Here is a 71,496-nt window from a genome sequence, read left to right as displayed (position 1 = left end):
TGACCTAGCACAGAATGGGGCAGAATCAGGCCTAGATGGGCTCTGGGACCTGGGAAAAGGCAGTCCCCTTCCTGCCTATTTCTTGACCCCCTCATTGGGAGGACCGAAAGGTCACATTCAGCCATCGCTCCCTCTGATTTCAACTTTCATCCTCCTGCTCAAGTGTCCCACTCATCTTCGAGGGGTGGGGGAGGCTGCCCCAAAAGTGGCTCCCCGCATCCTTGTCTTTGAGCCTCATCAACTTGGGTCCTTTTCCCCTTTGCAGGGGGAATAGGCATTGTCATTCTTTCAAAACTCAAGAGAGATTCATGCACATTTTGTGGAATCGACTCATTTCCTCTCTCCATTGTTTAGTCTCTCTCGCTCTTTCTGTCTTTCTTGAACTTTCCAAATTCAGTCTGTCTCTTCCTTTCTGTGTCTCTGCTGTGGATGCTCGCCTGCCTGTGAATGAATGTAAGCATGTATATTGTTGACCTAGAGTGAGGCTTCAAGGTTTCCTTTCCAGTGAGGTAAAGGTTTGGGGATGGAGTTGAGGTTAGGGGAAGGGATAGGTCTGGGGTTTGTTCTGTGAGACTTAGTCGTGTGAGTTCCTGTCTTTTTTACTTAGGAAACCCTTCTTCCATATTCTACTTGCAAATATTCCTTTGTGTTCAGTTTGTTACCATTTTGATTTGTGAATGCTAAGCTTTTCTGATTCAAAGCTGTTCAAGTGGATGGAAGCTAGTTGATGTTGTTTGGTGTCCTGTTTCCTTGACTTGAAGAGAGGCAATGTTGCTTCCGCCACCACACCCATGTCGTGAAGTCCCTGACATTAAGGAACCTATGGCCCGTGCTTATTTCCAGGAGTTTCATCACTTCAGGCTTTGCGTTGATGTGATTCACTGAATCTGAGGTGTTATGAGACCAAAAGCCAATGTGATTATTCAGATGCAACCATCTCCAATACCCACAGCTTTTCGTTGCAGAGGCTCTTGTTCCCATTCATATCGCCTCCCCTCCTTTGGCGTCAATGAAGTGACTATAGAAGCTTGGGGTTATTTCTGGACCCTCAATTCCATTCCATGGATCTGGTTCTGCATGTTTGTACCATGCTGTTCTGATGATCCTAGTGAGATAGTCTAATTGGCTATCAGGCAGCCTGCTATGTACATTTCAGTGCTTTGTGGCAGATTGCATTGACTCTTTTGCCTCCTTTCTGTTTCCATAGACATTTTGGAATTCTTTGGTTATAATGCCCTGAGAACAGCCTTTGGTATTTTGAGAGAAATAGCATGCAACCTCTGGATTGCCCACGGTGGGGGTTGGGGGGAGGGGGAATTGACATCATCTTACCAGGAGGAATCCTTCTGATCCGGGAGCACAGCTTATTTTCCATTGGATTGGTGGGCTTCACCTTCTTTCATCCATCTATTGCAGTTCTCGGAGAAGAGGGCCTTCCCTCCTGGGTTAGATGGACTCCAAGCTATTGCCTTTCAGGAAATGTCAGCGACGGTGGGGTGGATCCTTGCCTTCTCCTTCTAAGCGTTTGCTGTAAATGTTAGAAATGCCAAGGATTTCTCTTCCCCTTCCTCACTGTCCATCTCTCTGAGCCTCCAGGTAGAACAGGCCTAGTCCAGGGTCCCCAGGGGCTCTGGGAGTGCAGCTAGATCATGTTTCTCAGGTGCTCAGTGCTGGGCATCATTCGGTGTACTCTCCAGGTCCCTTCCTTCGCCTGGTGTCCCTTCAGACCTCTCCCTCAGGCTCCTTTGTGTTCATCTCACTTGTGTATTAGAAGCTAAATCTGCCTAAGCTCTGTGTATGCAAACAGTTGTCTCTCAGCTTGGGATGTGTCGTTTGCGTTTTACAGACCATTTTTCCCAGAGTCCAATTCTTGGTTAGACAAGTTCACTGTGTTCCCTGGTTACTCTTTGTGTAGTGTCTTTCTGTATTGTGTGTGAAGACACAGAGCTCATGTCTAATGTCTGCTTCATTTCCTTCTGATTTTGTGAACCATTTTCCATCGAACGTATGTCTAGGAATCATTTGAAGTGCATTTGTTGAGAGGTGTCAAGTTTCCATGGACATGCATGTCATCCCCTCTGGGTTCCAAATGCGTTGCTCCTAAACTTTTTAGGAGAACTTCTTGGAAAGATGGGTGTTTTTCAGCTTGCGTTTTCACAGTTGAATGGATTCAGCAGCTCTAGCTGAAGGGGTGCTGACTCCAATGAAGGGAGTGGGGTGCGGCCTCCCTTTCAGCACAAATACCCAGGTCGGATTGTCAGGGGGCAGATCTTCCATCTGTGAGCCACAGGACACTGGCATCCTTGTGTGCCCTTGGCTGTGTGAGCAGCTGAAGGGAGTTTCGTCTCAGCAGGCGCCCAGCAGGCCTGTGGCTTCAGACCGCCAGAGGTAAGCATCTCAGAAGACAGGAGCCACTGTGCCAGAAGTGGAGTGGGATCCACCCTGAGGGTGGACACTGATCGTCAATAGATGCTCCTATGGGACTTTGATGGGTCCGGCACAGTCTTCTCCCAGATAGCGAGAGAGATGTCTATGGGCTCTGTTAGGCCCTCCACTCCCTCTTGTGGTCCCGAAGGCTGGTTGTCACCATGATGAGCACCTAGTTCTAGATGATGACCACTGCCACCTGCACTGTGTTTCCTTTTGACCGCATGTCCACCCAAAGCGTCAGGCTGTCTCTGAGCTACACTAGCCATGTCCATTGCCTCTCATTGGACCTGCGTATATTTCTTCTGTTTCCTTCCCGATCATACATTTTCTCGAGCATTTGGGGACCACAAGGATGGTGGGTCTTTTTCTGTCCTTGTGTTCTGAGGAAGAGTTTTCCCTTTGTTGGTGTGGATTTATCTTTCCATTTCTCCTGCCTGGTTTATTGTTGTGAGTTTGTTTGAGCCGGGAGAAGAACTCAGCATTTCCTTGTGTCTGAGGTATCCCACTTACAAAAGCACTGCCTACCTGGAGATTCTGAGCAGTTATCGAGAGGGCTTCGATGGGCAGATGACATCTTGAAAGGACCTACACTGCCCTTTCATATACCCAAAGTCTCCTTCAAATGGCATAGAAACCACAATTCTCCAGTTTGGTCTTCCAATATGTGGGGACTCAGAACAATCCCCCGGAGAAGGGAAAAGCTACCCACTCCAGGATTCTGGCCTAGAGAATTTCATGCACTGTAGAATTCATGGGCATGTCAAGACTCTAACAATACTGAGAGACTATAACGTTCACCTTCAGTCACAGGAAAATCCAGTTTCCTTTCATTTCAGTGATTTCATTGATTGGGGACCCCGAAAGGATGGGAAGAAATGCAGAAAGAAGTAGACTCAATGTTGTCAGGCGGGGGAGAGAAGAATGGGCAGTGCTTGCCATGAATCCAGGCTTTGTTGGGGGCATAGAGTGACGGTGTCCGAATGTAGACAGTGGTGATGATTACACAGCATTGTGAAGGCCTATATATTCCCAAATGGCATCAAGGAAGGAAAATTTATTGACACACACTTGTGAGCAAAATATACAGAAAGCCATAAAAGACATATAAGATGAGAAGAAAGATGCTTAGGAGCCTGATGAAAATCAGCTCAGGGGAAAGGAAGTCAGTCTCCCCTGGGTGGGGAGGAAGTGGACGGCATCCACAGGGAACACACAGGGATGGAGCCGGCAGAGCCAAACGCGCCCCTGGACGAGGTGTTTGCTGAACGGGCTCTGGGTCTCTGTCCAGAGCAGGGGCCTTTTCTCCCTGCAGGGGTGGGACCGTCATGGTGGGTGTCTGAGTCCTTGGCAGGAGCCATGGCAGGCTGCCCTTGTGCAGGTGGTCACTCAGACTCTGACTCAGGTTCTTCCACCAACGCCCGAGCAGGTGTAAGTGCACGTTGAGGTGGAGGATCTGGAAACGGGGTGGGACATCGGGTCCTGGGGCTGTGGTTTGTGCAGCCAGAGATATCTGATGTGCTGAGTGTGCCTGCCAACACCCGGTTGGCCACATGTCTTTGAGAGGGTACGTCTCAGGTCTCTAACCCCCCTCAGTGGATCCCTGGGTCCTGCACCTGGAGCTCCCACATCTGTAGGGACAGGTCTTGGAGGTGGAGGCTCGCTGAGTTTGACGGCCGGAGCTAGAGCTGGTGGAGAAGAAAAGTTTGCCACAGGCCAGCCTTGCCATGTGCCTAAGTGGGCATGAAAGTTTCCTAGAGATTCGCTAAGAAGGCCCAGCATCGGAGTCTTCTCTGCAGTCTCCAAGATGGGTGGTGTGAGGCTAGCCTTTGGTCCAGGCCCAGCCCCAGCTCTGGGGGACTCCTACCTGTGTGGCTCAGCACTGAATCCTTACACTCATATTCAGCAGTCCCAGCCGTCTCACATTTGTGCTATGCCGTTCTGGGTTTCAGATCCTCCTGCTACCTCAGGTGCAGGGCTTCTGAGAGCTCTGGGTCAGGGCCGGCTATGCGGAGCTCTGTGGCAGCCTGAGACTGGGCCCTGGGGTGCATGCTGGGTGGTGTCTGGGTAGCAGGCCTTGCCCGCTCCGTCTTCATCTTCAGTTGGGCTGAGCCCTCCTTGGCCACGCTCGCTTGGAGCCTGCACTGGGCCTCCCGGGCAGGGGACTAGTGCTCTGAGCCCTCCTTCTGGGAGGTGGATGGGGTGTGCCCCTCAGGGGCCAACCCGGGTGGGACGCTCTGCAATGATAGTGACCATCAGCCAGCCCTGCTTCGATATTTCTGGGCTGAGGCTGGCCAGGATGGCTGCTGCCTCTGCCTGTCTGCCCTTCTGCTCACAGAAAGAGCAAAGACAAAGATTTGCTCACCTACCCACCCGGGAAGACAGAGACACCCCTGAAGCTGTGAGGTCAGCCTGGGCACGCGGCTCTGCCTGGACACTCGCCATGCCACCCAGCCTTCTCTCCCCTGGGGTGTGGACACAAGCGACCCATGGTCTCCTGACCCACATGAGGTTGCGCTTGCTTGAGGCAGACACACCCCGAAAAACCCCCATCCACACACAGCGAAAGGCCTCAGGCTTCCCCGGGTGGGACAGGAGAGGTGGCCGGACCTGGCTTGGGGCTCCCCTGTTACCTTTCTGTTCCTTCGGGCAAAGGGCCAGAGGACTCTCGGGGTGGGGGTGGGGCTGAGCCAGTGTCAACCGCGTGCCCACACAGTCTTCCTGTGAGCTCGCCTGAGGTCCCGACATCATCTGGGCAAGGGCAAGCAGCAGAACATCTTGACAGCAAACAATCTGGCTGGGGGCTCCTCTCCGCTGGGGAGGACGGAATACCCGGTTTGTGGGTTCTGTTGGGTTCTGTTGCCAGGAAGTGACATCATTTCCTGGTTCGTGGCCGAGGTCCCTTTCACAAAGCTCCCCAAGGGAACCTCTGAGTTTCTGGCTGTTCCCCAATGTCCTTAGACCACATGCAGGCACAGTGAAACCACACAGCCCACCCCACAGCATTGGGGAGACCTGGGTGCAGCCAGGGCCTGAGCTCTGAGGACACAGATGTTTTCAGCCCAGGATCCTTCTTCTCAGAAATGATGTGGCCCTGGGCAAGGCATGTGCTCCGCAGGGTAACCCAGTCTCTTGATCTTCAGAGTGGGGAACACTCTCCCATCTGCTGCCTAGGTTTGTCAGCCTATGAACAACTCCAGTTCCTGTTCATACTTTGGGCCTCTATCACATGGAGCTTGGACACTGAGACTTCCCAAAGGACAGATTTCACACAGGGCTGACCTAGCACAGAATGAGGCAGAATCAGGCCTGGATGGGCTCTGTACCTGGGAAAATGCAGTCTGCTTCCTGCCTATTTCTTGACCCCCGCAATGGGAGGACCGGAAGGACATATTCAGACATCGCCCCCTCTGTTATCAACCTTCCTTGTCCTACTCAAGTGTCCCACTCAGCCTCGAGGAGTGGGGGAGTCTTCCCAAACTGTGGCTCCCCGCATCCTTGTCTTTGAATCTCATCATCTTGTGTCATTTTACCACTTGCAGGGGGAATACGCACTGTCAATGTTTCCAACCTCAAGAGAGATTCATGCAAATTCTGTGAAATCGACTCATTTCCTCTCTCCCTGGTTCAGTCTCTCTTCTGCGTTCCGTTTCTTTCTTGACCTTCCCAAATTCAGTCTGTCTTCCTCTCTGTGTCTCTCCTGTGGATGTTTGAATGCATGTGAATGTATGTAAGCCTGTAAACTGTTGACCTAGGGTGAGGCTTTAGTGTTTCGTGTAGATTGAGTTAAAGGTATGGGGTTGGAATTGGTGTTAGGGGAAGGGCTAGATCTGGGGTTTGTTCTGGGAGACTTAGTGGTGTGAGTTCTCAGTCTCTTTTACATAGGAACCCCTTCTCCGATATTCTGCTTGCTAATATTCTTTTTTGTTCAGTTTGTTACCATTTTAACTAGCAAATTCTTAGCTTTTCTGTTTCAAAGCTGTTCAAGTGGATGGAAGCTGGTGGGTGTCCTTTGGTTTACTGTTTCCTTGACTTGAAGAGACCCAATTTTCTTCCACCCGCACACACATGTTGAGAAGTCCCTGACATTAAGGCGCCTATGGCCCGTGCTTATTTCCAAGAGTTTCATCACTTCAGACTTTGCATTGATGTGTTTCACTGGATCTGACGTGTTATGAGACCAAAAGCCAATGTGATTGTTCAGATGGAACCATCTCCAATTCCCACGGCCTTTCCTTGCAGAGGTTCTTTTTCCCATTCGTATCACCTCCCCTCCTTTGGCGTCGAGGAATTGACCGTAGAAGCTTGGGTTTACGTCTGGAACCTCAAATCCATTCCATGGATCTGGTTCTGCCTGTTTGATTTCTTCCCAGTACTATGCTGTCCTAATGATCCTAGTCTGAGAGTCTAATTGGCTATCAGTCAGCCTGCTATGTCCATTTCAGAGCTTTACGGCAGATTGCATTGACTCTTTTGACTCCTTTGTGTTCCCATAGACATTTTGGATTCTTTCGTTATAATGCCCTGAGAAAAGCCGTTGGTATTTTGAGAGAAATAGAGTGGATCCTCTGGATTGCCCCACGGTGGGGGTCCGGGGGAGGGGGAATTGATATCATCTTACCAGGAGGAATTCTTCTGATCCTTGAGCACAGCTATTTTCCATGGGATTTGTGGGATTCACCTTCTTTTATCCATCTCTTGCAATTCTCAGAGAAGAGGGGCTCCTCTCCCGGTTTAGATGGACTCTTAGCTATTGCCTTTCAGGGAATGTAACTGTCGGTGGGGTTGATAATTGCCGTCTTCTAAGCGTTTGCTGTGAGTGTTAGAAATGCCAAGTATTTCTCTTCCCCTTCCTCACTGTCCATCTCTCTGAGCCTCCAGGTAGAACAGGCCTAGTCCAGGGTCCCACGGGCCTCGGGGAGTGCACCTAGACCCTGTGGATCAGACCCTCAGTTCTGGGCATCATTTGGTGTACTCTCTTCGACTTTGGCGTCCCTTTCTTTGCCTGATGTCCCTTCAGACCTCTCCTTCAGGCTCCTTTGTGTTCATGTCATTTGTGTATTAACAGCCAAATCCTGCCTAAGCTCAGTGTATGCATACAGGGTCCTGCCACCTCTCCCATCCCACCCGGGGTAGCCTGAGGCCTTTCCCTGTGTGTGGAAGGGGTTTTCTCGGCGTGTGTCTGACCCAAGCAAGCCCAGCTGCATGTGGGTTTGGAGCCCTTTGACTGCTTGTGTCCACACCCCAGCGGAGAGCAGGCTGCCTGTCATGGGGAGCGTCCAGTCAGAGCTGGTGGACCAGGCTGACCTCACGCCCTCGGGTGTGTCTCCGTCCTCCTGAGTGGGTATCTCAGCATATCTTTGTCGCTGCTCCTTCTGGGAGCAGAAGGGCAGACGGGCAGAAGCAGCAGCCATACTGGCCAGTCTCAGCTCACAAATATCAAAGCAGGGCTGGCTGATGGTCTCTATCATTGCAGAGCATCCCACCCGAGGTGGCCCCTGAGGGGCACACCCCATCCACCTCCCAGAGGGAGGGTTTGGAGCACCAGCCCCCTGTCCGGGAGGCCCAGTCCAGGCTCCAGGTGAGGGTGGCCAAGGAGGGCTCAGCCCAACTGGCAATGAAGACGGAGCAGGCCAGGCCTGCTACACAGACACCACCCAGCACGCACCCCGGGGCCCAGTCTCAGGCTGCCACGGAACTCAGCAGAGCCTGCCCTGACCCAGAGCTCTGAGAAGTCCTGCCTTGGAGGTAGCAGTAGGACCTGGAACCCAGGAGGGCAGAGCAAATAGATGAGGCGTTTGTGGCTGCTGCATGTGAGTGTGGGGAGGTAGTGCTAAGCTGCACAGGGAGGTGTCCCCCAGAGCTGGGGCTGGTCCGGGACGAATGGCTGGCCTCACACCACACATTTTGGAGACTGAAGAGAAGACTCCGATGCTAGGCCTTCTTATAGAATCTCTAGGAAGCTTTCGTACCCACTTAGGCACACGGCAAGGCTGTCCTGTGGCAAACTCTTCTTCTCCACCAGCTCTAGCTCTGACCGTCAAACTCAGCCAGCCTCCACGTCCAAAACGAGTCCCTACAGAGGTTGGAGCTCCAGGTGCAGCACCCAGGGATCCACTGAGGGGAGACTGAGACCTGAGACGTCCCCTCCCAAAGAAATGGGGCGAGCCGGGTACTGGCTAGCACAATCAGCACATCCGAACTCTGTGCCTGCACGAACCAGAGCCCCAAGCTCCGAGGTCCCACCCCGTTTTCCAGAACCTCCACCTCCACGTGAACTTACACCTGCTCGGGCTTTGGTGGCAGAACCCGAGTCAGGGCCTGAGTGACCACCTGCAGAGGGGCAGCCTGCCATGTCTCCTGCCAAGGACTCAGACGCCCAACATGCCTGTCCCACCCCTGCAGGGAGAATAGGCCCATGCTCTGGACAGAGACCCAGAGCCCTTTCATCAAAAGCCTCGTCCAGGGACGCGGTTGACTCTGCAGCCTCCATTCCTGTGTGTTGTCCATGGCAGCCGTCCACTCGCTCCCCACCCAGGGGAGATTGACTTCCATTCCCCTGAGCTGATTTTCATCAGGCTCCTAGGCATCTTTCTTTTCATCTTTTATGTCTTTTATGGATTTCTGTATATTTTGCTCGCAACTGTGTGTCAATAAATTTTCCTTCTTGATGCCATTTGGGAATATGGAGGCCTTCACATTGCTGTGTAAACATCACCACTGTCTACATTTGGACACCCTCATTCTATCCCCTCCAGTTCCCAGCAAAGCCTGGATTCATGGCAAGCACTCCCCGTTCTTCTCTTCCCGCCTGACAACATTGAGCCTACTTCTCTCTGCATTTCTTCCCATCCTTTCAAGGTTCCCAATCAATGTCAATCACTGAAATAAAAGAAAATTGGATTTTGCTCTGACTGAAGGCGAAAATTATAGTCTCTCGGCATTGTTAGAGTCTTGGCATCCCCATGAATTCTACAATCCATGCAATTCTCTAGGTCAGAATCCTGGAGTCGATAGCTTTTCCCTTCTCAGTGGATTGTTCTGACTCCCCACATATTGGAAGATCAAACTGGAGAATTCTGGTCCCTATGACATTTGACGTAGCCTTTGGGTATCTGAAAGGACCATGTAGGTCTTTTCAAGATGTTATCTGCCAAACGAAGCCCTCTCGGCAAATGTGCTCAGAATATGCAGGTAGGCAATGCTGTTGTAAGTGGGACACCTCAGGCACAAGGGAAATGCTGAGTTCTTCCGCTGGCACAAACAAACTCACAACAATAAACCAGGCAGGAGAAATGGAATGATAAACCCAAACCAACAAATGGAGAAGTGTTCCACAGAACACAAGGCCAGATCCACCATCCTCGTAGCCCCACATGCTCGAGAAAATCAGTGATTGGGAAAGAAACAGAAGAAACATGTGCAAGTCCAATGTGAGGCAATGCACATGGCTAGTGTAGCTCAGAGATGCCCTGATGCTTCGCATGGACACGCGGGCAAAGGGAAACACAGTGCAGGTGGAGGTTCTCATAATCTCAGAGCTAGGTGCTCAGGTTGGTGTCAACCAGCCTTTGGGACCGCAAGAGGGAAAGGAGGGCCAGCAGAGCCCATAGACGTCTGTATCGCGCTCTGCCAGAAGAATGTGCTGGACCCATCAAAGTCCCACTGGGACATCTCTTGGCGATCAGTGCCCACCCTCAAGGTGGATCCCATTCAACTTCTTGCACGGTTGATCCTGTCTTCTGAGATGCTCACCTCTGGTGTTCCAAAGCCGCAGGCTTGCTTGGTGCCTGCTCAGACGAAACTCCCTTAAGCCGCTCACACGTCCCAGGGCACACAAGGATGCCGGTGGCTTCTGGCTCAATGATGGAAGATCAGAGCCCTCTCAACCAGACTTGGCGATCGGTGCTGAAAGGGAGGCCGCACCTGACTCCCCCTTTCACTGGACAAAGTGTCCTTGCTTCTAGAGATGCTGAATCCATTCAACTGTGGAAATGCAAGCTGAAAAACCCTCATCTTTCCGAGAAGGTCTCCAAAAGTGTTTAGGAGTGACACATTGGAAACCAGAGGGGATGACATGCATGTCCATGGAAAATTAACACCTCTCAACAAATGCACTTCAAATGATTCCTAGACATACGTTCCATGCAAAATGGTTCACAAATCCAGAAGGAAATGGAGCAGACATTAGACATGAGCTCTGAGTTTTCACACACAATACCAAAAGGCACTACACAAAGAGTAACCAGGGAACACAGTGAACTTTGTCAAATCCAAGATTTGGGCTCTGGGAAAGACCGTCTGAAAAACACAAACAGCATATCCCAAGCGGGAAGACAACTGTTTGCATACACGGAACGTAGGCAGAATTTGGCTCCTAATACACAAACGACATGAACTCAAGCTTGAAGGAGATGTCTGCAGGGAAACCAGGCGAAGGAAGGGACATGGAGATTATACCGAATGATGCCCAACAATGAAGGCCTGAGAAACACGGTCTAGCTGCACTCCCCAATAGCCATGGGACCCTGGACTAGGCCTGTTCAACCTGGAGGCTCAGAGAGATGGACAGTGAGGAAGGGGAAGAGAAATCGTTGGCATTTCTAATACTAACAGCAAATGCTTAGAAGGAGAAGGCAAGTATCAACCCCATCGACAGTGACATTTCCCGAAAGGCAATAGCTAGGGGTTCATCTAACCCAGGAGGGAAGCCCCTCTTCCAGGAGAACTGCAAAAGATGGATGAAAGAAGGTGAAGCCCACCAATCCAATGGAAAATAAACTGTGCTCCAGTATCAGAAGAATTTCTCCTGGTAAGAAAATGTCACTTCCCCCTCCCCCCGACCCCCAACTTGGGGCAGTCCAGAGGTCCCACGCTATTCCTCTCAAAATAGCAACGGCTACACAAGTACAAAGGATTATTAGAGAATACTATCAGCAATTATATGGCAATAAAATGAATAACCTGGAAGAAATTGACAAATTCCAAGAAAAGTACTTTACAAAACTGAACCAGGAAGAAATTCAAAATCTGAACAGCCCCATCACAAGCTCGGAACTAGAGGCTATAATAAAAAGTCTTCCAGCAAACAAAAGCCCTGGTCCAGATGGCTTCACGGCTGAGTTCTACCAAAAATTTAGAGAGTAGCTAACACCTATTCTACTCAAACTCTTCCAGAAAATTGCTGAGGAAGGGAAACTTCCAAACTCATTCTATGAGGCCACCATCACCCTAATCCCAAAACCTACTAAAGATCCCACAAAAAAAGAAAACTACAGGCCAATATCACTGATTAACATAGATGCAAAAATCCTTAAAAAAATTCTAGCAATCAGAATCCAACAACACATTCAGAAGATCATACATCATGACCAAGTGGGCTTATCCCAGGAATGCAAGGATTCTTCAATATCCACAAATCAATCATCGTAATACACCACATTCAGTTCAGTTCAGTTCAGTTCAGTCGCTCAGTCGTGTCCGACTCTCCGCGACCCCATGAATCACAGCATGCCAGGCCTCCCTGTCCATCACCAACTCCCGGAGTTCACTCAAACTCATGTCCACAGAGTCGGTGATGCCATCCAGCCATCTCATTCTCGGTCGTCCCCTTCTCCTCCCGCCCCCAACCTTTCCCAGCATCAGAGTCTTTTCCAGTGAGTCAACTCGTCGCATGAGGTGGCCAAAGTATTGCAGTTTCAGCTTTAGCATCAGTCTCTCTAAAGGATCAATCTCCTTTAGAATGGACTGGTTGGATCTCCTTGCAGTATAAGGGACTCTCAAGAGTCTTCTCCAACACCACAGTTCAAAAGCATCGATTCTTCGGTGATCAACTTTCTTCACAGTCCAACTCTCACATCCATACATGACCACGGGAAAAACCATTGCCTTGACTAGAAGGACCTTGGTTGGCAAAGTAATGTCTCTGCTTTTTAATATACTATCAAGGTTGGTCATAACTTTCCTTCCAAGGAGCAAGCGTCTTTTAATTTCATGGCTGCAATCACCACATTAACAAACTGAAAACTAAAAATCATATGATTATCTCAATAGATGCAGAGAAAGCCTTTGACAAAAGACAGCATCCATTTATGATAAAAACCCTCCAAAAAGTGGGAATAGACGGGACATATCTCAATATAATAAAAGCTATATATGACAAACCCACAGCAAACCTTATCCTCAATGGTGAAAAACTGAAAGCATTTCCCCTAATGTCAGGAATAAGACAAGGGTGCCCATTCGCACCACTACTTTTCAACATAGTTCCGGAAGTTTTGGCTACAGCAATCAGAGCAGAAAAAGACATAAAAGGAATACAAATTGGAAAAGAAGAAGTAAAATTTCACTGTTCACTGATGATGTGATCCTCTACACAGAAAACCCTAAAGAATCTACCAGAAAACTACTACAGCTGATCAATGAATACAGTAAAGTTGCAGGATATAAAGTCAACACACAGAAATCACTTGCATTCCTTTACACTAATAATGAGAAAAGAGAATGAGAAATTAAGGAAACTATTCCATTCTCTGTTGCAACGAAAAGATTTAAATACTTAAGAATGTATTTACCTAAGGAAACAAAAGACTTGTACACAGAAAACTATAAAACACTAGTGAAAATAATCAAAGAATACATTAATAGATGGAGAAATATACCATGTTCGTGTACTGGAAGAATAAATATTGTTAAAATGAGTATAATATCTAAAGTAACTTATACATTCAATGCAATCCCTGTCCAGCTACCAACGATATTTTTCATAGAACTAGAACAAATAATCTCACGATTTGTATGGAAATACAAAAAACCTCGAATAGCCAAAGCATTCTTGAGGAGGAAAAATGTAACTGGGGGAATTAGCCTGCCGGACTTTAGGCTCTACTACAAATCCACAGTCATCAAGAGAGTATGGTACGGGCATAAATACAGAAACATAGATCAATGGAACAAAATAGAAAGCCCAGCGATAAATCCACGCACCTATGGATACCTTATCTTTGACAAAGGAGGCAAGAATATAAAATGGAGAAAAGACAGTCTCTTTAACAAGTGGTTCTGGGAAAACTGGTCAGCCACTTATAAAAGAATAAAACTAGAATACTTCCTAACACCATATACCAAAATAAACTCAAAATAGTCTAGAGAGATAAACGTAAAAACAAAAACTATAAAACTCCTAGAGGAGAATGTAGGCGAAACACTCTCTGACATAAATCACAGCAGGATCCTCCAAGACCCACCTCCCAGAATATTGGAAATAAAAGCAAAAATAAACAAATGGGACCTAATTAAAATCAAAAGCTTCTGCACAGCAAAGGAAACTATAAGCAAGGTGAAAAGACAGCCTTCAGAATGGGGGAAAATAATAGCAAATGAACCAACTGATAAAGGATTAATCTCCAAAATATACAAGCAGCTCCTGCAGCTCAATTCCAGAAAAATAAATGAGCCAATCAAAAAATGGGCCAAAGGACTAAACAGACATTTCTCTAAAGAATTCATAAAGATGGCTAACAAACACATGAAAAATGCTCAACATCTCTCATAATCAGAGAAATGCAAATCAAAACCACAATGAGATACCATTCCACACCAGTCAGAATGGCTGCTATCCAAAAGTCTACATGCAATAAATGCTAGAGAGGTTGTGGAAAAAAGGGAAACTTCTTACACTGTTGGTGGGAATGTAAACTAGTACAGCCACTATGGAGAACAGTGTGGAGATTCCTCAAAAAACTGGAAATAGAAATGCCATATGATCCAGCAATCACACTCCTGGGCATACACACAGAGGAAACCAAAATTGAAAGAGACACATGTTCTCCAATGTTCATCGCAGCACTGTTTACAATAGCCAGGACATGGAAGCAACCTACATGTCCATCTGCAGACGAATGGATAATAAAGCTTTGGTACATATACACAATGGAGTATTACTCAGCCGTTAAAAAGAATGCATTTAAATCAGTTCTAATGAGGTGGATGAAATTGGAACCTATTATACAGAGTGAAGTAAGCCAGAAAGAAAAACACCAATACAATATACTAACGCATATATATGGAATTTAGAAAGATGCAAATGATAACCTCGTATACGAGACAGCAAAAGAGAAACAGATGTATAAAACAGTCGTAGGGATTCCGTGGGAGAGGGATAGGATGGGATGGTTTGGGAGAATGGCATTGAAACATACATATTATCATATGTGAAACGAATCACCAGTTCAGGGTTGAGGCATGTTATAGGATGTTCAGGGCTGGTATGACCCAGAGGGAAAATAAAGGAAGGAGGGAGGTGGGAGGGGGGTTCGGGAGAGAGACCTCATGTACACCCGAGGCGGATTTATGTCAATGTATGGCAAAACCAACCAATATAATATTGTAAAATAATTAGCCTCCAATAAAAATAAAAAACAAAAACAAAACCAACGGCGGGTAGCTTGGGGTCCTTCTCGATTTGCGACAGGGACCTCTTGAACTCGCTCATGTAGTCCCTGTGAAGTCACGTCTCCTTTTGTTTTGGTAGGTGAACATACGGATTACTTTTGAGGCATGGAATGGGAATAGGGCCTCATCTAAAGTTGAGTCCATAAATTGTGTTCTCCTCTCAAGTGGGGACAGCTATGTCAGGGAATGTCTTGAGTCGCATAAAATGTGTCCAGTACCCGTTCGCGTTTCAAGAGGGAATGTGGGATTTCTCCTGAGACTCTGCATTGGAAAATTTCCCCATCTTGAGTGCAGAATCTTGTGGGTTTTCTCGAGTTGCGGCGGGAAGCTTGGGGTCCCTCTAGAGTTGCAACAGGTACCTCAAGAACTCAATCGTGTAGTTTCTGGGAAGTCAGGTCTCCTTTAGTGTTGGTAGGGGAATATTGGTATTACAGTCAAGGCGTGGAATGGGAATAGTGCCTCATCTTTGTTGGCCCATTAATTGTGTTCTCCTTTCAATTGAGAACAGCTATGTCAGGGAATGTCTTGAGTCGCATAAAGGGTGGCAAGTACCCGCTAGCGTTTCAAGCGGAAATGTGAATTTTCTCTTGAGATTGCAGGGGGAATTTTCTTCATTTCACCTTGAGTGCAGAATCTTGTGGTTTTTCTCGAGTTGCGGTGGGAAGCTTGGGTTCCTTTTTGAGTTCTGATAGGGACCTCAGGAACTCGCTCCTGTAGTCCCGTGGAAGTCAGGTCTTTCGTTTGGTAAGGGAACATCGGGATTACTCAAGAGGCATAGAATGGGGATAGGGCCTCATCTTAAGTTGAGTCCATAAATTGTGTTCTCCTCTCATTTGGGGACAGCAATATCAGGGAATGACTTGAGTCGCATGTAGGGTGTCAAGTACCAATTAGCGTTTCAAGCTGGAATTAGGGATTTCTCTTGACTCTGCCACGGGAAATTTCATCATCTCACCTTGAGTCCAGAATCTTGTGGGTTATCTCGAGTTGCGGCGGGAAGTTTGGGGACCTTCTCGAGTTGCGAAACAACCCCAGGAACTCCCTCGTGTAGTACCTGGGAAGTCAGGTCTCCTTTCGTTTTGGTAGGGAAATATCGGCATTACTCTCAAGGCGTGGAAGGGCAATAGCCCTTCATTAATGTTGAGTCCATAAATTGTGCTCTCCTCTCAAGTGTGGACAGCTATGTCAGGGAATGTCTTGAGTCGCATAAAGGGGGTCAAGTATCCATTCGCATTTCAAGCTGGAATGTGGGATTTCTCTTTAGACACTGCGGGGGAAATTTTCCTCATCTCATCTTGAGTGAAGAATCTGGTGGTTTTTCTCCAGTTGCTGCGTGAAGCTTGGTGTCCTTCTCGAGCTGCGACAGGGACCTCAGGAACTCGCTCGTGTAGTCCCTGGGAAGTCAGGTCTCTTTTCGAATTGGTAGGGGAACATGGGGATACAACAGAGACGTGGAAGGGGAATAGGGCCTCATTAAAATTGAGTCCATCAATTGTGTTCTCCTCTCAAGTACGGACAGCTATGTCAGGGAATGTCTTGCGTCGCATACAAGGTGACAATTACCCGTTCCTGTTTCAAGCGGGAATGTGGGATTTCTCTTGAGACTCTGCAGAGGAAATTTTCCTCATCTCACCTTGAGTGAAGAATCTTGTGGTTTTTCACGAGTAGCCACAGGAATCTTAATGTCCTTCCCGACATGTGACAGACACCTCAGGAACTCGCTCGTGTAGTCCCTGGAAAGTCAGGTTTCTTTTCGTTTTGGTAGGGGAAAATAGGGATTACTCTAGAGGCATGGAATGGGAATAGGGCCTCATCTAAAGTTGAGTCCATAAATTGTGTTCTCTCAAGTGGGGACAGCTATGTCAAGGAATATTTTGAGTCTCATAATGGGTGTCAAGTACCCGTTCTGGTTTCAAGCGGGAATATGGGTTATCCCTTGAGATTCTACAGGGGAAATTTTCCTCATCTCACTTTGAGTTCAGAATCTTGTGGTTTTTCTCGAGTTGCCATGGGAAGCTTGGGGTTCTTCTCGAAAGGGGAAAGGGGTCTCAGGACCTCCCTCCTATAGTCCCTGGGAAGTCAGATCTTCTTTCATTTTTGTAGTCACATCGGGATTACTCTCGAGGCTTAGAATGGAAATAGGGCCTCTTACCGAGTTGAGTCCTAAATTGTGGTCTCCTCTCCAAAGCGGACGGCTCTGTGAGGGAACTTTCTGAGTCGCATAAAGGGTGTCAAGTATCCGTTCACCTTTCAAGCGGGAATGTGGGATTTCTCTTGATATGCTGCAGCGGAAAATGTCCTCATCTCGCATTGAGGGGATAATTTTGTGGTGTTTCTCGACTTGCGGTGGTAAGAATTGAGTTCCTATCGAGTTATGACAGGGACCTCAGTACCTCGATCTCGATATCTCAGGGCAGTTAGGTCTCCTTGCATGTTGGAAGAGGAACATCACCATTCCTCTCGAGGCACGGGAGAGTAATAGGGTCATAATTAGTGCTGTGTATATAAATTGTGTTCTCTGCTTCATTGTGGACGGCTACCTGGGGAAAATTTTGGGGTCACATAAAGTGTGTCAAGTTGCGTTGGGTATGAAGCGGTAATGTGCAATTTCTCTTGAGACTCTGCAGCGGAAATTATCCTCATCTCGCATTGAGGGGAAAATTTTGTGGTGTTTCTCGAGTTGTGGCGTAAAACTTGGTATTTTTTTTTTTTCGACTTGCAACGGGGACCTCAGGAACTTGCTCGTGTTGCTTCAGGGAAGTCAGGTCCCCTTTTGTGTTGGAAGGGGAACTTCAGGATTACTGTTGACCCGTTAAATATGAACAGGGCCTCTTCTTGACCTGAGTCCGTAAATTGTGTTCTCCTCTCCAATGGGGACGGCAGTGTGAGGGAACTTTCTGATTCGCATAAAGGATGTCAAGTACCCGTTTGCCTTTCAAGCGGGAGTGTGGGATTTCTCTTGAGATTCTGCAGTGAAAAATTTCCTCATTTTGCACTGAGGGGATAATTTTGTTGTGTTTCTCAACTTGCAGCGGGAAGCTTGGCGTTCCTCTCAAGTTGCGACGGGGACCCCAGGAACTCGCTCGTATTGCCCCAGGGAAAGTCAGTTCTCCTATCATTTTCGAAGGGGAACCTCGAGATTCCTCTATAAGGAGCAGCAGAGGAATAGGACCTTATCTAGCTTTCAGTTGATTCACTGTTTGTTCTTTTCCAGTGGAGACAGAGAAATTTTGGTTGCTCTCAAAATTCTCCGGGGGATTCAGGCCTCGTCTCTTGTTCAGACCTGGAACTGCGCTTTTTTCTCGAGTTGTAATACGGGTGATAGGCCAGTTTAGTTTTCCTTTTTTATCTGGACATTGTATAGAGTATGCTCGTGGAGTCAGGTCTCCAATCGTCTTCTGAGTTGATACTCGAGGATACATCTGAATCTGTGCAGTAGAATCAGACAATATCTCGAGTGGGTGGTGACATCTGTACCTTTTCCATTTGTGTTTTGAAAACCGGTTATCCTCCCAAGTTTCAAGGTGGTACCTGCCTGCTCGTCCTGTGGGATCGGAACGTCTGATTTCCATTCCAGAGGAAGCAGAGGAATCAACTCTCATCTGGAAAAAGGAGTGGAAAACGGGGCATTTTGTCAGGGTAGCAAGAAACTCGGTGTTCCTCTGGATTGGGGCTGTGTATGTAGGTTTAGTTTTTAGTCTCATTAAGGATGTTAAGTAAACTGTCGAGTTTCAAGCGGGAATGTGGAATTTCTCTTGCGAATCTGAAATGCAAATGTTCTTCATCTCGCCTTGAGGGCAGAATCTTGTGGTTTTTCTCGAGTTGCGGCGGGAAGCTTGGGCTCTCTCTCGATTTGCCAAGGGAATATCAGGAAATCCTCCATGTTGCTTCAGAGAAGTCAGTTCCCCTTTTGTTTTGGAAGGAAAACTTCGGGATTACTCTCGAGCCGTTAAATGGGAATAGGGCCTCTTCTCGAGTTGAGTCCATGAAATGTGTACTCCTCTTCAATGGGGAAAGCTGTGTTAAGGAACTTTCTGAGTCGCATAAATGTTGTCAAGTTAACGTTTGCATTTCAAGTGGCAATGTGGGATTTCTCTAGAGACCTGAAGTGGAAATTTTCCTCATCTCTCATTGAGGGGTAATATTGTGGTGTTTCTCGACTTGCGACAGGAAGCTAGATGTTCCTATCGTGTTGTGAGGGGGACCTCAGGACCTTGATCGCGATGTCCCAGGGAAGTTGGGTCTCATGGCGTGTTAGAAGGGGAACATGTTGATTCCTCTCGAGACACAATAGAATAAGAGGATCACATCTAGTGCTGTATAGAAAATTGTGTTCTCCGCTTCAATGTGGATGGCTTTCTTAGGGAAGTTTTTGGGTCGCATAAATGGTGTCAAGTACCCGTTCGAGTTTCAAACGGTAATGTGCTATTTCTCTTGAGTCTCTGCAGTGGAAAATATTTTCATCTCGCATTGAGGGGAAAATATTGAGGTGTTTTTCGAGTTGTGGCGGGAATCTTTGTCCCCCTCTCGATTTGGGACGGGGACCTCAGGAAATCCCCCATGTTGCTTCAGAGAAGGCAGGTCCCCTTTTGTGTTCAAAGGGGAACTTCGGGATTACTCTCGTGCCGTTCAATGGGAATAGGGCCTCCTCTCGAGTTGAGTTCGTAAATTGTGTTCTCCTCTCCAATGGGGACAGCTGTGTTAGGGAATTTACTGAGTCGCATAAAGTGTGTCAAGTTCCGTTCGGGTTTCAAGCGGTAATATGCGATTTCGCTTAAGACTCTGCAGCGGAAATTGTCCTCTTATCGCATTGACGGGAAAATTTTGTGGTGTTTCTCGAGTTGCGGCGTAAAACTTGGTGTTTTTTTCGACTTGCGATGGGGACCTCAGGAACTCGCTCGTGTTGCTTCAGGGAAGTCAGGTCCCCTTTTGTGTTGGAAGGGGAACTTCAGGATTACTGTCGACCTGTTAAATGTGAACAGGGCCTCTTCTCGACCTGAGTCCGTAAATTGTGTTTTCCTCTCCAATGGGGACGGCTGTGTTAGGTAGGAAACTTACTGAGTCGCATAAAGGATGTCAAGTTCCCGTTCATCTTTCAAGTGGAAATGTGGGATTTCTCTTGAGATTCTGCAGTGGAAAATGTCCTCATCTCGCATTGAGGGGATAATTTGTGGTGTTTCCCGATTTGCGACAGGAAGCTTGGCGTTCCTCTCGAGTTGCGATGGGGACCCCAGGAACTCGTTCGTGTTGCCCCAGGGAAGTCAGGTCTCCTATCTTTTTGCAAGGGGAACCTCGAGATTCCTCTATAAAGAGCAGCAGAGGAATAGGGCCACATCTCGCGTTGAGTAAGTCAACTGTTTGTTCTTCTCCAGTGGAGACAGGGATCTCGCGGTTGCTCTCAAAATTCTCCAGGGGATTCAGGCCTCGTCTCTTGTTCAGACCTGGAAGTGCGCTTTCTTCTCGAGTTGTAATACGGGTGATAGGCCACTTTCAGTTCAGTGCAATTCAGTCGCTCAGTCGTGTCCGACTCTTAGTGACTCCTGAACCACAACACGAAAGACCTCCCTGTTCATCACCAACTCATGGAGTTCACTCAAACTCATGTCCATCGAGTCAGTGATGCCATCCAGCCACCTCATTCTCTGTTGTCCCCGTCTCCTCCTACCCTCAACAGCTCCCAACATCAGAGTCTTTTCCAGTGAGTCATCTCATTGCATGAGGTGGCCAAAGTATTGGAGTTTCAGCTTTAGCATATGTCCTTCCAATGAACACCCAGGATTTTTCTCCTCTAGAATGGACTGGTTGGATGTCCTTGCAGTCCAAGTGACTCTCAAGAGTCTTCTCCAGCACCACAGTTCAAAATCATCAATTCTTCTGTTATCAGCTTTCTTCACAGTCCAACTCTCACATCCATACATGACCACGGGAAAAACCATAGTCTTGACTAGACGGACCTTGGTTGGCAAAGTAATGTCTCTGCTTTTTAATATGCTATCTAGGCTGGTCATAACTTTCCTTCCAAGGAGTAAGCGTCTTTTAATTTCATGGCTGCATTCAGCATCTGCAGTGATTTTCGAGCCCCCAAAAATAAAGTCTGACACGGTTTCGACTGTTTCCCCATCTATTTCCCAAGAAGTGATGGGACCAGATGCCATGATCTTCGTTTTCTGAATGTTGAGCTTCAAGCCAACATTTTCACTCTCCTCTTTTGCTTTCATCAAGAGACCTTTGAGTTTCTCTTCACTTTCTGCCATAAGGGTGGTCTCATTTGCATATCTGAGGTTATTGATATTTCTTCTGGCAATCTTGATTCCAGCTTGTGCTTCTTCCAGCCCAGAGTTCCTCATGATATACTCTGCAGAGAAGTTAAATAAGCCGGGTGACAATATACAACCTTGACGTACTCCTTTTCCTATTTGGAACCAGTCTGTTGTTCCATGTCCAATTCTAACTGTTGCTTCCTGACATGCATACAGGTTTCTCCAGAGGCAGGTCAGGTGGTCTGGGATTCCCATCTCTTTCAGAATGTTCCACAGTTTATTGTGATCCACACAGTCAAAGGCCTTGGCATAGTCAATGAAGCAGAAATAGATGTTTTCCTGGAACTCTCTTGCTTTCTCCATAATCCAGCGGATGTTGGCAATTTGATCTCTGGTGCCTCTGCCTTTCCTTAAACCTGCTTGAACATCTGGAAGTTCACGGTTCACATATTGCTGAAGCCCAGCTTGGAGAATTTTGAGCATGAATTTACTAGCGTGTGAGATGAATGCAATTGTGTGGTAGTTTGAGCATTCTTTGGCATTCCCTTTCTTTGAGATTGGAATGAAGACTGACCTTTTCCAGTCCTGTGACCACTGCTGAGTTTTCCAAATTTGCTTGCATATTGAGTGCAGCACTTTCACAGCATCATCTATTAGGATTTGAAATAGCTCTATTGGAATTCCATCACCTCCACTAGCTTTGTTCTTCGTGATACTCTCTAAGGCCCACTTGCCTTCACATTGCAAGATGTCTGGATCCAGGTGAGTGATCACGCCATCCTGATTATCTTCATCGTGAAGACCTTTTTTGTACAGTTCTTCTGTGTATTCTTGCCACCTTCTCTTAATATCATCTGCTTCTATTAGGTCCATACCAGTTCTGTCCTTTATCGAGCCCATTTTTGCGTGAAATGTTCCCTTGATATCTCTAATTTTCTTGAAAAGATCTCTTGTTTTTCCTATTTTGTTGTTTTCCTCTATTTCTTTGCATTGATCGCTGAGGAAGGCTTTCTTATCTCTCCTTGCTCTTCTTTGGAACTCTGCATTCAGATGCTTATATCTATCCTTTCCTCCTTTACTTTTCACTTCTCTTCTTTTCACAGATATTTGTAAGGCCTCCTCAGACAGCCATTTTGCTTTTTTGCATTTGTACCTTGAGATTGTATAGAGTATGCTTATGGAATCAGGTCACCATTTGTCCTGTGATTTGATACTCAAGGCTACATTTGAAACTGTGCAGTAGAATCAGACAATAGGGTCGAATCTAGTGCTGTGTAGATAGTTTGTGTTCTCCGCTTCAATGTGGACCACTATCTCGGGGATGTTTTGGAGTCACATAAAGGATGTCAAGTACCCGTTCGAGTTTCAAGCAGTAATGTGTGATTTCTCTTGAGACTCTGCAGCGGAAAATATCCTCATCTTGCATTGAGGGGAAAATTTTGTGGTGTTTCTCGAGTTGTGGAGGAAAGCTTGGGGTTTTTCTCGACGTGCAACAGGGACCTCAGGAAATCACTCATGTTCCCCCAGGGAAGTCAGGTCCCCTTTTGTGTTGGAAGTGGAACTTCGGGATTTCTCTCAAACCATTAAATCAGAATAGGGCCTCTTCTCGAGTGGAGTCCTTGAATTGTGTTCTCTCCAATGGGGATGGCTCTGTTAGGGTACTTTCTGAGTCACATAAAGTGTGTCAAGTTCTTGTTTGCATTTCAAGCGGGAATGTGGGATTTCTCTTGAGATTCTATAGCAGAAAATTTCCTCATCTCGCATTGAGGGGATAATTTTGTGTTGTTTCTCGACTTGCAGTAGGAAGCTTCATGTTACTCTCGAGTTGCGAAGGGGACCTCAGGACCTAGATTGCGATGTCACAGGGAAGTTAGGTCTCTTTGCGCATTGGAAGGGGAACATCGGAATTCCTCTTGAGGCATGGCAGAGTAATATGGTCGCATCTAGTGCTGTGTAGATATATTGTGTTCTCTGCTTCAATGTGGATGGCTATCTCAGTGAAGATTTTGGTCGCATAAAGGGTGTCAAGTTCCCGTTCGATTTTCAAGCGGAAATGTGGGATTTCTCTTGAGATTCTGCTGCAGAAAATTTCCTCAGCTCGCAGTGATGGGGGAACGTTTTCGTTTATCTTGACTTGCGGTGGAAATCTTGGGGTTCCTCTCGAGTTGTGACGGTTACACCAGGAACTCGATCACGTTGTCCCAAGAAGGTTGAAATCGTTTGTTGTTTGAAGGGGACCTCAGGATTCATGTCTAGTCGCAGGAGACGAATAGGGCCGCATCTAGTGTTGTGTACGTAAATTGTGTGCTCCGCTTCAATGTGGACGGCTATGTTGGGGAAGCATTTGGTTCGCTTAAATGGGGTCAAGTTCCCATTCGAGTTTCAAGTGGGATAGTGGGATTTCTCTTGAGACTCTGCCGCAGAAATAATTCCTCATCTCGCATTGAGGGGACAATTTAGTGGTGTTTCTCGAGTTGTGGCAGGAGGCCTGGGCTCCCTCTTGAGTTTCAATGGGGACCTCAGGAAATCCCCGTGTCTCTTCAGAGAAGTCAGGTCCATTTATTGTTGGAAGGGGAATTTCTGGATTACTCTCGAGTCGTTAAATGATAATAGGGCCTCATCTCAAGTTAAGAATATAAATTGTGTGCTCCTCTCTAGTGGGGTTGGCTATGGTAGGGAAATTTCTGAGTCACATAAAGTGTGTCAAGTACCCGTTCGCCTTTCGAGCTAGAATGTGGGATTTCTCTTGAAACACTGACACGGAAAAAATTCCTCATCTCCCATTGAGGGGATAATTTTGTGGTGTTTCTTGAGTTGCGGCAGGAAGTTGGGGTTCATCTTGAGTTGCGACGGGGATGTCAGGAACTCGCTCGTGTTGACCCAGGGAAGTCAGGTCTCCTATAGTGTTGAAAGGGGAAACTCAGGATTCCTCTATAACGAGAAGCAGAGGAATAGGGCCGCATCGAGCGTTGAGTCAGGCAACTGTTTGTTCTTCTCCAGTGGAGACAGGGATCTCCGGTTGCTCTCAATATTCTCCAGGGGGTTCAGTTCTCCTCTCTTGTTCTGACCTGGAACTGCGCTTTCTTCTCGAGTTGTAATACGAGTGTTAGGCCACATTAGAGTTGAATTTGTACCTGGAGATGGTATAGAGTATGCTCGTGCAGTCAGGTCTCCACTCGTCCTGTGAGTTGATACTCGAGGTTACATTTGAATTTCTCTTACCGAATCTGAAACGGAAATGTTGTTCATCTCGCCTTGAGTGCACAATCTTGTGGTTTTTCTTGAGTGTCGGCGGGAAGGTTTGGCTTCCTCTCGATTTGCGACGGGGACCTCAGGTAATCCCCCGTGTTGCTTCTGAGAAGTCAGGTTCCCTTTGTGTTGGAAGGGGAACTGCAGGATTACTCTCGAGCAGTTCAATGGGAATAGGGCCTCTTTTCGAGTTGAGTCCGTAAATTTTGTTCTCCTCTCCAATGGGGACTGCTGTGTTAGGGAACTTTCTCAGTCGCATAAAGGGTGTCAAGTTCCCATTCTCCTTTCAAGCGGTAATGTGGGATTTCTCTTGAGATTCTGCTGCCCAAAATTTCCTCATCTCGTATTGAGGTTATATTTTTGTGGTGTTTCTAGAGTTTCGATGGGAAGCTGCGGGTATTTCTCTTGTTGCCACGGGGACCTCAGGAACTCGCTCGGGTCGCTGCAGGAAAGTCAGCTCTCCTTTTGTGTTGGAAGGGGAACTTCCGGATCACTCTCCAGGCGTTAAATGGGAATAGGTCCTTCACTCAGGTTGAGTCCAAAAAGTGTGTTTTCCTCTCCAATGGGGACGGCTGTGTGAGGGAAATTTCTGAGTCACATAAAGGGTGTCAAGTACCCTTTTGCCTTTCAAGTGGGAATGTGGAATTTCTCTTGAGATACTGCCACACAAAATTTCCTCATGTCGCATTGAGGCCATATTTTTGTGGTGTTTCTGGAGATTTGGTGGGAAGCTGGGGGTACTTCTCGAGTTGAGACGGGGACCTCAGGAACTCGCTCGGGTTGCTTCAGGGAAGTCAGGTCCCCTTTTATGTTGGAAGGGGAACTTCCGGGTTAATCTCGAGCCATTAAATGGGAGTAGGGCCTCTTCTCGTGTTGAGTCCATAAAGTGTTTTTTCCTCTCCAATCGGGACATATGTGTGAGGGAACTTTCTGAGTCACATAAAGGGTGTCACTACCATTTTGCCTTTCAATCGGGAATGTGTCTTTCCTCTTGAGATCCTGCAGCACAAAATTACCTCATCTCGCACTGAGCGGATAATTTTGTGGTGTTTCCCGAGAAGCGGCGGGAAGCTGGCAGTAATGTTCGAGGTACAACGATGACTTCGGGAACTCATTCCGGTTACTTCAGGGAAGTCAAGTCCCCTTTTGTGAAGCAAGTGTAAATTCGGGATTACTTTCACGACGTTAAATGGGAAAAGGGCCTCTTCTCGAGGTGAGGCCATAAAGTGTGTTCTCCTCTCAAATGGGGAAGGCTGTTTGAGGGAACTTTCTGAGTCCCATTAAGGATGTCAAATATCCTTTTGCCTTTCAACAGGGAATGTGGGATTTCTCTTGAGATTCTGCAGCGCACAATTTCCTCATCTCGAATTGAGGGGATAATTTTGTTGTTTTTCTCTAGTGTCTACAGGAATCTTGGGGTACTTCTCGAGTTACGATGAGGACCTCATGAACTCGCTCGGGTTGCTTCAGGAAAGTCAGTTCCCCTTTTGTCTTGGAAGAGGAACTTACAGGTTACTCCAGAGGCATTAAATGGGAATAGAGCCTCTTCTCGAGTTTAGCCCATAAGGTGAGTTCTACTCTCCAATCGGGAATGCTGTTTGAGGGAACTTTCTGAGTCGCATAATGGGTGTCAAGTACACTTATGCCTTTCAAGCGGGAATGTGGGAATTCTCTTGAAATTCTGCAGCCCAAAATTTCCTCATTTAACTTTGAGGGGATAATTTTGTGGTGTTTCTCTAGTTGCGGTGGGAAGCTGGAGGTACTTCTCGAGTTGCAACAGGGACCTCAGGAACTCGCTCGGGTTGCTTCAGGGAATAAGGTCATCTTTTTTGTTGGAAGGGGAACTTCCGGATTCCGTTAAATGGGAATAGGACCTCTTCTCGAGTTTAGTCCAAAAAGTGTGATTTCCTCTCCAATGGGGCGGCTGTTTGAGGGAACTTTCTGAGCCGCACAAAGTTAGTCAAGTAGCCTTTTGCCTTTCAAGCGGGAATGTGTGTCTTTTCTTTAGATCTGCAGCCCAAAATTTCCTCATTTCGCTTTGAGGAGATAATTTTGTGGTGTTTCTCGAGTTGGGGGTAGCTGGGTGTACTTCTCCAGTTGCCACGGGGACCTCAGCCCTCGCTCCTGTTGCTTTAGGGAAGTCAATTCCCCTTTTGTGAAGGAAGGGGAATTTCGGGAATACTCTCGAGCCATTACATGGGAATAGGGCCTCTTTTCGAGTTGAGTCCATAAAGTTTGTTCTCCTCTCCAATGGGGACAGCTGTGTGAGGGAAATTTCTGAGTCACATAAAGGGTGTAAAGTACAGCTTTGCCTTTCCAGCGGGAACGTGGGATTTCTTTTCAATTGTGCAGCGCAAATTTTCCTGATCTAGCATTGAGGGGCTAATTTTGTGGTGTTTCTCGTGTTGCGGCGGGAAGCTGAGGGTAATTCTCGAGTAGCGAAGAGGACCTCAGGAAATCACTCAGGTTGCTTCAGGGAAGTCAGGTCCCCTTTTGTGTTGGAAGGGGAACTTCGGGATTACTCTCGAGCCGGTAAATGGGAATAGGGCCTCTTCTCGAGTTCAGTCTATAAATTGTGTTCTCCTCTCCAATGGGGACGACTGTGTGAGGGAATTTTCTGAGACTCACCCATCGGCGCAGACCCGAGAGAACTTGGCCCCACCCGCACAGATGCGATAGATGCCAGCCCCAGAGCAACCGACCATGCAAAGATGTGCGGCCATGAGGAGTTACCCCATGCCTGAGGCCAGGGCAGGCGGCCTAGAGGAGGTACCCCATGTCCAATAGGCGGTGGCTGTGAGAAGAGAGGGCCGACAGGATCTACTCACGTTCAAGGTCAGGAGGGGCGGTCTTGAGGACATACCCCTCATCCAAGGTAAGGTGCAGCAGCTGCGCTTTCTTGGAGCAGATGTGAAGAGATATCCCACACCCAAATTAAGAGAAACTAAACAAGATGGTAGGTATTGCGATGGGGCATCAGAGGGCAGACACACTGAAATCATAATCACAAGAATCTAGTCGAACTGATCACATGGGCCACAGCCGAGTGTGGTCCACTGGAGAAGGGAATGGCAAACCACTTCAGTATACTTGCCTTGAGAAACCCATGAACAATATCAAAGGGCAAAATGACAGGATACTGAATGAGGAATTCCCCAGGTCGGTAGGTGCCCAGTATGCTACTGGAGATCAGTGGAGAAATGACTCTAAAAGGAATGAAGGGATGGAGCAAAAGCAAAACCAGTACCCAGTTGTGGATGTGACCAGTGATAGAAGCAAAGTCCGGTGCTATAAAGAACAATATTGCCTAGGAACCTGGAATGTTAGGTCCATGAATCAAGGCAAATTGAAGTGGTCAAACAGGAGATGACAAGAGTGAACATAGACATTCTAGGAATCAGTGAATTAAAATGGATTGGAATGTGTGAAATTAAATCAGATGACCATTATATCTACTACTGTGGGCAGGAATCCCTTAGAAGAAATGGAGTAGCCATCATGGTCAACAAAAGAGCCCGAAATGCAGTACTTGGATGCAATCTTAAAAACGACAGAATGATTTCTGTTCGTTTCCAAGGCAAACCATTCACCATTACAGTAATCCAGGCCTATGCCCCAACCATTAACACTGAAGAAGCCGAAGTTGAACGCTTCTATGAAGACCTACAAGACCTTTAAGAACTAACACCCAAAAAAGATGTCCTTTTCATTCTAGGGGACTGGAATGCAAAAGTAGGAAGTCAAGAAACACCTGGAGTAACAGGCAAATTTGGCCTTGGAGCATGGAATGAAGCAGGGCAAAGGCTAATAGAGTTTTGCCAAGAGAACGCACTGGTCATAGTAAACACCCTCTTCCAACAACACAAGAGAAGACTCTACACGTGGACATCACCAGATGGTCAACACCGAAATCAGATTGATTATATTCTTTGCAGCCAAAGATGGAGAAGCTGTATACAGTTAGCAAAAACAAGACCAGGAGCTGACTGTGGCTCAGATCATGAACTCCTTATTGCCAAATTCAGACTTAAATTGAAGAAAGTAGGGAAAACCCCCAGACCATTCAGATATGACCTAAATCAAATCCTTTATGATTATACAGTGGAAGTGAGAAATAGATTTAAGGGACTAGATCTGATAGATAGAGTGCCTGATGAACTCTGGACGGATGTTCGTGACATTGTACAGGAGACAGGGACCAAGAGCATCCCCATGGAAAAGAAATGAAAAAAAAGCATAATGGCTGTCTGAGGTGGCCTTACAAATAGCTTTGAAAATAAGAGAAGCGAAAAGAAAAGGAGAAAGGGAAAGATATAAGCATTAGAATGCAGAGTTCCAAAGAATAGCAAGGAGAGATAAGAAAGCCTTCCTCAGTGATTAATGCAAAGAAATAGAGGAAAACAACAGAATAGGAAAAACAAAAGGTCTCTTCAAGAACATTAGAGATTCCAAGGGAACATTTCATGCAAAGATGGGCTCGATAAAGGACAGAAATGACATTGACCTAACAGAAGCAGAAGATATTAAGCAGAGGTGGCAAGTATACACAGAAGAACTGTACAAAAAAGATCTTCACGACCAGGATAGTCACGATAATGTGATCAATGACCTAGAGCCAGACATCTTGGAATGTGAAGTCAAATGGGCCGTAGAAAGCATCACTACGAACAAAGCTAGTGGAAGTAATGGAATTCCAGTTGAGCTCCTTCAAATCTTGAAAGATGATGCTGTGAAAGTGCTGCACTCAATATGCCAACACATTTGGAAAACTCAGCAGTGGCCACAGGACTGGAAAAGGTCAGTCTTCATTCCAATCCCAAAGAAAGGCAATGCCAAAGAACGCTCAAACTACCGCACAATTGCACTCATCTCACACGCTAGTAAAGTCATGCTCAAAATTCTCCAAGCCAGGCTTCAACAATATGTGATCCGTGAAATCCCAGATGTTCAAGCAGGTTTTAGAAAAGGCAGGGGCACCCGAGATCAAATAGCCAACATCCGCTGGATCATGGAGAAAGGAAGAGAGTTCCAGAAAAAACATCTATTTCTGCTTCATTGACTATGCCAAAGCCTTTGTGTCGATCACAATAAACTGTGGAAGAATCTGAAAGAGATGGGAATATCAGACCACCTGATCTGCCTCTTGAGAAACCTGTATGCAGGTCAGGAAGCAACACTCAGAACTGTACATGGAACAACAGACTGGTTCCAAATAGGAAAGTGGTATGCTAAGGCTATATATTGTTACCTTGCTTATTTGACTTATATGCAGGGTACTTCATGAGAAAAGCTGGGCTGGAAGAAGAACAAGCTGGAATCAAGATTGCTGGGAGAAATATCAATACCACAGATATGCAGAATACACCACCCTTATGGCAGAAAGCGAAGAGGAACTCAATAGCCTCTTGATGAAAGTGAAAGAGGAGAGTGAAAAGGTTGGCTTAAAGATCAACATTCAGAAAACAAATATCATGGAATCTGGTCCCATCGATTCACTGGAAATAGATGGAAAAACAGTGGAAACAGTGTCAGACTTTATTTTTGGGGGCTCCAAATCACTTCAGATGCTGATTGCAGTCATGAATTTAAAAGCCGCTTACTCCTTGGAAGGAAAGTTATGACCAACCTTGATAGTATATTAAAAAGCAGAGACATTACTTTGCCAGCAAATGTCCGTCTAGTCAAGACTATGTTTTTTCCCGTGGTCATGTATGGATGTGAGAGTTGGACTGTGAAGAAATCTGATTGCCGAAGAATTGATGCTTTTGAACTCTGGTGTTGGATAAGAATCTTGAGAGTCCCTTGTACTGCAAGAAAATCCAACCAGTCCATTTTAAGGGAGATCAATCCTGGGTGTTCATTGGAAGGACTGATTCTAAAGCTGAAATAGCAATACTTTGGTCAACTCATGAGACGAGTTGACTCACTGGAAAAGACTTTGATACTAGGAAAGGTTGGGGGCAGGAGGAGAAGGGGACGACAGAGAATGAGATGGCTGGATAGCATCACCGACTCTGTGGACATGAGTTTGAGTGAATTCTTGGAGTGGGTGTTGGACAGGGAGGCCTGGCGCACAGTGATCTATTGGGTCGCGGAGAGTCGGACACGACTGAGCAACTGAACTAAACTGAATAAAGTGTGTCAAGTACCCTTTTGCCTTTCAGGAGGAAAGGGGAATTTCTCTTGATTGTGGAGTGCAAAATTTCCTCATCTCGCCTTGTGGGGATAATTTTGTGGTGTTTCTCAAGATGCGGCGGGAACCTGGGTGTAATTCTCGAGTTACGAAGGGGACCTCAGGAATTCGCTCGGGTTGCTTCAGGGAAGTCAAGTTCACTTTTGTGTTGGAAGGGGAACTTCCGGATTACTCTCCAGCCATTTAATGGGAATAGGGCCTCTTCTCAAGTTGAGTCCAAAAAGTGTGTTCTCCTCTCCAATGGGGACGGCTATGTCAGGTAACATTGTGAGTCGCATAAAGGGTGTCAAGTAACATTTTTCCTTTCAAGCAGGAATGTGGGATTTCTCTTGAGATTCTGCAGCGAAAAATTTCCCCATCTCCCATTGAAGGATAATTTTGAAGTGTTTCTCGAGTTGCAGCTGAAAAATGCGGGTTCTTCATGAATTGCGATGGGGACCTCAGGTATTCGCTTGGGTTGCTACAGGGAAGTCAGGTCCCTTTTTGTGTTCGAAGGGGATCTTCGGGAGTACTGTCGAGTCGTTAAATGGGAATTGGCCTCTTCTCGAGTTGAATTCATAAAGTGTGTTCTCCTCTCCAATGGGGAAGGCTGAGTGAGGGAACTTTCTGAGTCGCATAAAGGGTGTCCAGTACCCTTTTGCCTTTCAAGAGGGAATGTGGGATTTCTCTTGGGATTATGTAGCATAAAATTTCCTCATCTCGCATTGAGGAGATAATTTTGTGGTGTTTCTCGAGTTGCGGCGGGAAGCTGCGATTACTTCTAGAGTTGCGACGGGGACCTCAGCAACTCGCTCGGGTTGCTTCAGGGAAGTCAGGTCCCATTTTGTGTTGGAAGGAGAATTTCGGGATTACTCTGGAGCCGTAAAATGGGAATAGGGCCTCCTCTCGAGTTGAGTCCATAAAGTGTGTTCTCCTCTCCAATGGGGACTAACAGTGTTAGGGAAATTTCTGAGTCGAATTATTGTTGTCAAGTACCCTTTTGCCTTTCAAGCTGGAATGTGGGATTCCTCTTGAGATCTGCTGCGCAAAATTTCCTCATCTCGCATTAAGGGTATAATTTTGTGGTGTTTCTCGAGTTGCGGTGGGAAGATTGGGGAATTTCTTGAGTGGCAACTGGGACCTCAGGAACGCGCTCGGGTTGCTTCAGGGAATTCAGGTCCCCTTTTGTGTTGGAAGGGGAACTTCCGGATTACTCTCGAGCTATTAAATGGGAATAGGGCCTCTTCTCGAGTTGTGTCCATAAAGTGTGTTCTCCTGTCCAACTGGGATGTCTGTGTGAGGGAAATTTATGTGTCGCATAAAGAGTGTCAAGTACCCTTTTGATTTTCAGGCAAGAATGTGGGATTTCTCTTGAATAGTGCTGCGCAAATTTTCCTCATCTCGCATTGAGGGGAAAATCTTGTTGTGTTTCTCCTGTTGAGGCGGGAAGCTGGGGGTAGATATCGAGTTGCGACAGGAAATTCAGGAACTCGCTCGTGTTGCTTCAGGGACGTTAGGGCCCCTATTTAATGGAAAGGGAATTTCGGGATTACTCTCAAGCCGTTAAATGGAAATAGGGCCTCTTCTCGAGTTGAGTCCATAAAATAGGTTCTACTCTCCAATGGGGATGACTGTGTGAGGGAAATTTCTGAGTCACATAAAGCGTTTCAAGTACCCGTTTGCCTTTCAAGCGGGAAAGTAGGATTTCTCTTGAGATTCTGCAGCGCAAAATTTCCTCATCTCACATTGAGTGGATAATTTTGTGGTGTTTCTCGAGTTTCGGCGGGAAGTTGGGGGAACTTATCGAGTTGTGATGGGGACCTCATTAACTCGCTTGGGTTTCGTCAGGGAAATCAGGTCCGCTTTTGTGTTGGGAGGGGAATTTCGGGATTACTCTCGATCCGTTAAATGGGAATAGGACCTCTTCTCGATTTGAGTCCATAAAGTGTGTTCTACTCTCCAATGGGGATGGCTGATTGAGGGAACTTTCTGAGTCCCATAAAGGGTGTCAAGTACACTTTTGCCTTTGAAGTGGGCATATTTGATTTCTCTTGAGATTCTTCAGTGGAAAATTTCCTCATCTCGCACTGAGGAGATAATTTTGTGGTGTTTCTCGTGTTGCGGCGGGTAGCTGGTGGTACTTCTCGAGTTGCAACTGGGATTTCAGTTACTCGCTCGTGTTGCTTCATGTAAGTCAGGTCCCCTTTTATGATGGAAGGGAAATTCCGGTTAACTCTCGAGCCCTTAAATGGGAATTGAGCCTCTTCTCGATTTGAGTCCAAAAAGAGGATTCTCCACTCCAATGGAGACAGATATTTGGGATCTGTGTAAGTCGCATAAAGTGTGTCAAGTAGCCTTTCACATTTCAAGCAGGAATGTGGAATTTGTCTTGAGATTTTGCAGCGCAAAATTTCCTCATCTCGGATTGAGGGGATAATTTTGTGGTGTTTCCCGAGTTGCGGCTTGAAGCTGGGGGTACTTCTCGAGTTGAGACGGGGACATCAAGAACTCGCTCGTGTTGCTTCAGGGAAGTCAGGTCACCTTTTGTGTTGGAAGGAAAATTTCTGGATTAGTCTCGAGCCGTTAAATGGGAACAGGATCTCATCTAGTTTTGAGTCCAAAAAATGTGTTTTCCTCTCCAATTGGGACGGCTGTGTGAGGGAACTTTCTGAGTTGTATAAAGGGTGTCAAGTATCCTTTTGCCTTTCAAGGGGGAAAGAGGGATTTCTCTTGAGATTCTGCAGCTCAAAATTTCCTCATCTCGCATTGAGGGGATAATTTTGTGGTGTTTCTCGAGTTGCGGCGGGAAGCTTTGTGTACTTCTCGAGTTGCGAAGGGGATCTCAGTAAATCCCTCGGGTTGTTACGGGAAGGTCAGGTCCCCTTTTGTGTTGTACTGGGAAGTTCCAGATGCCTCTCGTGCCCATAAGTAGGAATAAGGCCTCTTCTCGAGTTGAGTCCATAAAGTGTGTCCTCCTCTCCAATGGGGATGGTTGTTTGAGGGAAATATCTGAGTCACATAAAGGGTGTCAAGTACACTTTTGCCTTTCAAGTGGGAATTTGGGTTTTCTCTTTAGATTCTGCAGCGCAAAATTACCTCATCTGCATTGAGGTGATAATTTTGTGGTGTTTCTCGAGTTTCTGCGGGGAGCTGGGAGTACATCTCGAGTTGGGACGTGGACCTCAGGAACTCGCTACGGTTGCTTCAGGGAGGTCAGGTCCCCTATTGTGTTGGAAGGGAAATATCCGGATTACTCTCGAGACGTTAAATGCATATAGGGCCTCTTTTCGAATTGAGTCCATAAAATGTGTTCTCTTCTGCAATGTGTACGGTTGTGTGAGTGAAATTTCTGAGTCGCATAAAATGTGTAAAGGACCCTTTTGCCTTTGAAGTGTGAATTTGGGATTACACTTGAGATTCTGCAGCGGAAATTTTCCTCATCTCACACTGAAGGTATAATCTTGTGCTGTTTCTCGAGATGCGGCGGGAAAATGGGGGTACTTCTCGAGTTGCGACTGGAACCACAGGAACTCGCTTGGGTCGCTTCAGGGAAGTCCGGTCCCCTTTAGTGTCGGAAGGGGAACGTCCTAGTTAATCTCGAGCCCTTAAATGGGAATAGGGCCTCTTCTCGAGTTGAGTCCTTAAAGTGTGTTCTCCTCTCCAATGGGGACGGCAGTTTGAGGGAACTTTCTGAGTCGCATAAAGGGTGTCAAGTACACTTTTGCCTTTCAAGCGGGAATGTGGATTTTCTCTTGAGATTCTGCAGCGCAAAATTTCCTCATCTCGCATTGAGGGGATAATTTTGTCGTGTTTCTCGAGTTGCCGCTGGAAGTAGAGGGTATTTCTCGAGTTGCGACGGGGACCTCAGGAACTCGCTCGGGTTGCTTCAGGTCAGTCAAGTCCCCCTTTGTGTTGGAAGGGGAACTTCTGGATTACTCTCGAGCCGTTAAATGGGAATATTGCCTCTTCTCGATTTGAGTCCATAAAGTGTGTTCTCCTCTCCAGTGAGGATGGATGATAGGGACCATTCTGAGTCGCCTAAAGGGAGGCAAGTACCCTTTTGCCTTTCAAGCGGGAATGTGGGATTTCTCTTGAGATTCTGCAGCGCAAAATTTCCTCATCTCGCATTGAGGGGATAAATTTGTGGTGTTTCTCGAATTGCGGTGTGAAGCGGGGGGAACTCCTCGAGTTGTGACGGGGACCTCGGGAATTCACTCGAGTTACTTCAGGGAAGTAACGTCCTCTTTTGTGCTGGAAGGGGAACTTCCGCATTACTCTCAAGCCCTTTAATGGGAATAGGGCCTCTTCTCGATTGAGTCGATAAATTGTGTTTTGCTCTCCAATAAGGACGGATATTAGGGAACTTTCTTAGTGGCATAAATTGTGTCAATTGCACTTTTGTCTTTGAGGTGGAAATGTGGGATTTCTCTTGAGATTCTGTGGCGCAAAATTACCTCATCTCACATTTAGGGGAAAATTTTGTGGTGTTTTTTTCAGTTGCGGCGGGAAGCAGGGGATACTTCTCGAGTTACAACCGGGACCTCAGGTCCTTGCTCGGGTTTCTTCAGGGAAGGAAGGTCATCTTTTTTGTTGGAAGGGGAACTTCTGGTTTAGTCTTGAGCCGTTAATTGGGAATAGGGCCTCATCTCGAATTGAGTCCCTAAAGTGTGTTCACCTCTCCAATGGGGACGGCTGTGTGAAGGAACTTTCTGAGTCGCATAAAGTTTGTCAAGTACCCTTTTGCCTTTCAAGAGGGAATGTGGTATTTCAGTTGAGATTCTGCAGAGCAAAATGTCCCCATCTCGAATTGAGGGGGATAATTTTGTGGTGTTTCATGAGTTGAGGCGGGAAGTTGGGAGTACTTCTCGTGTTGTGACAGGGACCTCAGGAACGCGCTCGGCTTTCTTCAGGGAAGTCAGGTCCCCTTTTGTGTTGGAAGGGAAATTTCCGGTTTACTCTCGAGCCATTAAATGGGAATATGGCTTCATCTCGAACTGAGTCCATAAAGTGTGTTCTCCTCTCCAATTGTGACTGTTTTTAATAAAATTTCTGAGTTGCATAAAGGGTGTCAAGTACCCTTTTGCCTTTCAAAAGCGAATGTGGTATTTCTCTTGAGATTCTTCAGCGCAATATTTCCTCATCTCTCATTGAGGGGATAATTTTGTGGTGTTTCTCTATTTGCGGCCGGAAGCTGGGTGTTCTTCTCGAGTAGGATGGGGACCTCAGGAACTCGCTCGGGTTGCTTCAGGGAAGTTAGGTACCCTTTAGTGCTGGAAGGGGAATTTTGGGATTACTCTCGAGCCGTTTAATGGGAATAGTGCCTCTTCCCAAGTTGAGTCCATAAATTGTGTTCTCCTCTCCAGTGTGGACACCTGTGTTAGGGAACTTTCTGAAACGCATAAAGGGTGTCAAGTACAGTTTTGCCTTTCCAGCCGGAACGTGGGATTTCTCTTGAATTGTGCAGAGCAAAATTTCCTGATCTTGCATTGACAGGATAATTTTGTGTTGTTTCTCGAGTTGCGGCCGGAAGCTGGGGGCACTTCTCGAGTTGCCATGGGGACCTTAGGAACTTGCTCATGTTGCTTCAGAGAGGTAAGGTCCCCTTTGGTGTTAGAAGGGAAACTTCCGGTTTACTCTTGAGCTGTTAAATGGGAATAGGGGCTCATCTCGAATTGACTCCATAAAGTTTGTTCTCCTGTCCAATGGGTAAGGCTGTGTGAGGGAACTTTCTGAGTCGCATAAAGGGTGTCAAGTACTGTTTTGCCTTTCAAGAGGGAATGTGGTATTTCTCTTGACATTCTGCAGCGCAAAATTTCCCCATCTCGCATTGAGGGGATAATTTTGTTGTGTTTCTCGAATTGCATTGAGAAGCTGGGGGTAATTCTCGAGTTGCGACGTGGACCTCAGGAACTCGGTCAGGTTTCTTCAGGGAAGTCAGGTCCCCTTTTTTTGTTGGAAGGGAAACTTCCGGTTTACTCTCTAGCCGTTAAATGGGAATATTTCTTCATCTCGAACTGAGTCCATAAAGTGTGTTCTCCTCTCCAATTGTGACTGTTTTTAATAAAATTTCTGAGTCTCATCAGTTCAGTTCAGTCGCTAAGTCATGTCCGACTCTCCACGACCCCATGAATCACAGCATGCCAGGCCTCCCTGTCCATCACCAACTACCGGAGTTCACTCAAACTCAAGTCCACAGAGTCGGTGATGCCATCCAGCCATCTCATTCTCTGTCGTCCCCTTCTCCTCCTGCCCCCAAACTTTCCCAGCATCAGAGTCTTTTCCAGTGAGTCAACTCGTCGCATGAGGTGGCCAAAGTATTGCAGTTTCAGCTTTAGCATCAGTCCCTCCAATGAACACCCAGGATTGATCTCCTTTAGAATGGACTGGTTGGATCTCCTTGCAGTATTAAGGGACTCTCAAGAGTCTTCTCCAACACCACATTTCAAAAGCATCGATTCTTTGGTGATCAGATAAAGGGTGTCAAATACCCTTCTGCCCTTCAAGAGGGAAAGTGGTATTTCTGTTGAGATTCTGCAGCATAAAATTTCCTCATCTTGCATTGAGGGCATAATTTTCTGGTGTTTCTCGAGTTGCGGCCGGATGTTGGTGGTACTTCTCGAGTTGCGACCGGGACCTCAGGAACTCTCTCGGATTGCTTCAGGGAAGTCAGGTCCCCATTTGTGTTGAAGGGGAAGTTCCGGTTTACTCTCGAGCCGTTAAATGAGAATATGGACTCATCTCGTATTGAGTTCATAAAGTGTGTTCACCTCTCCAATGGAGACTGCTGTGTGAGAAACTTTCTGAGTCGCATAAAGGGTGTCAAGTACCCTTTTGCCTTTCAAGAGGGAATGTGGGATTTCTCTTGAGATTCTGCAGCGCAAAATTATCTCATCTCGCATTGAGGGGATAATTTTTGGTGTTTCTCGAGTTGCGGCGGGAAGCAGAGGGTACTTCTCGAGTTGCGACGGGGACCTCAGGAACTCGCTCGGTTTCCTTCAGGGACGTCAGGTCCCATTTTGTGTTGGAAGGAGAATTTCGGGATTACTCTGGAGCCGTAAAATGGGAATAGGGCCTCCTCTCGAGTTGAGTCCATAAAGTGTGTTCTCCTCTCCAATGGGGACTAACAGTGTTAGGGAAATTTCTGAGTCGAATTATTGTTGTCAAGTACCCTTTTGCCTTTCAAGCTGGAATGTGGGATTCCTCTTGAGATCTGCTGCGCAAAATTTCCTCATCTCGCATTAAGGGTATAATTTTGTGGTGTTTCTCGAATTGCGGCTGGAAGCAGTGGTTACTTCTTAGTTGCAACGGGAACCTCAGGAACTCACTCGAGTTACTTCAGGGAAGTCAGGTCCCCTTTTATGCTGGAAGGGGAACTTCCGCATTTCTCTCGAGCCCTTTAATGGGAATATTGCCTCTTCTCGATTTGAGTCCATAACGTGTGTTCTCCTATCCACTGAGGACGATGTTAGGGAACATTATGAGTCACCTAAAGGGAGTCAAGTACCCTTTTGCCTTTTAAGCGGGAATGTGGGATTTCTCTTTAGATTCTGCAGCGAAAGATTCCCTCATCTCGCATCAAGGGGATAATTTTGTGGTGTTTCACAAGTTGAGGCGGGAAGCTGGGGGAACTTCTCGAATTGCGACGGTGATCTCAGGAACTCACTCGAGTGACTTCAGGGAAGTCAGGTTCCCTTTTGTGCTGTAATGGGAACTTCTGGATTACTCTCGAGCACTTTAATGGGAATAGGGCCTCTTCTTGTGTTTAGTCCATAAAGTGTGTTCTCCTCTCCAATGGGGACGGATGTTAGGGAACTTTTTGAGTGGTATAAAGTGTTCAAGTATCCTTTTGCCTTTCAAGCGGGAATGTGGGATTTCTCTTGAGATTCTGCAGCGCAAAATTTCCTCATCTCGCATTGAGGGGATGATTTTGTGGTGTTACTCGAGTTGCGGTGGGAAGCTGGGGATACTTAACGAGTAGCGATGGGGACCTCAGGAAATCACTCGGGTTGCTTCAGGGAAGTCAGTTCCCCTTTTATGTTGGAAGGGAAACTTCCGGTTTACTCTCGGGCCGTTAAATGGGAATAGGGCCTCATCTCGAATTGAGTCCTTAAAGTGTGTTCTCCTGTCCAATGGGGACGGCTATGTTAGGAAACTTTCTGAGTTCCAAAAAGGTTGTCAAGGACTCTTTTGCCTTTCAAAAGGGAATGTGGTATTCCTCTTGAGATTCTGCAGCACAGAATTTCGTCATCTCGAATTGACGGGATAATTATGTGTTGTTTCTCAAGTTGCGGCGGAAAGCTGAGGGTAGTTCTCGAGTTGCGAAGGGGACCTCAGGAAATTGCTAGGATTGCTTCAGGGAAGGCAGGTCCCCTTTTGTGTTGGAAGGGAAACTTCCAGTTTACTCTTGAGCCGTTAAATGGGAATAGGACCTCATCTCGAATTGAGTCCATAAAATGTGTTTTCTTTCCCAATGGGGAAGGCTGTGAGGGAACTTTCTGAGTCGCATAAAGGGTGTCACGTACCCTTTTGCCTTTCAAGAGGGAATGTGGTATTTCTGTTGAGATTCTGCAGCGCAAAATTTCATCTCGCATTAAGGGGATAATTTTGTGGTGTTTCTCGAGTTGTGGCGGGAAGCTGGGTGTACTACTCGTGTAGCGACGGTGACCTCAGGATCATGCTCCAGTTGCTTCAGGGAAGTCTGGTCCCCTTTTGTATTTGACGTGGAAGTTCCGGTTTACTCTCAAGCCGTTAAATGTGAATAGGGCCTCATCTGGAATTGAGTCCATAATGTGTATTCTCCTCTCCAATGAGGACTGATGTAGTGACATTTCTGTGTCGCATGAAGGGTTTCAAGTACTCTTTTGCCTTTCAAGAGGGAATGTGGTATTTCTCTTGAGATTCTGTAGCGCAAAATTTCCTCATCTCGCATTGAGTGAATAATTTTCTGGTGTTTCTCGAGTTGCCGCGGGAAATTGGGGGTACTTCTCAAGTTGCGACGGGGACCTCAGGAACTCTCTTGGGTTGGTTCAGGGAAGGCAGGTCCCCTTTTGTGTTGGAAGGGGAACATCCGGTTTACTCTAGAGCCGTTAAATGTGAATAAGGCCTCATCTCCAATTGAGTCCATAAAGTGTGTTCTTCTGTCCAATGGGGAAGGCTGTGTGAGGGAACTTTCTGAATCGCAAAAATGGTGTCAAGTACCCTTTTGCCTTTCAAGAGGGAATGTGTTATTTCTCTTGAGATTCTGCAGCGCAAAATTTCCTCATCTCGCATTGAGGGGATGATTTTGTGGTGTTTCTCATGTTGCGGCGGGAAGTTGGAGGTACTTCTCGAGTTGTGTCGGGGACCTCAGGGACTCGATTGGGTTCCTTCAGGGAAGTCAGGTCACCTTTTGTGTTAAATGGGGAACTTCCCATTTACTCTCGAGCCGTTAAATTTAAATCGGGCCTCATAATGAATTGAGTCTATAAACTGTTTTCTCATCTCTGGTTTGGGCTGTTGTTAGTGAAATTTTGAGTCGCATAAAGGGTGTCAAGTACCCTTTTGCCTTACAAGAGGGAATGTGGTATTTCTCTTGAGATTCTGCAGCTCAAAATTTCCTCATCTCGCATTAAAGGGATACTTTTGTTGTGTTTCTCGAGTTGCGGCGGTAACCTGGGGGTACATCTCAAGTTGTGACGGTGACCACAAGAACTGAATCGGGTTGCTTCAGGGAAATCAGGTCCCCTTTTTTGTTGGAAGGGGAACTTCCGGTTTGCTCTCGAGCTTTTAAATAGGAATAGGTCCTCATCTCAAATTAAATCCATAAAGAGTGTTATTTTCTCCAATGGGGACTGATGTAGTTAAATTTCTGAGTCGCATAAAGGGTGTCAAGTACCCTTTTGCCTTTCAAGAGGGAATGTGGTATTTCTCTTGAGATTCTGCAGCGCAAAATTTCCTCATCTCACATTGATGGGATAATTTTGTGGTGCTTCTCGAGTTGCGGCACGAAGTTGGGTGTACTTCTCGAGTTGCGACGGAACCTCAGGAACTCACTCGGGTTGCTTCAGGGAAGTCAGGTCCCCTTTGTTGTTGGAAGGGGAACTTCCGGTTTACTCTTGAGACGTTAAATGGGAATAGGGGCTCATCTCGAATTGAGTCCAAAAAGTCTGTTCTCCTCTCCTATCTGGACTGACGTTAGTGAAATTTCTGAGTTGCATAAAGGGTGCCATAATACCCTGTTGCCTTTCAAGAGGGAATGTGGTATTTCTCTTGAGATTCTGCAGTGCAACATTTCCTCATCTCCAATTGAGGGGATAATTTTGTGGTGTTTCTCGAGTTGAGGCGGGAAGCTGGGGGTACTTCTCGAGTTGCGAAGGGGACCTCAGAAACTCCCTCGGGTTGCTTCAGGGAAGTCAGGTCCCCTTTTGTGTTGGAAGGGGAACTTCCGGTTTACTCTCGAGGCTTTAAATGGAATAGGGAATCATCTTGAATTGAGTCCGTAAAATGTGTTATCCTGGCCAATGGGGACGGCAGTGTGAGGGAAATTTCTGAGTCGCATAAAGGGTGTCAAGTACCCTTTTGCCTTTCAAGCGGGAATGTGGGATTTCTGTTGAGATTCTGCAGCGCAAAATTACCTCATCTCTCATTGAGGGGATAATTTTGTGGTTTTTCTCGAATTGAGGTGGGAAGCTGGGGTTACTTCTCGAGTGTGACGGGGACCTCAGGAACTAACTCAAATTACATCAGAGAAGTCAGGTCACCTTTCGCTGGAAGGGGAACTTCCGGATTACTCTCAAGCCCTTTAATGTTAATAGGGCCTCTTCTCGAGTTGAGTCCATAAAGTGTGTTCTCCTCTCCAATGGGTACGGATGATAGGGAACTTTCTGAGTGGCATAAAGTGTGTCAAGTACCCTTTTGCCTTTCAAGCGGGAATGTTGGATTTCTCTTAAGATTCTGCAGCGCAAAATTACCTCATCTCGCATTGAGGGGATAATTTTGTGGTTTTTCTCGACTTGCGACGGAAAGCAGGGTTTACTTCTCAATTTGCAACGGGGACCTCAGGAACTCGCTCAGGTTGCTTATGTGAAGTCAAGTCACCTTTTGTGTTGGAAGGGTAACTTCCGGATTACTCTCGAGCCGTTAAATGTGAATATGTCCTCTTCTTGATTTGAGTCTATAAAGTGTGTACTGCTCTCCACTGAGGGGGGATGTTAGGGAACATTCTGAGTCGCCAATAGGGAGTCAAGTACCATTTTGCCTTTCAAGCGATAATATGGGATTTCTATTAAGATTCTGCAGCACAAAATTTCCTCATCTCTCATTGAGAGGACAATTTTGTGTTGTTTCTCCAATTGCGGCGGGATGCTGGGGGTACTTCTCCAGTTGCGACCCGGACCTCAGGAATTCGCTCGGGTTGTTTCCGGAAAGTCAGTTCTCCTTTGGTGTTGAAAGGGGAACTTCCAGTTTACTCTCAAGCCATTAAATGGGAATAGGGGCTCATCTCGAATTGAGTCCATAAAGTGTGTTCTCCTCTCCAAAGGGGACGGCTTTCTGAGGGATCTTTCTGAGTCGCATAAAGGGTGTCAATTACCATTTTGCATTTCAAGGGAGAATTTGGTATTTCTCTTTAGATTATGCAGTGCAAAATTTCCTCATCTCGTATTGAGTGGATAATTTTGTGGTGTTACCTGAGTGGCGGCGGGAAGCTGGGAGTACTTTTCGAGTTGCCATCCGGAGCTCAGGAACTCGCTTGGGTTGCTTCAGGGAAGTCAGGTCCCCTTTGGTGTTGGAAGGCGAACTTGTGGTTTACTCTCCAGCTGTGAAATGGGAATAGGGCCTCATCTCCAATTTATTCCATAAAGTGTGTTCTCCTCTCCAAACGGGACTAAAGTTAGTGAAATTTCTCAGTCGCATAAAGGGTGTCAAGTGCCCTTTTGCCTTTCAAGCGGGAATATTTTATTTCTCTTGAGATTCTGCAGCGCAAAATTTTCTCATCTCGCATTGACACGATAATTTTGTGGTGTTTCTAGAGTTGGGGCGTGAACCTGGGAGTACTGCTGGAATTGCGATGGGGACCTCAGGAACTCACTCGGGATGTTTCAGGGAAGTCAGGTCCCCTTTTGTGTTGGAAGGGGAACTTCCGGATTACTCTCGAGCCGTTAAATGGAAATAGGGGCTCATCTCTAATTGAGTCCATAAAATGTGTTCTCCTCTCCAATGTGGACTGATGTTAGTAAAATTTCTGTGTCGCATAAAGGGTGTGAAGTACTCTTTTGCCTTTCAAGAGGGAATGTGATATTTCTCAGGAGATTTTTCAGCGAAAAATTTCCTCATCTCGCGAGGAGAGGCTAATTTTGTGGTGTTTGTCCATTTGGGGTGTGAAGTTGAGAGTACTGCTGGATTTACGACAAGGACCTCAGGAACTCGCTCGGGTTGCTTCAGGGAAGTCAGGTCCCCTTTTGTGTTGGGGGGGGAACTTCCGGTTTACTCTCGAGCCGTTAAATGGGAATAGGGGCTCATCTCGAATTGAGTCCATAAAATGTGTTCTCCTCTCCAATGTGGACTGATGTTAGTGAAATTTCCGTGTCGCATAAAGTGTTTGAAGTACCCTTTTGCCTTTCAAGAGGGAATGTTATATTTCTCTTGAGATTCTTCAGCGCAAAATTTCCTCATCTCGCAAGGAGGGGCTAATTTTGCGGTGTTTCTCGATTTGCGGCTGGAACCTGGGGATACTTCTCGAGTTGCGACGGGGATCTAAGGAACTCGCTCGGGTTGCTTCCAGGAAGTCAGTTCCCCTTTGGTGCTGAAAAGGAAACTTCCGATTTATTCTCTTGCCATTAAATGGGAATAGGGCCTCATCTCGAATTGAATCCATAAAGTGTGTTCTCCTCTCCATTGGGGACTGATGTTAGTAAAATTTCTCAGTCGCATAAAGGGTGTCAAGTACACTTTTTCCTTTCAACAAGAAATATCGTATTTCTCATGAGATTCTTCAGCGCAAAATTTCCTCTTCTCGCATTGAGGGGATAATTTTGTGGTGTTTCTCGAGTTGCGGCGGGAAGCTGGGGGTACTTCTCGAGTTGAGACGGGGTTCTCAGGAACTCGATCGGGTTGCTTCAGGGAAGTTAGTTTCCCTTTGGTGTTGGAACAGGAACTTCCTGTTGACTCTCGATCCGTTAAATGGGAATAGGGTATCATCTCGAATTGATTCCATAAATTGTGTTCTCCTGTTAAATGGGGACGGCTGTGTGAGGGAACTTTCTGACACGCATAAAGGGTGTCAATTACTCTTTTGCTTTTCAAGAGGGAATGTGGTATTTCTCTTGAGATTCTGCAGCGCATAATTTCCTCATCTCGCATTGACGGGATAATTTTGTGGTGTTTCTCGAGTTGCGTCGGGAAGCTGGGGATACATCTATACTTGTGACGGAGACCTCAGGAACTTGCTCGGGTTGCTTCAGGGAAGTCTGGTCACCTTTGGTGTTGGAAGGGGAACTTCCGATTTATTCTCGAGCCGTTAAATGGGAATAGCGCCTCATCTCGAATTGAGTCCATAAAGTGTGTTCTCCTCTTCAATGGGGATTGATGTTAGTGAAATTTCTCAGTCGCATAAAGGGTTTCAAGTACACTTTTCCCTCTCAAGGGAATGTGCTATTTCTCATGAGATTCTGCAGCGCAAAATTTCCTCATCTCGCATTGAGGGGATAATTTTGTGGTGTTTCACGAGTTGCGGCGGGAAGCTAGGGGTACGTCTCGAGTTTAGACGGGGACCTCAGGAACTCGCTCGGGTTGCTTCAGGGAAGTCAGCTCCCGTTTCGTGTTGTAAGGGGAACTTCCGGTTTACTCTCGAGCCATTAAATGGGAATAGGGTCTCATCTCGAATTGAGTTCATAAAGTGTGTTCTCCTGTCAAATGGGGACGGCGGTGTGAGGGAACTTTCTGAGTCGCATAAAGGGTGTCAAGTACCCTTTTGCCTTTCAAGAGGGAATGTGGAATTTCTCTTGAGATTCTGCAGCGCAAAATTTCCTCATCTTGCATTGAGGGGATAATTTTGTGGTGTTTGTCGAGTTGCAGCGGGAACCTGGGGGAACTTCTCGAGTTGCGACGGGGACCTCAGTAACTCGCTCGGTTTGCTTCAGGGAAGTCAGGTCCCCTTTGGTGTTGGTAGGGGACCTTCCGGTTTACTCTCGAACCGTTAAATGTGAATAAAGGCTCATCTCGAATTGAGTCCATAAACTGCGTTCTCCTGTCCAATGGGGACGGCTCTGTAGGGATCTTTCTGAGTCGCATATAGGGTGTCAAGTACCCTTTTTTCCTTTCAAGAGGGAATGTGGTTTTTCTCTTGAGATTCTGCAATGTAAAATTTCCTCATCTCGCATTGAGGGGATAATTTTGTGGTGTTTCTCGAGTTGCGGCGGGAAGCTGGGGGTACTTCTCGAGTTGCGAAGGGGATCTCAAGAACTCGCTCGCTTTGCTTCAGTGAAGTCAGGTCCCCTGTTGCGTTGGAACGGAAACTTCCGGTTTACTCTCGAGCTGTTAAATGGGATTGCGGCTCATCTCGAATTGAGTCCAAAAGTTGTGTTCTCCTCTCCAATGGGACTGATGTATTGAAATATCTGAGTCGCATCAAGGGTGTCAAGTACCCTTTTCCCTTTCAAGAGGGAATGTGGTATTTCTCTTGAGATTCTGCAGAGCCAAATTTCATCTCGCATTGAGGGAAGGAACTCAGGAACTCGCTCAGGTTGCTTCAAGGAGGTCAGGTCCCCTTTTGTTTTGTGAAGGGGAATTTCTGGTTTCCTCTCAAACTGTTAAATGGGAATAGGGCCTCATCTCAAATTGAGTCCATAAAGTGTGTTCTTCTCTCTAAGGTGAACTGATATTTGTGAAATTTCGGAGTTGCATAAAGGGTTTCAAGTATCCTTTTGCCTTTCAAGAGGAATGTGGTATTTCTCTTGAGATTCTGTAGCGCAAAATTTCCTCATCTCGCATGAGAGCATAATTTTGTTGTTTTTCTTGAGTTGCGGCGAGAAGATGGGGGTTCTTCTCGAGTTGGGACGGTGACCTCAGGAATTCGCTTGGGTTTCTTCAGGGAAGTCAGGTCCCCTTTTGTGTTGGAAGGGGAACTTCCGGTTTACTCTCGAGCCCTTAAATGGAATAGGGCCTCATTTCCAATTGAGTCCATTGGAAGTATCTTTTCCTGTCCAATGGGGACTGCTGTGTGAGGGAACTTTCTGAGTCGCATAAAGGGTGTCAAGTACCCTTTTGACTTTCAAGAGGGAATGTGGTATTTCTCTTGAGACTCTTCAGCGCAAAACTTCCTCATCTCGCATTGAGGGGATAATTTTGTGGTGTTTCTCGAGTTTTGGAGGGAAGCTAGGGGTACTTCTCGAGTTGCAACGCGGAATACAGGAACTTCGTCGGATTGCTTCAGGGAATTCAGGATCCCTTTTTATGTTGGAAGGGGAACTTCGGGATTTTTCCCGAGCCGTTAAATGGGAATAGGGCCTCTTCTCGAGTTGAGTCCATAAAGTGTGTTCTCCTCTCCAATGGGGACAGTGGTGTGAGGGAACTTTCTGACTCGCATAAAGGTTGTCAAGTAACCTTTTGCCTTTCAAGCGGAAATGTGGGATTTCTCTTGAGATTCTGCAGCGCAAAATTTCCTCCTCTCCAATTGAGGGGTAATTTTTTGGTGTTTCTCTAGTTGCGGCGGGAAGCTGGGGGTACATCTCAAGTTGCGACGTAGACCTCTAGAACTCGCTCCGGTTGCTTCAGGGAAGTCAGGTACCCTTTTGTGTTGGAAAGGGAACTTACTGATTACTCTCCAGCCATTAAATGGGAATAGGACCTCTGTTCTTGGTGGTCCATAAAGTGTCTTTTCCTCTCCAATGGTAACGGCTATATGAGGGAAATTTCTGAGTAGCATTAAAGGTGTCAAGTACCCTTTTGCCTTTAAAGGGGGCATGTGGGATTTCTCTTGAGATTCTGCAGCGCAGAATTTCCTCATCTCGCATTGAGGGAAAAATTTTGTGGTTTTTCTCGAGCTGCTGCCGGAAGCTGGGGGTACTTCTCCATTTGGGATTGGGACCTCAGTATCTCGATCAGGTTGCTTCAGGGAATTCAGGTCTCCTTTTGTGTTGGAAGGGGAACTTCCAGATTACTATCAAGGTCTTAAATGGGAATACGGCCTCTTCTCGATTAGAGTCCATAAAGAGCGTTCTTCTCTTCAATGGGTTGGGTGTTTCGAAACTTTCTGAGTCGCATAAAGGTGTCAAGTAACATTTTGCCTTTCAGGCGGGAATGTGGGATTTCTCTTCAGATTGTGTGGTGCAAAATTTCCTCATCTCGCATTGAGGGAATATTTTTGTGGGTTTCTCGAGTTGGGGCCGGAGGCTGCGAGTACTTCTCCAGTTGTGACGGGTACCTAAGTAACTCGCCCTGGTTGCATCAGGGAAATCAGGTTCCCTTTTGTGGTAGACGGGGAATTTCCGAATTACTCTCGAGCCATTAAATGGGAATAGGACCTCTTCTCGAGTTGAGTCCAAAAAGTGTGTTCTCCTCTCAATGGCGATGGCTGTGTGAGGGAATTTTCTGAGTCACATTTAGGTTGTCAAGTACCCTTTTGCCTTTCACAGGGAATGTGGGATTTCTTTCGAGATTCTGCAGAGCAAAATTTCCTCATCTCGCATTGAGGGGATAATTTTGTTGTGTTTCTCGAGTTGCGGTGGGAAGCTGGGGGTAGTTCTCGAGTTGCGTCTGGGACCTCGGGAACTCGCTCGGGTTTCTTCAGGGAAGTCAGGTCCCCTTTGTGTTAGAAGGGGAACTTCCGGATTACTTTCGAGCCCTTAAATGGGAATAGGCCCTCTTCTCGAGTTGAGTCCATAAAGTGTGTACTCCTCTCCAATTGTGACGACAGTGTGAGGGAACTTTCTGAGGCACATAAAGGGTCTCTAGTACCCTTTTGCCTTTTAAGCGGGAATGTGGGATATCTCTTGAGATTCTGCAGCGGAAATATTCCTCATCTCGCATTGAAAGGTTAATTTTTTGGTGTTTCTCGAGTTGCGGGTGGAAGCTGCAGGTACTTCTCGAATTGCGATTGGTACCTCTGGAACTCGCTCCGGTTGCTATCGGGAAGTCACGTCCCCTTTTGTGTTGGAAGGGGAACTTCGGCATTGCTCCCGAGCCGATAAATGGGAATTGGTCTCTTCTCGAGTTAAGTCCATGAAGTGTCTTCTCCTCTCCAATGGTGACAGCTGTTAGGAAACTTTCTGAGTCGTATCAAGGGTGCCAAGTACACTTTTGCCTGTCAAGTGGGAATGTGGGATTTCTGTTGAGATTCTGCAGTGCAAAATTTCCTCATCTCGCATTGACGGAATAATTTTGTGGTGTTTCTCGAGTTACGGCGGGAAGCTGGGAGTACTTCTCGTGTTGCAACGAGAACCTCAACATCTCTCTCGGGTTTTTTCAGGGAAGTCAGGTCCCCTTTTGTGTTGAAAGGAGGACATCTGGGTTACTCTCGAGCTGTTAAATGGGAATAGGGCCTCTTCTAGAGTTGAGTCCATAAAGTGTGTTCTCCTCTCCAATGGGGACGGCTCTGTGAGGGAAATCTCTGAAACACATAAAGGGTGTCAAGTACTTTTTTGCATTTCAAGAGGGAATGTCGGATTTCTCTTGATTTTCTGCAGCGAAAAATTTTCTAATATCGCATTGAGGGGATAATTTTGTGGTGTTTCACAAGTTGCGGAGGGAAGATGGGGGTACTTCTCGAGTTGAGACAGGAACCTCAGGAACTCGCTTGGGTTTCTTCAGGGAAGTCATGTCCCCTTTTGTGTTGAAAATGGAACTTCCGGATTACTGTAAAGCCGTTAAATGGGAATAGGGCCTCATCTCCATTTGAGTCCATAAAGTGTGTTCTCCTCTCCAATGGGGACTGAAGTTTGAGGGAACTTCCTGAGTCGCACAAAGGGTGTTAAGTATCATTTTGCCTTTCAAGAGGGAATGTGGGATATCTCTTGAGATTCTGCAGAACAAAATTTCATAATCTTGCATTGACGGGATTATTTTGTGGTGTTTCTCCAGTTGCGGCCGGAAGCTTTGTGTACATCTCGAGTTAGCCACGGGAACCTCAGGAATTCGCTCGGGCTTCTTCAAGGAAACCATATCCCCTTTTTTGTTGGAAGGGTAACTTCGGGATTACTCTCAAGCCTTTAAATGGGAATAGGGACTCTTCTTGAATTGAGTCCATAAATTGTGTTCTCCTCTCTAATGGGGAAGGCTGTTTGAGGGAACTTTCTGAGTCGCATAAAGGGTGTCAAGTACCCTTTTGCCTTTGAAGAGTGAATGTGGGATTTCTCTTGAGATTCTGCAGCGGAAACTTTCCTCATCTTGTATTGAAGATATAATTTTGTGTTGTTTCTCGAGTTGCGACGGGAAGCTGGGGATACATCTCGAGTCGAGATGGAGACCTCAGGAACTCGCTCGGGTGGCTTCAGGGAAGTCAGGATCCCTTTTGTGTTGGAAGGGGATCTTCAGGATTACTCTCGAGCCGTTTAATGGGAATCGGCCTCTTCTCGAGTTGAGTGCACAAAGTGTGTTCTCCTCTCCAATGGGGACGGCAGTTTGAGGGGACTTTCTGAGTCGCATAGAGAGTGTCAAGTACACTTTTGCCTTTCCAGAGGGAATGTGGGATTACTCTTGAGATTCTGCATTGCAAAATTCCTCATCTCGAATTGACGAGATAATTTTGTGGTGAGTCTCGTGTTACAGCGGTAAGCTGAGAGTACTTCTTGAGTTGCGACGGGAACCTCAGGAACTCGTTCAGGTTTCTTCAGGGAAGTCAGGTCCCCTTTTGTGTTGGAAGGGGAACTTCCTAATTACTGTTGAGCTGTTAAATGGGAATAGGGCCTCTTATCGAATTGAGTCCATAAAGTGTGCTCTCGTCTCCAATGGGGATGGCTGTTTGAGGGAACTTTCTGAGTTGCATAAAGTGTGTCAAGTACCTTTTGCCTTTGAAGAGTGAATGTGGGTTATCTCTTGAGATTCTGCAGCGGAAATTTTCCTCATCTCGCATTGAAGGAACAATTTTGTGGTGTTTCTAGAGTTGCTGCGGGAAGCTGGGGGTACTTCTAGAGTTGCAACGGGGACCTCAGTAACTCGCTTGGGTTGCTTCAGGGAAGTCAGGTCCTCTTTGTGTTGGAAGAGGAGCTTTGGGATTAAACTCGAGACATTAAATGGGAATTGGCCTCTTCTTGATTTGAGTCCATAAATTGTGTTCTCCTCTCCAATGGGGACGGCAGGTGGAGGGAACATTCTGAGTCACATAAAGGGTTTCAAGTACCCTTTTGCATTTCAAGAGGGAATGTGGGATTTCTGTTGAGATTCTGCAGCGCAAAATTTCCTCTTCTTGCATTGAGGGGATAATTTTGTGGTGTTTCTCGAGTTGCGGTGGGAAGCTGGGGGTACTTCTCGAGTTGCGAAGGGGACCTCAGGAACTCGCTCGGGTTGCTTCAGGGACATCAGTTCCCCTTTGTGTTTGAAGGGGAACTTCCGGATTACTTTCAAGCCCTTAAATGGGAAAAGGGCCTCCTCTCGAGTTGAGTCCATAAAATGTGTTCTGCTCTCCAATGGGTACGGCTGTTAGGGAACTTTCTGAGTCGCAGAATTGTGTCAAGTACCCTTTTGCCTTTCAAGAGGGAATGTTGATTTTATCTTGAGATTCTGCAGCCCAAAAATGTCCTCGTCTCGCATTGAGTGGATAATTTTGTGGTGTTTCTCGAGTTGCGGTGGGAAGTTGGGGGCACTTCTCGAGTTGCGATGGGGACCTCAGGAACTCGGTCGGGTTGCTTCAGGGAAGTCAGTTACCCTTTTGTGCTGGAAGGGGAAATTTTGGAACACTCTCGAGCCGTTAAATAGGAATATGGATTCTTCTCGAGTTGAGTCCATAAAGTTTGTTCTCCTCTCCAATGGGGACGGCTGTTAGGGATCCCTCTGAGTCGCATAAATATATCAAGTACCCTTTTGCCTTTCAGATGGGAATGTGGGATTTCGCTTGAGATTCTGCAGCACAAATTTCCTCATCTCGCATTGAGCGGATGATTTTGTGGTGTTTCTCGAGTTGCGACGGGAAGCTCGGTATACTTCTCGAGTTGCCACGGGGACCTCAAGAACTCGCTTGGGCTGCTTCAGAGAAGTCAGGTCCCCTTTTGTTTTGGAATGGGAACTCCGGGATTACTCTCGAGTCATTAAATAAGAATAGGGCCTCTTCTCGATTTGAGTCCATAAAGTGTGTTCTCCTCTCCAATGGGGAAGGCTGTGTGAGGGAACTTTCTGAGTCGCATAAAGGGTGTCTACTACCCTTTTGCCTTGGTGAGTGAATGTGGGATTTCTCTTGAGATTCTGCAGCGGAAATTTTCCTCATCTCCTATTTAAGGTATAATTTTTGTTGTTTCTCGAGTTGCTATGGGAAGCTGGGGATACATCTCGAGTCGAGATGGAGACCTCAGGAACTCACTCGGGTGGCTTCAGGAAAGTCAGGATCCCTTTTGTGTTGGAAGGGATCTTCGGGATTACTCTCGAGCCGTTTAATGGGAATCAGTCTCTTCTCGAGTTGAGTGCATAAACTGTGTTCTCCTCTCCAATGGGGACGGCAGTTTGAGGGGACTTTCTGAGTCGCATAGAGAGTTTCAAGTACACTTTTGCCTTTCCAGAGGGAATGTGGGATTACTCTTGATATTCTGCATTGCAAAATTCCTCATCTCGAATTTACAAGAAAATTTTGTGGTGAGTCTCCAGTTACAGCAGTAAGCTGAGAGTACTTCTTGAGTTGCGACGGGAACCTCAGGAAATCGCTCAGGTTTCTTCAGGGAAGTCAGGTCCTCTCTTGTGTTGGAAGGGCAACATCGGGATTACGCTTGACCTGTTAAATTAGAATAGGGCCATTTCTTGAGTTGAGTCCATAAAGTGTGTTCTTCTCTCCAATATGGACGGATGTTAGGGAACTTTCTGAATCGCATAAAGGGTGTCAAGTACAATTTTGCCTTCAAGCGGGAATTTGGGATTTCTCTTGAGATTCTGCAGCGTAAAATTTCCTCATCTCCCATTGAGGGGATAATTTTGCTTTGTTTCTCCAGTTTCGGCGGGAACCTGGGGGTGCTTCTCGAGTTGCGACGGGGACCTCAGGAAATCACTCGGGTTGCTTCAGGGAAGTCAAGTTCCATATTGTGTTGGAAGGGGAACTTCCGGATTACTCTCGAGCCCGTAAATGGGAATAGGGCCTCTTCTCGTGTTGAGTCTAAAAAGTGTGTTTCTCTCCAATGTGGACTGCTGTGTGAGGGAACTTTCTGAGTCGCATAAAGTGTGACAAATACCCTTGTGGCTTTCAAGCTGGATTGTGGGATGTCTCTTGACATTCTGCAGCACAAAATTTCCTCATCTCGCATTGAGGGGATAATTTTGTGGTGTTTCTCGAGTTGCGGCAGGAAGATGGGGGTACTTCTCGAGCTGCGACGGACACCACAGGAACTCACTCGTGTTGCTTCAGGGAAGTCAGGTCCCCTTTTGTGCTGTAAGGGAAACTTCCGGATTTCTCTTGAGATTTTAAATGGGAATACGGCCTATTCTCCATTTAGGCCATAAAGTGTGTTCTCCTATCCAATGAGGATGGCTGTTAGGGAACTTTCTGTGTCGCATAAAGGGTGTCAAGTACCCTTTTGACTTTCAAGTGGGAATGTGGGATTTCTCTTGAGATTCTGCAGTGGAAAATGTCCTCATCTCGCAGTGAGGGGATAATTTTGGGGTGTTTCTCGAATTTCGGTGGGAAGCTGGTGGTACTACTGCTGTTTCGATGGGGTCCTCGGGAACTGTCTCGGGCTGCTTCAAGGAAGTCAGGTCCCCTTTTGTATTTGAAGGGGAATGTCGGGATTACTCTCAAGCCGTTAAATGGGAATAGGGACTCTTCTCGAGTTGAGTCCATAAAGTGTGTTCTCCTCTCCAGTAGGCACGGCTCTGTGAGGGAACTTTCTGAACTGCACAAAGGGTGTCAAGTACCCTTTTGCCTTTCAAGAGAGAATGTGGGATTTCTCTTGATATTCTGCAGCACAAAATTTCCTTATCTCGCATTGAGGGGATAATTTCGTGTTGTTTTTCGAGTTGCAGCGGAAAGCTGGGGGTACTTCTCCAGTTGCGACTGGGACCTCAGGAACTCGCTCTGGTTGCTTCAGGGAAGTCAGTTCCCCTATTTTGAAGGAAGGGGAACTTCTGGATTACTCTCGTGCCATTAAAGGGGAATAGGGCCTCTTCTTGAGTTCAGTCCAAAATGTGTGTTCTCCCCTCCAATGGCGACGGCTGTGTGAGGGAATTTTCTGAGTCGTATGAAGGGTGTCAAGTACCCTTTTTGCCTTTCACAGGGAATGTGGGATTTCTCTTGAGATTCTGCAGCCCAAATTTTCCTCATCTAGCATTGAGGGGATAATTTTGTGGTGTTTCTCGAGTTTGGGCCGGAGGCTGGGGGTACTTCTCGAGTTGCAACGTGGAGTGAAGGAACTAGCTCCGGTTGCTTCAGGGATGTCAGGTCCCCTTTGTGTTGGAAGAGGAACTTCTAGATCACTCTCAAGCCGTTAAATGGTAATAGGTCCTCTTCTCGAGTTGAATCCATAAAATGTGTTCTCCTCTCCAATGGGGACATCTGTGTGAGGTAATTTTCTGTGTCGCATGAAGGGTGTCAAGTACCCTTTTGCCTTTCAAGGGGGAATGTTGGATTTCTCTTAAGATTCTACAGCGCAGAATATCTTCATCTCTCACTGAGGGAATAATTTTGTGGTTTTTATCGAGTTGCTGCCAGAAGCTGGGGGTACATCTCGAGTTGCGATGGGAACTCAAGAACTCGCTCGGATTGCTATATGGAAGTCAGGTCTCTTTTTGTGTAGCAAGGGGAACTTCTGGATTACTCTCGAGCTATTAAATGGGAATAGGACCTCTTCTCCAGTTGATTCAAAAAAGTGTGTTCTCCTCTCCAATGGCGACGGCTGTGTGACGGAATTTTCTGAGTCGCATGAAGCATGTCAAGTACCCTTTTGCCTTTCGCAGGGAATGTGGGATTTCTCTTGAGATTCTGCAGCGCAAAATTTCCTCACCTCGCACTGAGGGGATAATCTTGTGGTGTTGATCGAGTTGCGGCCGGAAGCTGGGGTTATTTCTTGAGTTGCGACAGGGACCTCATTAAGTCGATTGGGTTGCTTCAGGGAATTCAGGTCCCCTTTTATGTTGGAAGGGGAACTTCCGGATTACCTCAAGCCGTTAAATGGGAATACGGCCTCTTCTCGAGTTGAGTCCATAAAAAGTGTTCTTCTCTCCAATGGGTTGGATGTTAGGGAACTTTCTGAGTCGCATAAAACGTTTCAAGTACCATTTTGCCTTTCAAGCGGGTGGTGGGGTTTCTCTTGAGATTCTGCAGTGCAAAATTTCCTCATCTTGCATTGAGGGGATAATTTTGTGGTGTTTCTCGAGTTGCGGTGGGAAGGTGGGGGTACTTCTCGAGTTGCAACGGGGAAGTCAGGAACTCACTCGGATTACTTCAAGGAAGTCAGGTCCCCTTTTGTTTTGGAAGGGGAACTTCCGGATTTCTCTCGAGCCGTTAAATTGAAATAGGGCCTTTTCTCGAGTTGAGTCCATAAAGTGTGTTCTCCTCTCCAATGGGGACGGCTGTTTGTGGGAACTTTCTGAGTCGCCTAAAGGGTATCGAGTACACTTTTGCCTTTCAAGCAGGAATGTGGGATTTCTCTTGAGATTCTGCACTGCAAAATTTCCTCATCTCGCATTGAGAGGATAATTTTGTGCTGTTTCTCGAGTTGCGGCGGGAAGATGGGGATACTTTTTGAGTTGCGACGGGGACCTCAGGAACTCGCTCGGGTTGCTTCAGGGAAGTCAGGTCCCCTTTTGTGTTGGAAGGGGAACTTCCTGATTACTCTCGATCCCTTAAATGGTAATAGGGCCTCTTCTCGATTTGAGTCCATAAAGTGTGTTCTCCTGTCCAAAGGGGACGGCTGTGTGAGGGAACTTTCTGAAATGCATAAAGCGTGTCACGAACACTTTGCCTTTCAAGCGGGATTGTGGGATTTCTCTTGAGATTCTGGATCGCAAAATTTCCTCATCTCACATTTAGGTGATAATTTTGCTGTGTTTCTTGAGTTTCAGCGGGAAGCTGGGGGTACTTCTAGAGTTGCAACGGGGACTACAGGAACATGCTCGTGTTGCTTCAGGGAATTCAGGTCCCCTTTTTGTGTTGGTAGGGTAACTTCAGGATTACTCTAGAGCCTTTAAATGGCAATAGGGCCTTTTATGGAGGAGAGTCCATAAAACGTGTTCTCCTCTTCAATGGGGACGGCTCTAAGAGGGAAATTTTTGATTCGCATAAAGGGTGTCAAGTACTCTTTTGCCTTTCAAGCGGGAATGTTGGATTTCTCTTGAGATTCTGCAGCGCATATTTTCCTCATCTCGCATTGAGGGGATAATTTTTGGTGTTTCTATAGTTGCGGCGGGAAGCTGGGAGTACTTCTGGCGTTGCAACGGGGACTTCAGTCATTCGCTCAGTTTTCTAGAGGTAAGTCAGGTCCTCTTTTCTGTTGGAAGGGGAACTTCCGGATTTCTCTCGAGCCGTTAAATGGGAATAGGGCCTCTTCTCAGGTTGAGTCCATAAAGTGTGTTCTCCCCTCCAATGAAGACGGCTGTTAGGGAATTTTCTGATTCAGGTAAAGGGTGTCAAGTACTATTTTGCCTTTCAAGCGGGAATGAGGGATTTCTCTTGAGATTCTGCAGCGCAAAATTTCCTCATCTCGCATCGAGGGGATAATTTTGTGCTGTTTCTCGAGTTTCGGTGGGAAAGTGGGGGTACTTCTCGAGTTGCGACGGGGACCTCAAGGAAGTTCTCGGGTTGCTTCTGGGAAGTCAGGTCCCCTTTTGTGCTGGAAAAGGAACTTCCTTATTACTCTCGAGCCCTTAAATGGAAATAGAGCCTCTTCTGCTTTTGAGTCCATAAACTGTGTTCTCCTCTCCAATGGGGACTGCTGTTAGGGAACTTTCTGATATTTATAAATGGTGTCAAGTACCCTTTTGCCTTTCAAGCGGGAATGTGGGATTTCTCTTGAGATTCTGCAGCGCAAAATTTCCTCATCTTGCATTGAGGTTATAATTTTGTGCTGTTTTTCGATTTGTGTCAGGAAGCTGATGGTACATCTCGAGTTGCTACGGGGACCTCAGGAACTCGCTCGGGTTGCTTCTGGGAAGTAGCTCCCCTTTTGTGAAGGAAAGGGAAATTCATGATTACTCTCGAGCCGTTAATTGGGAAAAGGGCCTATTCTCAACTTGAGTCCATAAAGTGTGTTCTCCTCTCCAATGGGGACGGCTGTGTGAGGAAACGTTCTGAGTCGCATAAATGGTGTCAAAAACCTTTTGCCTTTCAAGCAGGAATTTGGGATATCCCTTGAGATTCTGCTGGGCAAAATTTACTCATCTTGCATGGAGGGGATAATTTTGTGCTGTTTTTCGAGTTGCGGCAGGAAGCTGGGAGTACTTCTCGAGTTGCGACAGGGACCTAAGGAACTCTCTCGTGTTGCTTCAGGGAAGTCAGTTCCCCTTTAGTGAAGGAAGGGGAATTTCGGGATTACTCTCGTGCCGTTAAATGGGAAAAGGGCCTCTTCTCGAGTTGAGTCCATAAAGTGTGTTCTCCTCTCCAATGGGGATGGCTCTGTGAGGGAACTTTCTGAGTCGCATAAAGGGTGCCAAGTACCCTTTTGCCTTTCAAGCGGGAATGTGGGATTTCTCTTCAGATTCTGCAGTGCAAAATTTCCTCATCTCACATTTAGGGGATAATTTTGTTGTGTTTCTCGAGTTTCACCTGGAAGCTGGGGGTACTTCTCGAGTTGCCACAGGGACTACAGGAACTTGCTTGGGTTGCTTCAAGGAATTCAGGTCCCCTTTTTGTGTTGGAAGGGTAACATCTGGATTACTCTAGAGCTCTTAAATGGGAAAAGGGCCTCTTCTCGAGTTGAGTCCATAAAGTGTGTTCTCCTCTCCAATGGGGACAGCTCTGTGAGGGAACTTTCTGAGTCGCATAAATGGTGTCAAGTCCACCTTTGCCTTTCAAGCGGGAATGTGGGATTTCTCTTGAGATTCTGCAGCGCAAAATTTACTCATCTAGCATTGAGGGGATAATTTTGTGCTGTTTCTCGAGTTGTGGCAGGAAGCTGGGGTACATCTCTAGTTGGGACAGGGACCTCAGGAACTCGCTCGGGTTGCTTCAGGAAGTCAGGTCCCCTTTTTTGCTGGAAGAAGAACTTCCGGACTACTCTCCATCAGTTAAATGGGAATAGGCTCTCTTCTCGAATTGAGTCCATAAATTGTGTTCTCCTCTCCAAAGGGGTCGGCTGAGTGAGGGAACTTTCTGAGGTGCATAAAGGGTGTCAAGTACCCTTTTTCCTTTCAAGCGTGTATATGGCATTTTCCCTGAGATTCTGCAGTGAAAATTACCTCATCTCTCATTGAGGGGATAATTTCGTGGTGTTTCTGGAGTTTCGGCTAGAAGCTGGGGGTACTTCTCGAGTTATGATGGGGACCTCAGGAACTCGCTTGGATTGCTTCAAGGAAGTAAGTTCCTCTTTTGTGAAGGAAGGGGAACTTCGGGATTATTCTCGAACCGTTAAATCGGAATAGGGACTGTTCTCGAGTTGAGTCAAAAAGTGTATTCTCCTCCCCAAAGCTGACGGCTGTTTGAGGGAACTTTCTGAAGCGCATAAAGCGTGTCAAGTACCGTTTTGCCTTTCAAGAGGGAATGTGGGATTTCTCTTGAGATTCTGCAGGGCAAAATTTCCTCATCTTGCATTGAGGGGATAATTTTGTGGTGTTTCTCGAGTGTAAGCGGGAAGCTGGGTCTACTTTCCGAATTGTGACCGGGACCTCAGGAACTCGCTCGGGTTGCTTCAGGGAAGTCAGTTTCCCTTTTGTGAAGTATGGGGAAATTCGGGATTAGTGTCGAGCCGTAAAATGTGAATACGGCCTCTTCTCCATTTGAGTCCATAAACTGTATTCCCCTCTCCAATGGGGACGGCTGTTTGAGGAAAATTTCTGAGTCACAAAAATGGTGTCAAGTACCCTTTTGCCTTTCCAGAGGAATTTGGGATTTCTCTCGTAATTCTGCAGCGCATATTTTCCTCATGTCGCATTGAGGGGATAATTTCGTGGTGTTTCTCGAGTTGCGGGGGGAAGCTGGGTTACTTCTCGAGTTGCGACAAGGACCTCAGGAACTTGCTCGGGTTGCTTCAGGGAAGTCAGGTCCCCTTTTGTGTTGGAAAGGGAAACTCGGGATTACTTTTGAGCCATGAAATGGGAATAGGGCCTCTTTTCTGAATTGAGTCCATAAAGTGTGTTCTCCTCTGCAATGTGGACTGCTGTGTGAGGGAAACTTCTGAGTCGGGTATAGGGTGTAAAGTACACTTTGCCTTTCAAGCGGGAATGTGGAAATTCTCTTGAGGTAATGCAGTGCAGTATATCCTCATCTCGCATTGAGTGGATAATTTTGTGGCTCTTTTGGATTTGCGCTGGGAAGCTTGGGGTATTTCTCGAGTTCGAACATTGACATCAGGAACTCCTTCAAGTTGCTTCAGGGAAGTCAGGTCCCCTTTTGTGTTGAAAGGGGAAGTACCGGATTAATCTCAAGCTGTTATATGGGAATAGGGCCTCTTCTCGAGTTGCGTCCATAAAGTGTATTCTCCTCTCCAATGGGGACCGCTGTGTGAGGGAACTTTGTGAGTCGCAGAAAGGGTGTCAGTACCCTTTTGCCTTTCAAGCGGGAATGTGGGATTTCCCTTGAGTTACTGGAGTGCAGTATATCCTTATCTTGCATTGAGGGGATAATTTTGTGGTGTTTCTCAAGTTGCGGCGGGAAGCTCGGATACTTCTCGATTTTCGACGGGGTCCTCAGGAACTCTCTCGGGTGCATCAGGGTAGTCAGGTCCACTTTGGTGTTGGAAGGGGAAATTCGGGATTTCTCTCAAGCTGTAAAATATGAATACGGCCTCTTTTAGACTTGAGTCCATAAACTGTGTTCCCTTCTCCAATGGGGACGGCTGTTTGAGGGAACCTTCTGAGTCACATAAATGGTGTCAAGTACCCTTTTGCATTTCAAGGGGAATTTGGGATTTCTCTTGTAATTCTGCAGCGCCCATTTTCCTCATCTCTCATTGAGGGGATAATTTTCTGGTTTTTCTAGAGATGCGGTCGGAAGCTGGTGGTTTTTGTTGAGTTAGGACGGGGACCAGTGGAACTCGCTCGGGTTGCTTCAGGGAAGTCAGGTCCCCTTTAGGGTTGGATGCGGACCTTCGGAATTACTCTCGAAACTTTAAATAGGAATAAGGCCTCTTCTCAGGTTGTGTCCATAAAGTCTGTTCTCCTCTCCAATGCGGACGGCTGTGTGAGGGAACGTTCTAAGTCTGAAAAAGGGTGTCAAGTACCCTTTGTCGTTCAGGCGGGAATGTGGGATTTCTCTTGAGATTCAGCAGCGCACAATATCCTCATCTTGCATTGAGGGGATAGTTTTGTGGTGTTTCTCGAGTTGCGGCGAGAAGCTGGGGTTAATTCTCGAGTTGCAACTGGGACCTCAGAAACTCTCTGGTGTTGTTTCAGGTAGGTCAGGTCCCCTTTGTATTGGATGGGAAAATTCGTGATTACTCTCGAGCCGGTAAGTGGGGATTGAGCCTCTTCTAGGTTTGAGTCCGTACCATTTGTTCTCCTCTCAAATGGGGACAGCTGTGTGAGGGAAATTTCTCAGTCGCATAAAGGGTGTCAAGTATCCTTTTGCCTTTCATGCGGGAATGTGGGATTTCTCTTGAGATTCTGCAGCGCACAATTTCCTCATCTCGCATTGAGTGGATTTTTTTGTGGTGTTCCTCGAGTTGCGGTGGGAAGATTAGGGTCCTTCTCAAGTGGTAACAGGCACTTCAGGTACTCGCTCGTGTAGTCCCTGGGAATTCAGGTCTCCTTTCGTTTTTGTTGGGGAACATCGAGATTACTCTAGAGGCGTGGAATTCAAATAGGGCCTCATCTTAAGTTTAGTCCATAAATTGTTTTCTCCTCTCAAATGGGGATAGCTATGTCAGGGGATGTCTTGAGTCGCATAAAGTGTGTCAAGTACCTCTTCGCGTTTCAAGCGGGAATTTGGGATTTCTCTTGAGACTCTGCAGGGGAAATTTTCCTCATCTAACCTTGAGTGCAGAATCTTGTGGTTTATCTCGAGTTGCGGCTGGAAGATTGTGGTCCTTCTCAAGTGGCGACAGGGACTTCAGTTACTCGCTCGTGTAGTCCCTGGGAATTCAGGTCTCCTTTCGTTTTTGTAGGGGAACATCGGGATTACTCTCGAGGCGTGGAATGCGAATAGGGCCTCATCTTAAGTTTAGTCCATAAATTGTTTTCTCCTCTCAAATGGGGATAGCTATGTCAGGGGATGTCTTGAATCGCATAAAGTGTGTCAACTACCCGTTTGCTTTTCAAGCGGGAATGTGGGATTTCTCTTGAGACTCTGCAGGGGAAACTTTCCTCATCTCATCTTGCGTGCACAATCTTGTGTTTCTTCAGAAGTAGCTTTAGGAAGCTTGGGGTCCAACTAAGGGGCGACAGGGACCTCAGAAGTTCTGTCGTGTAGTCCCTGGGAAATCAGGTCTCCTTTCGTTTGATAGGGGAACATCGTTATTACTCTCGAGGGGAGATGTGGTAAGAGGGCCTCTGCTAAAGTTGAGTCCATAATTTGTGTTCTCCCCTCAAGTGTGGACAAGTATGCCAGGGAATGTTTTGTGTCGCATAAAGTGTGTCGAGTACCTGTTCGAATTTCAATCAGAAATGTTGGGTTTCTCTTGAGACTATTCAAGGGAAATTTTCCTCATCTCACTTTGAGTGCAGAATCTTGTGGTTTTTCTAGAGTTGCGGTGGGAAGCTTGGGGTCCTTCTCGAGTTGCGACAGGGACCTCGGGAACTCGTTCATGTATTCCCTGGGAAGTCAGGTCTCCTTTCGTTTTGGTAGGGGCACATCGGGATTACTCTTGATGCGTGGAATTGGAATAGGGTATCATCTAAATTTGACTCCATAAATTGTGTTCTCCTCTCAAGTGGGGAGAGCTGTGTCAGGTAATGTCTTGAGTCGCCTAAAGGGTGTGAAATTCCCGTTTGAGTTTCAAGCGGGAATGTGGGATTTCTCTTGAGACTCTGCAGTGGAAAATTCCTCATCTCCCATTGATGGAATAATTTTGTCGTGTTTCTCGATTTCTGGCGGGAAGCTTGGGGTTCTTCTCACGTTGCGACTGGGATCTCAGGAACTCACTCGTGTTGCCCCAGGGAAGTCAGGTCTCCTATCTTGTTGTAAGGGGAACTTCTGGATTACTCTCGAGCCATTAAATGGGAATAGGGCCTCATCTCGAGGTGAGTCCGTAAATTTTGTGCTCCTCTCCAGTGTGGACGGCTATGTTAGGGAACTTTTTGAGTCACATAAATGGTGTCATGTACCCGTTCAAGTTTCAAGCGGTAATGTGGGATTTCTCTTGAGATTCTGCAGAAGAAACGTTCCTCATCTCGTATTGATGGTGGAATATTTTCATTTTTCTCGAGTTGCAGCAGAAAGATAGGGGATCCCCTCGAGTTGCGACGGGGACCTCAGGAACTCGCTCGTGTTGTCCCAGGTAAGTCAGGTCTCCTGTCATGTTGGAAGGGGAACCTCGGGATTCCTCTCGAGGCGCAGCAGGGGAATAGGGCAGCATCTAGTGTTGATTCGGTAAACTGTGTGTTCCTTGTTTGTGACGACAGGGATCTCGAGGTTGGTCTCAAAATTCACCTGGGATGTCAGGCCTCATCTCATGTTAATATATCGAACTGCGCTTTCTTCTCGAGTAGTAAAACGCGTGTTAGGTCATATTAGATTTGAATTTTTACCTGGAGATTTTATCGTGTATGCTCTGCGAGTCAGGTGTCCACTTATCCTGTGAATTGATACTAGAGGATACATTTGAATCTGTGCAGTAGAATCAGACAATATCTCGAGTGGGTGTTGACATACATAACTTTTCCATTTCTGTTTTGAAAACCTGGGGATCCTCCTGAGTTTCAACGTGGTACACGTCTCCTCGTACTCTGTGACTGGAACATCTGAATTCCATTCCAGAGAAAGCAGAGGAATCGACTCTCATCTGGAAATGAGGACTGAAAAACAGGACAAGTTGTCAGTGTGGCAGGAAACTCGGTGTTCCTCTCGATTGAGCTGTGCATGTCGGTTTAATTTTTGAGTCGCATAAAGGATGTTAAGTAGTAACCTGTCGAGTTTCAAGCGGGAATGTGGAATTTCTCTTGCGAATCTGTAACGGAAATGTTCTTCATCTCGCCTTGAGGGCAGAATCTTGTGGTTTTTCTCGAGTTCCCGCGGGAAGCTTGGGTTCCAACTCGCATTGGGCCATGGACGTCTGGAACTCACTCCTGTTGCTTCAGGGATGAGAGGTCTCATTTGTGTTGGAAGGGGAACTTCAGGATTACTCTGGGGCCCTTAAATGGGAATAGGACCTCATCTCGCGTTGAATCCATAAACTGTGTGCTCCTCTCCAGTGGGGACATCTACGTTAGGGAACTTTTTGAGTCGCATAATGGGTGTCAAGTATCCGTTCGAGTTTCAAGCGGGAATCTGTAATTTCTCTTCAGATTCTGCAGCAGAAATGTTCCTCATCTCCAATTGATGGGGTATTTCTCGCTTTCCTCATGTGGCGGCAGAAAGCTTGGGGTTCCTCTCGAGTTGCCACGGGGATCTTAGTAACTAGCTCGCGTTGTCCCAGGGAAGTTAGCTGTCCTTTACTGTTGGAAGGGGAACCTCAGGATTCCTCACGAGGCGCCGGAGAGGAATAGGGCGGCATGTAGTGTTGTGTAGTTGTGTATGTAAATTGTGTGCTCCACTTCAATGTGGACAGCTATGTCGGGGAAGTTTCTGGGTCTTATAAAGTGTTTCTAGTACCCGTTCGAGTTTCAAGCGGAATGTGGGATTTCTCTTGAGACTCTGCAGCAGAAAAGATCTTCACCTCGCACCGGGGAAATTTTGTGGTGTTTCTCGATTTGTGGCGGGAAGCTTGGGGTTCTTCTCGAGTTGCGACCTCAGGAACTCACTCATGTTCCCCCACAGATGTCAGGTCTCCTATCCTGTCGGAAAGGGAACCCCGGGATTCCTCTCAAGGCGCAGCAGAGGAATAGGGCCTCATCTAGATTTAGGTTGGACAACTGTGTGTTCCTTGGCAGAGGTGACAGGGATCTCGCGGTTGCTTTCAAAATTCACCTGGGGAGTCAGGCCTCGTCTTTTGTTCAGACATGTGACTGCGCTTTTTCTCGAGTTGTAAAACGGGTGTTAGGCCACGTTAGAGTTGAATGTGTACCTGGAAATTGTATGCTCGGCGTGTCAGGTCTCCACTCGTCTTGTGAGTTGATAATCGAGGACACATGTGAATCTGTGCAGGAGAATCAGACAATATCTCGAGTGGCTGGTGACATCCGTACCTTTTCCATTTGTGTTTTGAAAACCTGGGAATCCTCCCGAGTTTCAGCGTGGTACACGCTTCCTTGTACTTTGTGACTGGATCGTCCGGATTCCATTCCACAGAAAGCAGAGGAATTGACTCTCATCTGGAAAAGAGGACTGGAAAAGGGGGTAATTTGTCAGTGTGGCAGGAAACTCGGGGTTCCTCTAAATTGGTACTGTGTTTATCAGTTTAATTTTTGAGTCGTATAAAGGATGTTAAGTAACCTGTTTAGATTCAAGAGTTAATGTGGAATTTCACTTGCGAATCTCAAAGGAAATGTTCCTCATCTCTCCTTGAGGGCAGAATGCTGTGGTTTTTCTTGAGATGCGGCGAGAAGCTTGGGCTCCCTCTCGAGTCGAGCCGGGGACGTCAGGAACTCGCTCGTGTTGCTTCAGGTAAGTCAGGTCCCCTTTGTGTTGGAAGGGGAACTTCTGGATTACTCTCTCGAGCCATTAAATGGGAATAGGACTTCATCTCGAGTTGAATCCATAAATTGTGTGCTCCTCTCCAGTGGGGACGGCTATGTTAGTGAACTTTTAGAGGCGCATAAAGAGTGTCAAGTACCCGTTCGAGTTTAAAGAGGGAATGTGGGATTTCTCTTGAGATTCTGCAGCATTATTGTTCCTCATCTCTCATTGATGGGGGAACGTTGTCATTTTTCTCGAATTGCGGCTGAAAGCTTGGGGTTCCTTCGAGTTGCGTCGGGGATCTCAGGAACTCGTTTGCGTTGTGCCAGGGAAGTTAGGTCTCCTTTCGTGTTGGAAGGGAAACATCAGGATTCTTCTCGAGTCACGTTAGAGGAATAGGGCCACATCTAGAGTTGTGTACGTAAATTGTGTTCTCCTCTTCAATGTGGACGGCTATGTTGGGGAAGTTTATCGGTCGCATAATGGGTGTCAAGTACCCGTTCGAGTTTCAAATGGGAATGTGGGATTTCTCTTGAGACTCTGTAGCGGAAATATTCCTCATCTCGCATTAAGGGGATAATTTTGTGGTGTTTCTCGAGTTGCGGCGGGAATATTGGGGTTCTTCTCGAGTTGTGACGGGGACCTCAGGAACTCGCTCGTGTTGCACTAGGGAAATCAGGTACCCTATCGTGTTGGAAGGGGAACCTCGGGATTCCTCTATAAGGAGCAGCAGAGGAATAGGGCCACATCTAGCGTTGAGTCTGTCAACGGTTTGTTATTCTCCAGTTGCGACAGGGATCTTGCTGTTGTTGCGGGTGAAATGACACAAAGACAAGACACACAAAAGACAGACAAAGACACAACTCCGGCCGGAGGAAAAATTCTGCTCAAGCCCCCTTGCAGTTTATTTTTATACCCCGGTAGCTGGACACATACCAAAATCTAAGCAATGCATTTTTCTACCAAATAAGGACAAAAAGCCAAGCACATTTCAAGGACGGGAGGAAGAAAGGGAGGAAGTGACAACATCGTGTTTATTACGAAGCCTGCCGAGAACTCCAGCCTCTTCCTTATTTTTAAGGAGCTCATGTTCCCTCGTATGCAAGCGGACTATTAACCTTGGATATTGTGTGCAGGCTTCCTGGCAGAACATCCTGTTTCAAGCATGCTCTGCCCAAGCAGAGAGTCTTGTTTGTAGGCTTCCTTAACCAGTATTTCTCGTGGTCACTGTCGGGCTCCTACATTTCCCGCTTCTTTCTGAGAGGCAGTAGCAAGCTGTAAGGTGGCAATAATGCATTGTCTGTCCTTTTTTAGTTGTTGCCTTCTCCACCAGCACCGGAAGACTCGAATAATAACACAGCATAATAGTATTATGAACAAAGTATTCCCAAAGTTGTTCCAATTAGAGTAGATACATGCCCAAAAAGATTCAAATTTTTCATCCCTTCCTGCACATCCTTTAACAGATTGGACCCAGTAATATCAGGTAGCGTTTTGCTAAATGTATACAAAATTTGTTGCTCTAATTCCATAATTTCCCTGGTTAGGTTTTGATGCCCTATTAAAGACCGTTTCACCTTTTCCCAACCCTCACTCATGTTGAAAGGCACAGGTGTTAAACATAATTGAGAGGAGTTCCAATCACATTTCAACACACTTCTTGTGGATAAGACAGTTAATTGATCCCCAAGCCAAGAAACAGTATGTTGAAGATTGTGCACATAATTTGCAAGTTGGGTATCCAAATCTCGTTGTTGTTGTCATAATAAATGAGAGTCTTTAAGCCATTCCCGCACAAAGTCTGATGTTTGGATTCCTTGATGCAAAGCAAGTCCAGCCATGGCAGCGGGTGTAGTAACTGAAGCCACAGCAAGAACTGTAGCTATGATTACTCCAAGCATGCGCCGGGATTAATGAAGCAAAGTCTGTACAGAAGTCACCAAATGAGATAAAGCAAAAGAGTCTGACCAAGGTCTTGTCAAACTTACAGGTAGCCATACTTCGGTTTGAGTTTTAACAACCACCATAGAAATCTTAGAATTGCGATTTTGTATGTCAAAATTTTCCCACCATGATTGATTTACACATTGTGTTAAATTACAATGATTACATGATATAGATCCCTCAGGTGCATTTCAAGTCCAATTCCCATACAACAATGCAAAGGTGTATTTTAAACAAGCCGTAGCAGAATAAGATTTATTAATATGCAAGTTAACATGTAAGGGACCTGAACTGTCACTTGTATCCAAAGTATAGTTTTCCGACCATATAATGAGATTCCCGGAAACTGCCCACAATTTCCAAATATTCCCTTGGAAGTGGGGATACCCTAACAATTGCAACTGAGGGGGAATGAGTGCAAACTGCTGCCATTTTATGGTTTCATTCAGTTCAGTTCAGTTCAATCGCTCAGTCGTGTCCGACTCTCCACGACCCCATGAATCACAGCACGCCAGGCCTCCCTGTCCATCACCAACTCCCTGAGTTCACTCAAACTCATGTCCACAGAGTCGGTGATGCCATCCAGCCACCTCATTCTCCGTCGTCCCCTTCTCCTCCCGCCCCCAACTTTTCCCAGCATCAGAGTCTTTTCCAGTGAGTCAACTCGTCGCATGAGGTGGCCAAAGTATTGCAGTTTCACATTTAGCATCAGTCCCTCCAATGAACATCCAGGATTGATCTCCTCTAGAATGGACTGGTTGGATCTCCGTGCAGTATAAGGGACTCTCAAGAGTCTTCTCCAACACCACAGTTCAAAAGCATCGATTCTTCGGCGGTCAGCCTTCTTCATAGTCCAACTCTCACATCCATACATGACCACGGGAAAAACCATTGCCTTGACTAGACGGACCGTGGTTGGCAAAGTAATGTCTCTGCTTTTTAATATACTATCAAGGTTGGTCATAACTTTCCTTCCAAGGAGCAAGCTTCTTTTAATTTCATGGCTGCAATCAGCATCTGCAGTGATTTCGGAGCCCAAAAAAACAAAGTCTGACACTATTTCCACTGTTTTTCCATCTATTTCCCATGAAGTGATGGGACCAGATGCCATGATCTTTGTTTTCTGAATGTTGAGCTTCAAGCCAACCTTTTCACTCTCCTCTTTCACTTTCATCAAGAGGCTTTTGAGTTCCTCTTCACTTTCTGCCATAAGGGTAGTGTCATCTGCATATCTGAGGTTATTGATATTTCTCCCGGCAATCTTGATTCCAGCTTGTGCTTCTTCCAGCCCAGCGTTCCTCATGATGTACTCTGCATATAAGTTAAATAAGCAAGGTGACAATATACAACCTTGACGTACACCTTTTCCTATTTGGAACCAGTCTGTTGTTCCATGTCCAGTTCTAACAGTTGATTCGTGACCTGCGTACAGGTTTCTCAAGAGGCAGGTCAGGTGGTCTGGGATTCCCATCTCTTTCAGAATGTTCCACAGTTTATTGTGATCGACACAGTCAAAGGCTTTGGCATAGTCAATAAAGCAGAAATGGATGTTTTTCTGAAACTCTCTTGCTTTCTCCATGATCCAGCGGATGTTGGCAATTTGATCTCTGGTGCCTCTACCTTTTCTAAAACCTGCTTGAACATCTGGGAGTTCACGGTTTATATACTGCTGAAGCCTGGCTTGGAGAATTTTGAGCATGACTTTACTAGCGTGTGAGATGAGTTCAATTGTGCGGTAGTTTGAGCATTCTTTGGCATTCCCTTTCTTTGGGATTGGAATGAAGACTGACCTCTTCCAGTCCTGTGGCCACTGCTGAGTTTTCCAAATCTGCTGGCATATTGAGTGAGCACTTTCACAGCATCATCTTTCAAGACTTGAAATAGCTCAACTGGAATCCATCACCTCCACTAGCTTTGTTCGTAGTGATGCTTTCTAAGGTCCACTTGACTTCACATTCCAAGATGTCTGGCTCTAGGTCAGTGATCAAGTTATCGTGACTATCTTGGTCGTGAAGATCTTTTTTGTACAGTTCTTCTGTGTATTCCTGCCACCTCTTTTTAATATCTTCTGCTTCTGTTAGGTCCATACCATTTCTGTCCTTTATCGAGCCCATCTTTGCATGAAATGTTCCCTTGGAATCTCTAATTTTCTTGAAGAGCTCTCTTGTTTTTCCTATTCTGTTGGTTTCCTCTATTTCTTTGCATTGATCACTGAGGAAGGCTTTCTTATCTCTCCTTGCTATTCTTTGGAACTCTGCATTCAGATGCTTATATCTTTCCTTTTCTCCTTTGCTTTTTGCCTCTCTTCTTTTCACAGCTTTGTGTAAGGCCTCCTCAGACAGCCATTTCGCTCTTTTGCATTTCTTTTCCATGGGGATGGTCTTGGTCCCTGTCTCCTGTACAATGTCACGAACCTCCGTCCAGAGTTCATCAGGCACTCTATCTATCAGATCTAGTCCCTTAAATCTATTTCTCACTTCCACTGTATAGTCATAAGGGATTTGATTGAGGTCATATCTGAATGGTCTAGTGGTTTTCCCTACTTTCTTCAATTTAAGTCTGAACTTCGCAATAAGGAGTTCATGATCTGAGCCACAGTCAGCTCCTGGTCTTGTTTTCGCTAACTGTATACAGCTTCTCCATCTTTGGTTGCAAAGAATATAATCAATCTGATTTCGGTGTTGACCATCTGGTGATGTCAATGTGTAGAGTCTTCTCTTGTGTTGTTGGAAGAGGGTGTTTGCTATGACCAGTGCATTCTCTTGACAAAACTCTATTAGCCTTTGCCCTGCTTCATTCCGTGCTCCAAGGCCAAATTTGCCAGTTACTCCAGGTGTTTCTTTACTTCCTACTTTTGCATTCCAGTCCCCTATAATGAAAAGGACATCTTTTTTGGGTGTTAGTTCTAAAAGGTTTTGTAGGTCTTCATAGAACCGATTAACTTCGGCTTCTTCAGCATTACTCGTTGGGGCATAGGCCTGGATTACTGTAATATTGAATGGTTTGCCTTGGAAACGAACAGAAATCATCCTGTCATTTTAAAGATTGCATCCAAGTACTGCATTTCGGACTCTTTTGTTGACCATGATGGCTACTCCATTTCTTCTAAGGGATTCCTGCCCACAGTAGTAGATATAATGGTCGTCTGAGTTAAATTCACCCATTCCAGTCCATTTTAATTCACTGATCCCTAGAATGTCGACGTTCACTCTTGCCATCTCCTGTTTGACCACTTCCAATTTGCCTTGATTCATGGACCTAACATTCCAGGTTCCTATGCAATACTGCTCTTTACAGCACCGGACCTTGCTTCTATCACTGGTCACATCCACAACTGGGTACTGGTTTTGCTTTTGCTCCATCCCTTTATTCCTTCTATAGTTATTTCTCCACTGAGCTCCAGTAGCATACTGGACACCTACTGACCTGGGGAATTCCTCATTCAGTATCCTATCATTTTGCCCTTTGTTACTGTTCATGGGGTTCTCAAGGCAAGTATACTGAAGTGCTTTGCCATTCCCTTCTCCAGTGGACCACATTCGGCTGTGGTCCATGTGATCAGATTGGCTAGTTTCCTGTGATTATGATATCAGTCTGTCCGCCCTCTGGTGCCCCCTAGCAATACCTACCGTCTTATTTGGGTTTCTCTTACCTTGGTCGTGGAAAATCTCTTCAAAGCCGCTCCAGCAAAGTGCAGCCGCTGTACCTTACCTTGGGTGAATGGTATCTCCTCGAGGCCGCCCCTCCTGATCTTGAACGCGGAGTAGCTCCTCTCAGCACTCTGCGCCTGCGCAGCCACCGCCTGTTGGACGTGGGGTAGCTCCTCTCGGCCGCCGGCCCTGGCCTCAGGCGTGGGGTAGCTCCTCACGGCCGCACCTCTTTGCGTGGTTCGTTGCGCCCTGGCCGGCGTCTCTCGCGTGGCGTCTGCGCCGCCGGGGCCGGCGTCTCTCGCGTGGCGTCTGCGCCGCCGGGGCCGGCGTCTCTCGCGTGGCGTCTACCGTTACCCATTAAAGTACCAATAATTCGATGCCATTTGAGAGTTTTGTTAGACCATTTTTCCAAAATTTGGCTATGATTAGGGCTCTTATCTACAATAACTAATCCAGAATAGTTCATGACTCTGAAACGCCAATGACCTTGGCAACTTTCCCATTCCAAAGATTCTAGAGAAGAAATAAAAAATTTAGAAGGGCATAATGGTATAAAGGTATCAGAATGATGACTCATTGGTGTCTTAGAGGTTTTGAATCCCCTGGTGGAAACAAGCACAGTAAAGACAGCAGGATGATAATTATTATATTATACCCCCCGCGTATTATAAGAGTGATGATTGTGCTTTTTTGTAGAAAGGCAAAAGGGATGTCGTCTAATGCTCAAGGGGAGGCCCTCCACCGCAACAATAACATTATTTATGTTATATTGATTATTATGGTGATACAAATGCTCAATTTCTCCACACGCGGGTGGTGGGAAGAATGCAGTTTCATTGGTGCATACCTATACTTCAGGTTCACCCCAAGAGACAGCTCTCACAAGAGGAGGATTAGGAACATAAGCCCAATAAGTATATTCTATCGCTTGCTCATGCATTACCTGACAGGTTACCACAGCCATCATAGCCAACAGCCAATTAGTAGGATTGAGAGGTGGACCAGCATTAACGAGGGTTTTTTCAGCCTCCTGTGTAAGCTTCTTCAGTTGCCCCCATGTTGGAAGGGACGTAGATAGGGTAGGGAAAGTAAAGGCCGCTGTGCAGAAAGTGCTTCAACTTTTCGCACAAAGTGGTCATTCATGATGAATCTTGATCAACCGAGTTGGTGTCCAAAACCTAAAATTATCAACAGATATGAAAGTGTAACCTCGTCCTAAATATATCAGTATTGCTGGAACCCAACCTTTTTATCTTTATAGCAAAGGAGTATATTCAAGATCTTCTTATCCTCATCTTTTCTTTGAAAATGCAATTCTGCTGTTGATAGAATTTCTTTGCGTCAAATATTCAAAAAAATTAAAGTAAGTAAGGTTTTATTCAAGATATCTTTTGGTTTCATAAATCTCTCCTGTTCCCCTTTTTTTATTTTTTCAATATATTTACGTAAAGTACGATTAGCTCTTTCAATGGTAGCTTGTCCTTGACTATTATAAGGGATGTCAAAAGTATGAGTTATATGATATTGGGATAAAAAGTGAGCTAATTTAGCCGATTGGTAAGCAGGTGCATTATCAGTTTTTAATTCAATTGGTATTCCCACAATTGCAAAACAAGATAATAAATGAGTAATAGCAGCGTCATCTTTTTCAGAATGTAATGCAGTAGCCCATTGGAAATGTGTGCATGTATCTATAGTATGATGGACACATTTTTGTTGCCCAAAAGATGAAATAAAAATAAGATCCATTTGCCATATCTGATTTGCTTGTAGTCTTCTTATGTTGACACCTGGTTGGGTAAATGGTAAAGTAAAAGGCGCACATTTGCGACATGAGCGAACAATATTTTCAGCTTGTTTTTGAGCAATATCATAAGATATTTTTAATCCTTTAGAGTTAGTGTGTGGCAGATGATGCTCTTGTTTTGCTACTTTTATATGATAAAGTAATGCATGAATTGCAGCATTTCCGAAGGACAAGGGTCCAGGAAGGGCGGAATGAGCATGGATATGAGTAAAGAAATTTGATTTTGAATGTTGTAGAAGCAATTGCTGCACCTGATAAAACAATTTATCAATATCTGTCTTAAGAGTTATAGGCAGGGAAACTTGAGGAAGTTGAAGACAAGAGAGAACAGCATATCGAGAATTTGAAACAATGTTAACAGGAAGTTGAGGAAAATCTTGCAAAACTAAATAAATAGCCCACAACTCAGTAGGCTGTGCAGAGGAGAATGAATGGGGAAGTACTTTAGAACGTTCAAAAGTAAAATGTCCAGCGGTGTTTTTATTTGCATTAGCAAAAACAGTGGGTCTTTAACTGGAACATCTGAAATCGGAGATTTCATGGCGTTGGCTCGAAGAAAATCAATCAAT

The sequence above is a fragment of the Moschus berezovskii genome, chromosome 23, assembly GCF_049115385.1.
Source record: "Moschus berezovskii isolate FMDL1 chromosome 23, NW_MosBer_1.0, whole genome shotgun sequence".
NCBI lineage: Eukaryota > Metazoa > Chordata > Mammalia > Artiodactyla > Moschidae > Moschus > Moschus berezovskii.
The sequence above is the reverse complement of the archived record's forward strand: the minus strand, read 5'-3'. Positions refer to the sequence as shown.